General features: G+C 39.1%; 1 protein-coding gene across 1 annotated transcript; it reads left to right on the forward strand.

Moving 5' to 3' along the window:
• The first annotated feature begins 11,873 nt into the window (after positions 1-11,873).
• Positions 11,874-31,335, forward strand: LOC114296314 (receptor-like protein 1). Its single transcript, XM_082908152.1, has 7 exons — positions 11,874-11,895; positions 12,070-12,225; positions 12,376-12,471; positions 15,591-15,807; positions 28,362-28,420; positions 28,661-28,726; positions 29,050-31,335. Exons 1-7 carry the CDS (start codon positions 11,874-11,876, stop codon positions 31,299-31,301), a joined length of 2,868 nt encoding a protein of 955 aa, XP_082764278.1. The 3' UTR covers positions 31,302-31,335.
• The last annotated feature ends 40,754 nt before the right edge of the window (positions 31,336-72,089 follow it).

Raw genomic sequence — 72,089 nt, forward strand, 5'->3', positions numbered from 1 at the left:
TGTCCGCGTTTGTGCTTCATAGAATTCTTGGTAGCCAAGTAAAAATTGTCCAAAATTATCATTTCATCCTTGGTTAATAATTTGATTTCCTTGACTTGTGTTTGTCCAATTACCTCAAGAAATATGCAGTCACTTGTTCTACATTAGTCTCCTCTACTTTGAGAGAGCTCGACCTCAAGTCCAAATCTGGATAGAAAGACTCTTCGGCATGATAATCAAAAAGACCAGCAACATTGAAATTCTTGGAGATATTAAAGTCTTCAAGCAAATTAATCACGTAGGCATTGTCATTAATCTTCTTTAAAATCTTGTACGGACCATGCTTTATTCACTTAAGTTTGTTGTATATATCCATTGGAAACCTATCTTTGCGCAAGAACACCATCACTGAATCTCCTTCTTTGAACATCTTGGTACGCCTGCACTTGTTAGTTGCTTCTTTGTACCTGGCATTAGTTTCTTCTACTTTCTATTTCACCTCATCGTGCACTGCTTGAGCTTTTTTAGACATGGCTTCTGTTATAACACTTCTAGACTTCTTGGTAGACGAACCAAATCAACTGTATGCCTCGAAGATGTCACAAATACCACAAAGAATGGTGATTTTCCAGTGGCACTGTAAACCACATTGTTGTAAGCAAATTCGGCTTGAGGCAAGGCATGATCCCATTGCTTTGACTAGTCTTCACATATGCTTCGAACCAAGTTTCCCAAAGTTGAGTTAGTCACCTCTGTCTGACCATCTATTTGTGGATGTGAGGTAGAGCTTCGATTTAATGAAGTATCGAACATCCTCCATTACCTAAAAATGGCTAAGGAACTTCACATCACAATCGAAAGTAATAGATTGGGGTTACTCCATGCAAGAGAACTACCTCTTGAAGGAACAATCAAGCCACATGGAATGTGTCACAACCCAAACCCGCCCTTATGGGTTTAATATCGTAACCGGCCAGTAATCCTGGGATTACCCAAGGCCTCTGAACAAACAAATAATATACAGGGGCTAGCAGAAGCAAATACAAACATATAATCTCCATAGAGCTGTGTTGACATACATGGGCTTGAAATTTAAAACTTAATTCATATAATTAAGACGTCATACCCACATCATCATTCATATATACAGACCAACAAAAGGCCTGTTCGAACATAACAAAAGAAATACAAAAGATCTTTAACATGGTTCACAAAACTTGACCACTGTAATTAAAATGGGAACTTCCTTGGGAGGCACTGTGGTTGGCTGACAAAACGGAACTCCAGGCCATCAACTCCGAGCTTGGTCTCGCGCCTAGTCACCTACATACATACATAATAATACGGTGAACTAGAGCCTAGTGAATAACAACAGAGTAAAGGATTTATAAATGATGTCCAAAAAATTTCAAAATCAGAGTTCATATCAAAACAGCTTCAGATTCATATATGTAACCAGTGGTTAAGAGTAGTTATATGTGGTACGTCCATTAGCTATCATATCATCTTGCTCTTGGAACCTATATGCATAGTTGGTACCGACGACCCCAAAGGTCCATATCTTGTGCACAAGTAGCCATGGTATTGTTTCCCCAGGCAAGGGCCATGTATAAACCACAGTATTGTTTCCCTCAGGTAAGGGCCATGTATAAACAATTGTATTGTTTCCCTTAGGTAGGGGCCATATGGTCATATGCCACGGTATTGTTTCCCCTGGGTGAGGGCCATGTGAACTAAGGATGACACAAATACATTTCATTAAATTAGACATTCATTCACTATTCATAACATAACATTTCATAAAATAGTTCATATCTTATCATTCTGAAAATACTTGCAATCAAACACAGCTTTACAGAGTTGTTACTCACAGATAGCTCCAATAGCAGAAGGGTCAGAACTGTCGGATCAACAATCTATGGCTTGTGACCTACACAAACACATAGCGGATATACACTAAAACACTTGCTCAAAAAATACTTAACTCATTCCTTTTCGATCTTTGTGTATTTCTAATCTTTGTCCTCATTGTTATATCTTAATTAGGGCTTAGGAACGCCTAAGATGCGTTGAGGATGCCAAAATGTACTTCAAAACACTTAGTCAAAATTTCAAAAATAGGGCAGTCTGCTTGGGCTCAACTTCAGTCGCTCGAGCAAGCTACAAAGTCTGCAAAAGTACTGGTCGCATGATTTTTACGCTTGATCGACGCTCGATGATTGCTTAAGCCAAATACAGAGTCTTCGCTTGGGCGCAACTTTGGTCGCTTGAGCGATCTGTAAAACTTTGTAAACTTCTGGAAGCATAAATTTTACGCTCGAGCTTAGACTTCTTCACTCTAGCAGTAGCACAAAACAAATGGTGGTTGCTCGAGCGCAACTTCTGTCGCTTGAGCGGAGATACAGAATTCTGGAATTTCTAGATTACACTCCCAGCTTCGAAACTCAATTCTAAGGCAACAAAGCATGTTCTTTTAGGCCAAAACTTGAGGAAATACTTGTAAATTCATAGAACTTCATGATTTGAAAACCATTTTGCAAAATCAAAGCCCAAAAGCATACCAATTATGCAAAACCAAACTTGAAACCTTCAAAACATAGCATGTATGAATTGTTATGAACTCAAACCTTCCAAAACATGATCAATTAAGGTCCAATGGTGAGAAATGTTATGAATTCTTAAAACCATGCTAGAATTACCACATGCATGAGAGAAATCTTTGAAAACAACTTCAAAACTTCAAGAAATGCACATGCATGCATGGTTAACTCTTCTTTTTTAGTTCAATTCATGCATACATTAACCAACTAAATTATAAAACTAGAGGGTTGAATTCTTACCTTAGATGCTTAATTGAACTCTAGTTGGCTAATTGTTTGAGTTTCCAAGTCAATCCTTCAAGTCTCTACAATATTCAAGTTTTGAACTCAATTTTCCTAGCTCTCTCTCTCTCTCTCTCTCTCTCTCTCTCTCTCTCTCTCTCTCTCTTTCTTTGACGTTTTGAGGCTCATAATGATGAAGATGAGATGATTCTAAAATGTTGTATAAGCCTTATATAGGCTTGATTAGGGAGCTTAATTGAACTTAGTTAGAGGTAATCAGTTGGTATTATTTTATTCTAATTAATTCGTTTGGAATCGAATTTAATTAAACCCACCATGATTTTCTAAAAATTCTAAATAACACATATACTTAGTCAATTTCGTGATCGGATGCCGATAAGGCCTTCAATTCGCATACCAAAATAGAAATATGAATAGATAGTCCTACATCAGACATAAATGTAAATAACATATATGTAGACACCCCATTTTTGACCGCCCTTAAAACTTGGGCGCCTTAGGTTGGACACTCGATGATAAAATACTATGATGTACATAAGTTCAATTTTCCCAGCAAGAAACCTCAGTTTTTGAGTTTCAGAGCTTAGAACCTTGCACGACCTTTGGACCAAAACCTGATTTTTCCAAGCTAGACCACCCAGAGGCTTGTTGGCCAACAGGTAGCTGGCTAGCCAAAAATTAGTGGCCGGCCGTCCCCTACCTGGCCAGCCGGCCAGGTTTTCCAGCAGAACAGATACTTGCTGCCAACTGTCCCCCCAAATGTATGCACTGCACCAGCTGGCTCAATACAAATATTTCTAAGATAGCAAAATGTTTTTCTATATATAGGGGACCTTCCCTCTTGGTTTTAGGTTAGATAAAATTACCAAGTGCCCAAACCTTGCAATACACTCTCCCTCTCTATCTTCCAATATACATACACTATACATACACTTCCTAAATCATAAATTTGAGGCTCCTTGCTGAGGTTCTTGAGCTAAAATCTTAGCCTTTGAGAGTGGATATCTTTTGGTTTGTGAACAAAAGAGTAACTCTTCTTCAAGAGGTATAACTTTGGCTACACTACTTCTTCCTTCTCTTTTCTTGCTATTTTTATACTGTTTTGGACTATCTTTGATGGGCTGAAATTTGTGATTTAAAGCTACCAAAGGTGGAGGGGTTAACCATCCTTCCTTAAATCTTGTTCTATAAACTTTTATCCTTGTGTTTCCACTAATTCCCCCACTTTTGGCCACTATTTTTTAGAGTTTCAGAGGCCAAAATATGTGGTTTTGGAGGTCCAAAAGATGGAGGGGTTAGCCTTGCTTACTAGGTTCAATTTTCTTCTATTTTACGTACTTTTTCTAGCTTTTTCAAACCAATTCCAACACTATTTTGGGTGTTTGGGGGGCTATTTTAATTGTTTAGATAACTTATGCTTTGAATATCATGCTTGTCTTGTTGTAAGTCCTCACAGGTTTGGTGGTTTAGGCCTTAAATACCAACCTATTTGAGTTGATAACTTTTATTTCATGTTTTTCATACATGTGATCACCTTTGCAATAATCATCTCTGCAACCTCCCTCCTTTATTGGTTTTCTTTGTTTAAGAGTTGTTTCAAATGATTGATGGTTGTTTAAAGCATGAGAAAGAGACCTTTGAGGCTTAACGGTTTAATCTCTTCGAAGGTTCATTACCAAGGCATTACATCTCTCTCATATTGAAGACAACCTCTTGTTTGGCACTTCTCTTCATTAGTGGACTTAATTATCACTTTTGGACAAAATGATTAAAGGATAGAAAGGTAATGTTAAAAGAGGCTAATAAAATGGGAACTAAAAGAGGTTAACAAGATAATAAAACTAAGTCAGGTTCAATCGGACATTAATTGAACCTATTGTGCCATGACTCATTGCGTACTCTCTAGTGACATTCAATGGTTCAAGGAACAATATCCACCACTTTCTTTGAGGTAACTCCATGATAAGAAAAGGGTGTTGTTAGTCTTTTATTTTCATTGATTGATTGAGCTTTTGTCCCATCGATTCATAGATCATTAGGTAACGAGTCTATCCCTCCCTTGATCAACTTCATGATAGGGGGAGGCAGAATGGACAAATACCTCCTGAAAACACTCTGTTTTTGCTCTGTTTCCTTTCTGTTGTAGCAGGGCAGTGTCCAAAAATAGTGGCCGGCTGACCACTTTTCAAGGCCGGCCGGCCATTCCATTTTAGACAAACAGTGCCATTTTCATGGCAGGACAGAGCAGAGGCTGGGGTAAAAACAGATTAATTTTCTGACTGCAAAACAGAACAGTTCTGGTAGCAAAACAGAAGAGTTTTCTGGCAGATATTCTTGCTCATGCTTGTGCGACTTTTCGATTCCCATAGTCTTGTAATAATGTAATATGTTGTATTCAATTAGTAGCGTCATTCAAAACGTAATGGCTAGCTAATTAATTAGTTAATTTGGTGTTATAATAATTGGTTTAACCATTCGGACATTCGGACCCTCTTGTACGAGGGAAAACTTGTAATATTGTGTATGTCTTCCAACCCCTATTCTTTCTCCCTTTTATTTATACGCTTGCAATGGTAGCATCATGTTTTGCATATTCATAACATTACCATGATTTGAATCCATCTTTCCATGCATTTGGTTCAGTGCATCATTCTAACCTTGTGGTTGTCTCTTACTTACTTACTTACTTGAACACGTGCGTTACTGCATGCTATCAAATTGATTCATATATCATGTTAACTAAACCAAACTAAGTAGTTACATTTTGTATGTGTTGCATTAGTCACTTTGCATATTGGAGCGTGCATATTTCTAATTATTTTCTTCTTCTTGGCCTGTCTCAGTTGAGTACTAGGTGAGCATTTTTCCTTTAGTATATTGTATGTGTGTTAGTGTTGCCATATCAAGCGTGTTTATCATGAGGCTGAGTGCTTAGTTAATATATCTCTTGAGTGGCTGTGGATGAAGGCTTTTTCGCTTAAATTGGGACGATTTGATACATGTACATGTGAGTTTACTTTTTTAAGTAGCCCATACTCAAAACACCTTTCAAAACAAACGTGAAATCAGAACATTCTAAAGTGGGCGAACTAGTCTATACTTGTGTGCATCACATAATAAAAATAGCATAATAATTGGAACAAGAGCATATAATGTATATAAAAATCACATCATGATTAATAGAGGCCGATATTTGATCGGGTGAGTGGGGTGCTCAATTCATGACCTTCCCCTCTCATACCTAAGTTCCCGAACTGAGACACTTTGGTTATGACGGACAAGTGGCCTTTGGCATGAGTCACGGGTTTCTTAAATTTCCTAAAAATATTTAATGACTCTGAAATTTGGCAATGCAGTCCATTTTTGGCAATTCCGATAATAAATGGATTTTCTAAAGATTTGTCGGATTTGGACTCATTTGTGTTTATCTATTTCACATTGCACTTGTGAAAATAGATTCAAAATCATAGGAGTCCGAACGGTAGGGCTATCATATCCGAGGTGACTATAACCCTTCGCGGACCACGAAAAGCAAGCTACAATAACGCATGCAATTAATGTAGTATTTCATTTTAATTACTTATTAGGCCTTCTTAAACAAAGATTATAAGCTAATCACAGGTCAGGGTTGCTATAGAATATGTTCGATGTCTTTTGACAAGGAATGAAATAAACCATCTTAGAAAACCTATCAACAACCACAAATACAAAATCTACTCCTTATTGGGTACAAGCGAGTCCCAACACAAAATCTATAGAAAAGTCATTCCATATATTGTTAAAAACAGTGAAGGCATATAAAGACCAGCATTTTGAGACTAACCTTTAGATACCTAACATGTGTAGCACTTCTTTTCGGAATTCCCAACATCTCGCTTCGATTGAGGCCAAATGTAACATTCTTCCAAGCTTCTTACGGTCTTGTCTCTACCCAAGTGTCCACTGAATCCTCCTCCATGTAGGTCTGGGATTAGCTTTTCTCGAAGTGATGTCTTGGGAATACAAAGACGATTTCCCTTGAATAAGTATCCCTTAGTGACATGAACATCACTAACATACTGATTCTCTTTACATTTACCCCACATCTCTCTAAAATCTTCTTATTCTTGGTAAAGCTCCTTCAAAACCTCAAATACCACAATCTCATGGGTCAATGTAACTAGCAAATTTGCATGACGGTTCAATGCATTTACAACTCGGTTCAAAGTCCTCAACTTGTGCCGAATGGTGAAACGAAACTTCTAAAACAATGTAGACCATCTGACATGCATGTTGCTTAGGTGCTTTTAACTGTTGATGAATTTTAATGCATGATGATCTGTGTATAGGACAAAGTCCCATTGCATTAGGTAATGTTCCCAATGCTTGAGAGCTCGCTCCACCGCATAAAACTCTTGGTCATAAGTACTCCACTTTTGTTGGGCTTCACTTAGCTTTTCACTAAAGAAAGCCACCGGCCTCTTCTCTTGTGAAAGAATTGCTTCAATTTCTATACCGCTAGCATCACACTCCACCTCAAAAATATTTTCGAAGCTAGGTAGAGCTAATACTAGCACAATGCAAAGCTTCTCTTTAATTAAAGCAAAGCTTTTCTCAGCATATTCTTCCTAAAAAAACTTCCCCTTCATCATGCACTCTGTGATTGGCTCCATGATTGAAACTGCACTTCTTCAGATTAACAAAAAAACTTGTTCTCCTGCAAAACTATTAGCACTTGCCGCAAATGCTCTATATGGTTTCTTTCATAATTGCTATCAATCAAGATATTATCAAAATAAACAATTGCAATTTTTTCAGTAAATGGCTTCAATAACTGATTCATAACTCGCATAAAAGTACTAGGAGCATTAGAAAGTTTGAATGGCATAACCAACCACTCATAGAGGCCATCCTTGGTCTTGAATGTCATATTCCATTCATCTTCCAGCTAGATTCGAATTTGGTGATACCCACTTTGTAAGTCAATATTGGAGAACCACTTTGAGCTTTCAATCATATCAAGCATATCGTCCAAACAAGGAATAGGAAATCTGTACTTGATGGTGATTTTGTTGATAGCTCAATTGTTAACGCACATATGCCAACTTCCATCTTTCTTTGGCGTCAAAAGAGTTGGAACGACACATCTTTCACGAATATGCCCCTTTTGCGGCAACTCTTCAACCTTCTACCTTAAAATCTCATTCTCTTTTTTGCTTATCTTGTAGTGCATTAAGTTTGGCAAATTAGCTCCCAACACAAAATCAATATGATGTTGGATATCCCTCATCAGTGGTAGCTCATTGGGTAGTTCATCAACGGTGAGCTTTTTTAACTCCTCAAGCAATGATTGTATCTTCTTTGGAGTTTGTACCACTACTTTCTTCTTTCTTTCCTTTACTAAATCTTTGTCAGCCATCACATAAATTTCTTTTGAAGCTTTTAAATTTGTCACAAACTCAGCCTCTGAACTAGCTACAGTGAGAAAAGACTATCTTGGTACTTTAGGTGATTTGGACATTATTTGTTGTGGTGAAGGAACCATAGCAATTTTATGAGTCTTCCACATAAACAAATGACATCCACATCAAACTGCCAAGGCCTACCCAAACGTATATGACTAGCATCCATATAAATCATGTCACAAACATATTCTTTGTAATGCTTTCCAATGGAAATAGGGACTCGACAAATTTCAGTTACCTTCGTTATCGAGCCCTTCTTGATCCAACCAATGTTGTAAGGAATGGGATGTGGCTCAGTTTGTAGTTTCAAGCGCTCCACCAGTCTCTTTGGAACAAAGTTCTCACAGCATCTACTATCAATGATCAAATCACATACTTTCTAGTTGACTGAATAATATGATCGAAAAATATTATGGCGCTGATTAAAATCCTTCGTCTTTGGTGTGAATAAAACTCATTGGACCACACAGTTGACTCATTCTCCATCATCTATGGTGAGCTTAGCCCCACCATATGGATCATGATCATCATATTTTACGCCCTCACCGGCTCCAAAGTTATCATCTTTTTCCACTAGGTTGACTGGTCGTTGCTCTAGACAGACATTGGAACGGTGGCCGAGTTTGCCACACCTATAGCACTTCTTCATTGTCGGCTTGACATAAGGATTAGAACCTTCTCTAACCGTTGAACTTGTTGCCAAGTTGCATCCGCCATTAACACCCTTGGGTTGGCTTGCAGCAGTCGACGTTTGGACCATTTTTTTCTTTTAAGAGGTAGAAAAAGAAGAATCCGTAGTTTTCCATCGATAATCTAAATATGTTGGCTTGTGTTCCAACAACTCGGCTTTAAGAACCATGTTGTGTACTTCCTCCATGCCCACAAAATTGCCAAACCAATCTTCTCTTGAATTGTTTGCTTCAATCCATTGAGATATCTGGCTACTCGTTGTCCTTCTGTCTCATTCACATTGTTGCGATCTGAAAGTCAAGAAAACTTGGTAGTGTAGTCAAACACAAATTTGGACCCCTGTGAGCAATTTTGATAAAGCTAGAACAAAAATTGTTCGTAGTCCGGCGGTAGTTATTTGTCCATGAGAAGCTGCTTCATCCATCGCCAAGTCCAAATTGGGTCCTTTTCTTGTCATTGTCTAGTTCTTTGTAATTGGTCCCACCAAACTGCAACACCTCCCTTTAATTTGTATGCAACTAGTTTCACCATCTTTGACTCTGAAACCTCTATCATCTTGAAAAACCATTCAACTTCAGAGATCCAATCTAGGAATTCTTCACTATGTAGATTTCCATTGAATTGGGAAATATCAATTTTTAATCGACAGTCATGGATCCATTGTTGTTGTCTCCTTGGTTGACGACCTCCATACTCCTCTTTAACCTCTGGCTTGAGCCATTCACTATCTGATTGATACCAGGCTAGACATCTCAAGTTGTTTTGGATAAGATGGCCTCGGGCAATTCCTTCGACACAAACTCTGTCTCGGTTAATTGGTTGGCCTTGGGCAACTCCTTTAGCACATGTCCGATCAACCACTGGTGGTCTATTGGTATTGAGAATCAACCCGCATACTTCCCACAAAGCACCAACCCCACAATCATCGTTAGTAGGGTTTGTGTGTACTTCTCTATCTTGTGCCATTAAGCTAGCCAAATCTTTGCTCTGATATCACTTGACACAGTGGAATGCACACAAAACTAGATATTGTTCTAGTAGACGAATACCCTTGAATATACAAGGAAAATAGAGTAACTTGAAAATTATATTAATAAAGAATGTCCTTGCCTTTAGGTTTACATGACTATTTATACCAGATAAAGTCTTGGTCACCAAGCATACGTGGAGACCAAGTAATATAAGAAACTAATTAACTAGAATAGTACTAGTCTTGGACATAGTATACTTGGAGACCAAATGATATAAGAAAGTAACTAGTTAGAATATTCCTTGATCACCAAGGAAATTATATTCTTTAATAGAAATTCTTTGTTGCCAAGTAAAAATTGTCAAAAATGATCATTTCCCCTTTGGTCAATAATTTGGTTTCCTTAACTTGTGTTTGTCCAATTGCCTCAAAAAATCTGCAGTCACTTGTTCTACATAAAAAAGTGAAAACCATCTCTCTCACCCTTAATCTCTCCCACGTTTCTCTCTCTCTCTCTCTCTCTCTCTCTCTCTCTCTCTCTCTTCTTCCTGTGTATGAGACTGAAAGTCTTCTACTCAAGTTTAAGACTTAATGAATTTTCTATTTTGTATTTGTACAAAGTGACTTTAGATATATAACTTTTTAGGTAGTGAAATCCAACTGACTCTGTATTATTTGTATTGCAAAATGTATCTTGCACAAATATATGTGAAATCCAGCTAGTTGATTTATGGGAAATTTGTTCAAATCCCCTCATAATAAAACTTTCATACATTAAGGACGAGCATTAAAAATTTTAGTTGACACACCACTATTACCAAAATATCCTTAGCGACTAATTTAATATTTAAAAATTTAAAATAATATAACTTTTAATCTAAATGTCGCTTTTTACTTTATCTCACAATAAAATTTTACTCTGATTCATATTATATTTTATTAAAAAAAATTATTATTTAAATAATGGAATACCATCATCATCACAAGCATCATAGTCACTATAATTGTTAATAAACAGTTACAAAAAAACATAGCTTTAACTGAGTAAAATGAAATAATAACTTTAACGAAATAAAATTTTACTATTAATTTAAAATTGAGCATCGACAAATAATAGACATATTACATATTATTATAGCAAACCAGAGTAAAATTTTACTCACTTTTAAATAGAGCATCAGCAAAATAAACCACTTGATACATATTACTAGAGCAAATCAAAGTAAAATTAATCTAATGGTAGCAAAAAATACTATCATTTGAACAAATTTGATAAATAATAAAACAATCATAATAAACGAAATATACATTGTTCAATATTCATTCTTATCTGAAAAAACTTCAATAATTATGTACTCGTCATCAGAATCAAAATTGAATTATTTTTTTTCACAAATTCGGATGAATTTTAAAGTTGATGATCTATTGGGAATACGAACTCTATAGAATACAATCGACGAAGAAAAGACCGTGTTGAAAGATTTGATTAAAATCTATACCATATATATCGAAGGGCAAGATCTTGCATGAAAAATAAGAAACAATTTTTTATTTGTCGTTTAGGAAGGAAACGTTACTTCTTTAAGGGGTTTACAAAGTAAAGTAGTTGAGGTTGTCCTTTGCACTAAAAAGGGGCTCAACAAGGGGGTCTCGGCCGAATAACGCTTGATTGGATTTATCCCATGTGACTGTTGTGTTGACCAAATTAAAAATAATAAATATATATATAGACATATATTACGAATAAAAAATACACATTATATATTTAATAAATATTTAAATAAAGTTAAAAAATATGTATTTTTGTATTTTTTAATTATTTTAAAGTATATAGACATAATATATAAGTGCTCCTCGAGGCGCTCCCAACTTAAGAAACTTCTATATGTTCACGCTTCCGCACTCCCACTCCTGCTTCAAGCAACTAAGATCCCAAACCCCTTACCCATGTCATATCAAGTTGACACAGGTACTCTGATGAAATAGAAGAGTCCGTATAACACATGTTTTGAGTTATAATTCCTGCATATTTTAACAGAATTATCTATTAGCAAGAGCTGGTGATTTATTTCCTCAAACTTTTCATGTTGACACATACTTTCATGATGTCTCAATGATTTATTTTCTCAAAATTTTCATGCAGGTTTTGAGAAGCTATCAGTTTTGAGAAAACTGGAGACTCTAAATCTCGAACATAACAAATTCAATAATAGTCTTTTGCCATCTTTGAGTGCACTTACATCCCTTAAGACACTTAATCTTGGTGGGAATAAATTTGAGGGACTATTTCCAGCGCACGGTATCTTCTTTTGTGTCATTGTCTCTGAAAATTCATGATTTTTTTTTAGTCAAGAAATTGTTATCATAATTATAATTACATAATCATTCTTACTATTTTATATTGTTAATTGTTTTTACTATGTTATAAGTTCATGACTTTATTTATTAAATATTGTTATTATGATGTTTCTTTGGGCAGAATTGGCATATTTGGGGAATGTGGAAACGTTGGATTTAAGTTCTAATCTAATTAGTGGGATCCAAGGTAAAACTTACAACTTCCTGAAACTTACATTCCTGCCTCAAGTTTTCAATTAGAAGCGTAGAAGAACCATATGTCATTTGTAGATTTTGATGTTAGTTACTAATAATAATGTACTACCTTTCCCATCCATTTGCATTGTAATCACTAATTTGGTTCATAATACCTCAGCAATATTATGAGCTGAACCATAATCTTGATAGGTAGAAAAAGCTCCTCCTAATGTGGGGAGTTGAGTCACTGGAAGTATACTCATTCATTATCATTATTTTCACCAATAATTCTACAGACGCAACTGATCATAGAATCTACAGTAGAAAATATACTTTGAATGACATTAGTGGAGTAGTCTTTTAGTTGTGAGTCCCACGACCTAATGCATATGGTCATATTTATATATGTTTAATCTATTATGTGAGATAAAATAATGTTTTATATGACATTTAGGTGCTGTTTGATAAAATTAAAAATTAAGTATTAAAAACTGAATACTGAATTTTTTAAGTTAAAATGCTATTTGATAAAAATTTAAATGCTGAATTAAAACAATTTGTTTGATATGTATAATATTAAATTTAAATTTTATTATTTTTAAATTGTATTTTTCAATTTATATTATAATAGTGAGTTGGTAGTGGTGGTGGTGGAGACAACAATGGTGCCTATCGCGCCAATGACAATGGTGGTGTAGATAGAGAGATAGTGGTTGTGGTGATGGTAGAGGAATAACGTAGTAGTGATAAAAAAAAAAGGGAGTGATGGCGGCGGTGTAATGATGGCATTTATTGTGGTGGTGGTTATGGCAACGGTGACAATGGTCGTGAATATCAAGGGTTGTAGTAGTTTTTTAGTGTTGGTGGTAGTGGCAATGGCAATGGCAATGTCAGTGGCAGTGGCAGTGGTAGTGGCGACTGTGGTGGTAGTGAAATGATGGTGGTCGTGGAAGGGTGGTGGGTGGTGGTGGCAGCGACAGCAGTGAAGGTGGTGATGGTAGCAGCAACAGTGATGATGATGGAGGTTGTGAAATTATAATGGTGTATCTTGATGCTTATATGTAAGTATTTATAAATTCAGTCAGAATTAAATAAGTTTCCTATCACTTAAAATTTTCTTAATTTTTAGCTTACATTTTAAGAGCTGCTTAAATTTTTAAGTGATACCATTTGTGGTTATCAAACAAGCTTAAAATGATTTTTACTTAATATATTCAGTTATAAGTGTTGAATTAGGTTATCAAATACCATTTTAGTGTCAAAAAGCTATTTTACTCGTTTGATAGCAATATACAACAATATATGCATATAGTGATAGTCTTAAATATGAATATATAAGAAGTGTCCTATGAAAAGTGTCAGACATATATCTCACGCCCTTGTTCAAGTGTTACGTGTCCGACATTGGTATTTTATTTATTTTGAGGAGTCCATGTAGCTTAATTTCTCCTTCAACCATTATTTACCTCAACTCTTTGTATTCTCCAGAATATATTATTTGGAGGACAACTCACTTTCTTCAATCAACTTGATTTTCTAGGATAAACTAAAAAATGACAATGATCTTTAAAAATAAAAAAACTGAACCAAAAGTGGTAACTATGAACATGATGGATTATCATATGTTTTGTTTAGTGTCGTTCTTTTAACCTTACAACTTTATTTATTTTTTTTGATAAGCGAAGAAAAGGAAGCTTTATTGATGAAGACCGAATAAGGAAATACATCAATAAAGAAGAAGGGGAGGGGGAAGGGAAAGGGGAAAGATGGTGAGTTGGTGAGTAACCAACCACAATCAACAAACCCAAACCACAATACAACCGAAATCAGAAACATGCCAAAGCCAATAGATAAAAAACACTACCAACCAGCCAAAAAACAAACCAAAACAAAGACTGAAGAAGATCAGCAAGAAGCAAACCATCTTTCCCTCTGCTGGAGCATCCAGACAGCAGGCCACACACACTAGCAAGAATCAGACCATCAGTGAGGCAAGAAGATCAGCATCAGGGCATCCCATAGATCAACACAACAATTCAAACCAATGCCCAGAACACCTTTGCTAACAGAGGGCAAATGCACTGCCTTCACAGACCAGAACCAAGCAGGCCTCTGCACTGCCTTCACAGACCAGAAGCTGGTACCTACCACTCTGCAACCAATCTGCATACATACCAATCTGCTTCAAACCCATCTGCTAGCAATCTACATAATGACAGAAGCTTCATTTACAGGAGCTTCACTGGAACCAGAGAGAGAGCTTCAGACCAGACTTCTACAAACAAATCTGCTACTTCCCACACTGCTACCACTCTGCATACTGACAGAACAAGCAAAACCTACGTGATACAACCTCTCACCTGCTTCAAATTTGCGACAATATCATGCACAGTGTAATTCACCCCTTTAACATATGACTTGATCCATAATGCAATTCTTACTTTTATTAGCTCTACTATCTGTGCGAAATCTGCATTACCATTGTTAAATAAGCATTCATTCCTAAGTTTCCATAAGGACCAAAGCATGGCCAAAGGGACCACCTTCCAAATGTTGAACTCCTCCTTCCTGAATTTCATACCAGACCACCAGTCAAGCAAAATAACCACAGATCCTGGTGTTACCCACTGCACTTCCCACCAGTTTACCAACTCAGACCATAACTTCCATACCAATGGGCATAAAAGCAACACATGATTTATGGTTTCTACCTCTGCTTTGCAAAATACACATAGTGGGCTGACATTGGCAGGTATAGCTCCAATCCTTTGCATGAATTCTGCTGTTTTAAGTCTCCCTTTCCAAGCTAACCAGCTGAAGAACTGAGCCTTCGGGGGGGCTGCATTTTTCCACAGGAACTTTGAAATGGAAACTGTGGGTCCATTAACTAATTCCAACCTTTTCCACACTGATGCCACAGAGAATACTCCAGAATTACTTGCTCTCCACAAACAGTAATCCTCAGTTAGAGGATTTAGATTAGGTACCTCTGCTAGTAATACATTTAGCCTATGAACTTCCTCCTCCTCCCAAGCTAAAAGTGATCTTCTAAATGCCAACTTCCAATCACTGCCCGGCCCTTTCCGGTGGTAAAAAAATTGAGCATAAGTTTACAATAATTTACTGTAGGTTGTGAGACCTTGTCAAGATTGAAAAAGCTGGAGACTTTGTCTCTTAGTGACAACTACTTCAACAAGAGCATCATTTTATGTTTAAGTTCATTGATATCTCTGAAGAATCTTTTTCTTGGTTACGCTAACTTGGGAGATTCATTTCTTGCCCGAGGCATGTCTATCTTTAATATAACTCCCCAAAATAATATATGTTATCCATCCTTATCTTACTAGTATCTTCTATTTTGTTTTATTGCAAAATTAACAGTGCTCGAAAACTTGGAGATGCTGGAATTAGCTGGATGTGGGCTTAGCTCCCTAACAATGCAAGGTATAACTCAACTTCCTTGATTAACTGGATGTGGGCTTATCTTCTATTTTGTTTTAAGTTTGTTGCCTAATTCCCTACTTTTCCAACATGCCTTAGATTACTCACACAAAACTATTGGGGAAAAAAAAAAACTGTCAGGAAGCATAATTAAAAAAAAAAAAATTACTCCTCCTTACCCTATGTCAAGAAAGCCAGTCTCAGTTCGGTCCATTATGAAGTGAAAATCTTTTGAAGTACTTATAAAAGCAATAGGTCTGTCAAGTTCACTATGTTCTCTGTAGTTGACTTCTAATGGCATTTGATTGCGGTCATATGCTCAGATTCTAAACTACTATTACTATCTAAGTGGAGCAAGATGAGACATCTAGATCTAAGTCGTAATTCTTTCGGCAAGGACATCTTACGGATTTTGGGTGCTCTCCCCTCCCTTAAGTTTCTATCCTTACATGACAATGCAATGGAAGGACCACTTTCTAACCAAGGTGCACGTATTTTCTTTTTCTTTTTTTTTTTAATTCTTGGTCTTTAAAGTTAACTTTTTAAGCTTCATTTGAGTGTTGAGAAGACTTAAAAGGAAAATGAAATCTTATAGCTACACTACATATTGGCCAAGTGACTTTTCACATCTTTATTTCCTTTTCCACCTCCTGGCAAGCAAACTGTGGCAACTACGTTTTTGTTTACTGTGTTTTCCTTTTCTGGTTTTTCAAATCTATCAATGCCATTGTAGATCACAAAAAGTTAAAATCATTTTTTTTAGTTGGCCCTGAAGCACTAACTGGTTGACCTGTAAATATATATATATATATATCTATATAATAAAGCCTGATGACTTTTGAATTTGTTCTACACACATTTGTCCTACTAAGACATTTGGACGGCTTAGATCTATTCAAATTTTAAAACAATGACTGCGATATATTTCTAAAAAATATCTTACATGTATATTTTTTATTTTCCCGCTTCTCTGTCTTACTTTTTCCTTTTCTCACCCATCCTTCCATAATCCCATGATCCCACCTTCCTCGCTCTATTTTCTTTTTGTTTTTTTGTTCTCCCATTTTTATTTTTCTCTCTATTTGTTTTTTTTTTATTTTTTATTTTCTCATTTTTGTTTACATATTTTTATTCATATTATATGGAAAAGTCTACCATCCCCGAATTAGGAGCCAGATTTTTTTGAGTGTAGTGGAGATTAAATTAATGAATTTTATAGTCCACAAATTAAATGAATTTGAACAATTAATTATTATTTTTAAATATATTGAATACTTGATAGACTTCATAAATTTAGACCTTATATGAATCTTCAACATCTATATAATAAAGCAAGATAGTTTTTAAATTTGTCCTACTAGAAAATTTGGATGGCTTAGATCTATTCAAATTATAAAACAACGGTTGGGATATATTTTTCAAAAAATATCATACTTGTACATTTTCTGTTTTCCGCTTCTCTCTCTTACTTTTTCCTTTTCTCACCCATCTTTCCATGATCCCACATTCTTCTCTCTTTTCTTTTTATTTTTTTTGTTTTCTTCCATTATTATTTTTCTCTCTATTTGTTTTTTTTTTATTTTCTTTTTTTGTTCACTTATTTTTATTCATATTATATGAAAAATTCAACGATCCCCGAATTAGGAGTCAGATTTTACTATGTGTAGTGTAGGTTAAATTAATGAATTTTATAATCCACAAATTAAATGAATTTGAATAATTAATTATTATTTTTAAATATACGGAATACCTGATAGACTTCATAAATTTAGACCATATATAAATCTTCAATGTAACGCCCTCAAAATAATAACATTAAACCCATCAAATAAGACATGCATTGACATATGAACTAGCCACATTCTTTTATTCATTAGAGTCTCATTACATAAGCATTACATGTTAACATCAAAACAAAATGCCCTACGGGCTTACAGCTTTCCAAGTTGACACTTGGTTACAACAAAAGAGTACTAACTCGTTTACACATTAAGCCCTTGGCTTGAAGTTACATGTAATACATCAAAAGTAAAACGACAAAAGTATGTCCGTCGCTAGCCTCCCAAGCTATGTCCTTGGAGGTGGCATGCTACCTGTACCTGAAAATGATGTTCCCATATAGGGTGAGCCACAGCCCAGTAGAAATACACTAAACCAACCATGGACAATGACTAAAATATTAGCAATTGATAGATGGCTAACCCTGATACATTCACATAAATCACATTTTATGTCATACGACTTACGAGTCCAAGTTACTTTTCATTTTCCCTTTTTCAACAGATAAACATGTCAGCTCTATCATCATTTCAACAGATATGTATAACAACAATATCCCACATTCAGATAAGCATAAAAGCTATATCCACATTTCACAACAGATATGTATAACAACAATATCCCACATTCAGATAAGCATATGAGCTCTATCTTCACTTCTCTAGACAAGCATATGAGCTGTATCTACGGAGTTCATCCCCTATCTTCTCCCAACACTATCCGGTTTAGAGGTACATCCCCTATCTTCCCCTAAACCGCGGAGTACATCCCCCATCTCCTCGTCTACACATAACGTATACAAACACATTGGTTCTATATACAATCACCCAATACATACAGTTAATGTATTCTGTCACCCGTCAAGTTCCATGACACATTCCATTGATTAGTTTCAGTTTGCCTAATCATCATGCATTGTCTACAACAATCACGACTATCCTCCACCGATAGCCCAAAGCAGTTATTTCTAAACAGAAAATAAATGCACAAATGGATATTCAATCAACATTTCATTTCCTCATTTCTACCAATTAATTATCCCAATTAATCAACAATGTAATTAGGCCATTTTCCATAATTACCATTTCAACCCTAAGGTCCCATTTCCATCAATGATTCAACAATAAGTCCATTTCTCTATTCCAAACATGCTCCTAGGTTTATTATGAATAAAACCCCAACTTTTTGTAAAATTACACAAAAGCCCCTAACTTTCACAAAATTACCAAACCAAGCCCAACATCTCAAAATACCAAAATTTAGAGACAAAACCCATAGAGAGGAGTAGGATATCCCTACCTCGAAGTTTGAGCCAAAAAGGAGATGAAGACTCGAAGATCAACGTGCTCCAAATCCAAACTTTTTCAGATTAAATCGAACCTCTCAACGCCCTCTATCTTTTTAACAAAGGCCCTAGGCTAGATTCACACCCTAGGGAGATCAAATCTTAGAGAGAATGTAAGTTTAGAGAGAGAGGGTCTCGGATCTAGGTTTTGGAAGAAAAAGAAAGTGAAAAAGTTAAGTTCAAAAACGCTACTGTCCGCTGATATAAAACACGCTCGCTCGAGCGAAGCCTTCGTCGCTCGAGCGACCAGACACAGAAAACTCTCGCTCGAGCCAAGAAGTTCTCGATCGAGCGAAGAAAAACCCAGACCGCTCGAGCGAAGGAAGCTCGCTCGAGCCAAGAAAGGCAACTCTCAGGTCCAGAACCAGACGCCATCGCTAGCTCGAGCGAAGCCACTCTGGCTCGACCCACCAGACACGAACTCAACTCTCGCTCGAGCGACCAACTCCTCGCTCGAGCGAAGACCCAACATTTTGGGCAGCAACACTAGGCTCCCAAACACAACCAACCTGTAACAAACCTGCCCAACACATCCTATAACTCAATATACAAAGTAAAAAGGATGCAAACCAGATAATAAACAACTACCAACATCTACGGACACATGTCCGGATCACTGTACAACAAGGGTAAACCCGGGATCGCTATAACCTCCCCCCCTTAAAGAATTTCGCCCCCGAAATTAAGCACAAGTTTTCAAAAGCAGGTTTTCCTCTATTTTAGACAATGTTACATTTTAACATTCAACAATTCGACCCATTACCGGTCATCCCATCCCTTTAACAAGAGACATTTCACAATATATAAACAACATATGTACTTTTAACATGCATCAACATCATGCACTATCTTTCCAATTTCAACAATATATTCAACATATATAATGTTACATTCAACTTCCATATGAGGCAAGTTCCAAAACATACTTCCAATAAACCAAAACATTTTCAATGTTTCACAACTTAAGACATATATAAAAGCTCTTAAGTTCAACACTAGTTCAAAATCTAAATACAAGATTACATATCCACAAACAAGTCCGGATATTTCTCACGGACTTCCAACTCACGTTCCCAAGTGGCTTCCTCCACTCCGTGATGTTTCCACAAGACTTTCACCAAATGAATGGTCTTGCCACGCAGGACCTGATCCCGCCTATCCAAGACCCGAACCGGTCTCTCCTCATACGAGGCATCCTCATCTACCTCTAAATCAGTTCAATCCAACACATATGATGGATCTGGCTCATACTTCCGAAGCATACTCACATGAAACACGTCATGCACTCCGGACAACTGCGGCGGTAAGGCTAACCGATAGGCAACCTCGCCAATCCTCTCAAGGATCTCAAAAGGACCAATAAACCGAGGGGATAACTTCCCACTCTTCCCAAATCTCATCAAACCTCGCCTAGGTGATATCTTCAGAAAGACATGGTCACCTACCTCAAACGCCAAAGGCCTCCTCCTAGGTCGGCATAAGATTTCTGACGACTCTGGGCTGTAACAAGCCTCCTACAGATAAGCTCAACTTTCTCTGTCGTCTCCCTAACCAACTCCGGACCCAACAAAGGTGCATCACCCACCTCGGCCCAACAAACTGGAGACCTACACGGTCGGCCATACAAGGCCTCAAACGGTGTCATACCGATACTAGACTGAAAACTGTTGTTGTAGGCAAACTCTACCAATGGCAAGTGCCTCTCCCACGTCCCACTGAAGTCCAGGACACAACCCCGAAGCATATCCTCGAGGATCTGGATAGTACGCTCGGACTGCCCGTCAGTCTGAGGATGATAAGCCGTACTAAAGGTCAACTTAGTGCCCAAGGCACTCTGCAAGCTCTGCCACAACCTAGCAGTAAAACGAGGATCTCTATCTGAGACGATCGTCACTGGGACCCCGTGCAATCTCACTACGTCCCGAATATACAAGTCGGCAAGATGATCTACCGAATCTTTCACGCGCATAGGAATAAAGTGCGCCGACTTAGTTAACCGGTCTACAACCACCCAAATAGCATCACTACCCCGCTGAGTCCTCGGAAGACCTACAACGAAGTCCATAGTGACATGCTCCCACTTCCACTCGGCAATAGGCAAGGGCTGCAACAAACCCGCTGGCCTCTGATGCTCGGCCTTCACTTGCTGGAAAGTAAGGCACTTCGATACGAAAACAGCCACATCTCTCTTCATACCCCGCCACCAAAACTGGCGACTCAAATCCTGATACATCTTAGTACCTCCCGGATGCACCGCAAGGCGCGAATGGTGAAACTCTCGGAGTACTTCCTCTCGGCAAGACTCCGGTACAAACAAACGGTCTCGGTATCTCACACTCAGGTCGGGATACACCGTCAAACCCTTCTCAACCTTCCCACTGGAGATCTTCTCTCGGAGGGATTCTACCTCAAGGTCACCTCTCTGTGCCTCTAACACTCTCGTCACAAGCGTGGGCTGCGCAACAACAGAAAACAAGGCCGCAGCCTCGACAGATTCGCCCAGTAGCAAATCAAACTCGCCAAGTGCCCCCAACATCTCCCATTCTCGGATGGCTATACAAGCTACATCACGAATGGACTTCCTACTAAGGGCATCGGCCACAACATTGGCCTTTCCCGGATGATAATGCAACTCAAAATCGTAATCCTCGATGAACTCCATCCATCTCCTCTGCCTCAAATTCAAGTCCCTCTGTGTAAACAGATACTTCAAACTCTTGTGGTCCGAGAACACCTCGAACTTCTCACCATAAAGGTAGTGCCTCCAGATTTTTAAGGCAAAGATCACAGCTGCTAACTCTAGGTCGTGTGTGGAGTAATTCTTCTCGTGTATTTTCAACTGACGTGAGCCATAAGCTACCACTTTCCCCTCTTGCATCAACACACAACCCAAACCCTCTCGTGAGGCATCACAATAAACTGCATAACCCAACCCTCTCTCCGGAATAATCAACACCGGAGCGGTGGTCAATCTAACTTTCAGCTCTTGGAACGACTTTTCACAAGTCTCACTCCACACAAACTTGACTCCCTTCCGAGTCAGTCTAGACAACGGTGACGCTAATCTGGAGAAATCTTTCACAAACCGACGGTAATACCCAGCCAATCCCAGAAAACTGCGGATCTCAAACACACTCTTAGGCTGTGCCCAATCTTGCACTGCCTCTACCTTGGATGTATCAACAGACACCCCTTCCCCGGATACCACGTGGCCTAAGAATATGACTTCCCTCAGCCAGAACTCACACTTCCCAAACTTGGCATACAGCCTATGGGCTCTAAGTAACTCAAGCACCACTCTCAAGTGTGCCTCGTGCTCCTCCTCAGAAGGCGAATAGATAAGGATGTCGTCCACAAAAACGACCACAAACCGATCTAAGAATTCTCGGAAAATCCGGTTCATCAAGTCCATAAAGACTACCGGTGCATTGGTAAGCCCGAATGGCATCACCAGAAACTCGTAATGGCCATACCGCATACGGAATGCCGTCTTAGGAATATCTTCCTCCCTGACCCTCAACTGGTGGTAACCCGATCTCAAGTCTATTTTAGAGAAATAACGGGAACCCTTCAACTGGTCAAACAAATCATCTATACGGGGCATAGGGTACTTATTCTTAACCGTAGCCCGATTCAACTTCCGGTAGTCTATACACAATCTCAAGGCACCATCTTTCTTTTTAACAAAGAGAGCCGACGCTCCCCACGGCGAAACACTAGGGCGAACAAAGCCCTTATCTAGCAATTCCTGGAGTTGAACTTTCAACTCAACCAACTCTGCTGGAGCAAAACGGTAAGGTGCCATAGAAATCGGCGCCGTGCCGGGCACTAGATCAATAGAGAACTCTATCTCTCGGTGAGGTGGCAAACTAACAAGATCTTCGGGAAAGACATCCGAATACTCACAAACCACCCTCGGCAACACAACCTGGGTCTCATCACACTCACCACTCTCAAAGCTAGCCAGTAGACCATTAAGTTCACTTCGCCCTCACGAATCATACCCCGGTGGCAAAACACTACCAACCCGGTCTCCCAAGAAATGGGACCACTCCCCGCTCAAGGTACATAACGTGACCCTCTGGCGGTAGCAATCAATAACAGCCCGGTATGACGATAGCCAGTCCATACCCAAAATAACATCAAAACCCTTCATGGGCATGACAACAAACGGAAAAGGAAGCCTATGGTCGGCGACCTCTATATCACAGCCTCTAACACCCTGTTTCAGAATCAACTCACCACCCAAAGGCGATACCACATAAATAGGAGATGCTAACTGTGCTAACTCCAATTCCAAAACAGATGCAAATGCAGCAGATACAAAAGAATGAGATGCACCCGTGTCTATCAACACATTAGCAACCGAGTTGCAAAACAGAAAAGTACCTCTCACTACTGATGGAGCCGGTACTAAATCCTGCGCGGTAACAGCATACACGCGCCCCGTAGGCCCCTGGTCTACCTGCTCACCTCTCGGAGCAAAAGACTGCTGCACAGACTGGGATGACGAAGCTCCCGGATTGGCCCTCGAGGCCTGCACAGACTGGGCTGGCTGAAAACCCTGCATCTGCCTAAAACCAGACGCTCCCGAAGTGGCACTCAACTGCGGGCAAAACCTCCTTAGGTGCCCAGGCTGTCCACACTGATAACAAGACAAGGGCTGCCCCCTGCCCAAACTCTGACTCTGCGGTCTAGCTGAAGAAGAAGTAGCTTTCTGACCCCCACCCTTCTGCGGGCAAACTGAAACCTTGTGACCCAGCTGGCCACACTTGTAACAAGTAAACTCTCCCTGATTGCCTCTCCCCGAGCCTGCACTCGGCACTGGAAAGGTCGATCTAGAGACTGCACCCTGAGACTGCTGAGGGTTATAACCCTTCTGTCTCCTGCCATCACTCTGACTATCCGGGCTCCTCTTGGAGCCCCTCTGTTCTTCCTCCTCTTCCTGCATCATAATCTCCATATGAGCGGCAGCATCTACCAGGTGTCTATACTCTCGGATGTAAGACCCACCAACTCTCAACTTGAGGCCCCGCCTCAACTTCCGCTCAAACTCATAGCAACGGCGTTCCTCAGACGCCACCAGTTCCGGTGCAAACCTGGACAGACTGGTAAAAGTAGCCTCAAACTCGGCCACTGACAAGCCCTGCTGTTTAAGCCGGCTAAACTGATCCCTCAGCTTCTCCCTAGCTGCTGCAGACAAAAACCTCTCCTGAAAAGCATTCAGAAACGCCTCCCAAGTACCGCCAACACGAGCCTTCTCGTACTTCCACCATTGACCCGCATCTCCCTTCAGCTGGAAGGATGCCAAGGTCACTTTCAGTGCTCCGTCCTCGATGCCAAGCATCTCGAACGTCTTACTCATTTGCTCTAACCACTCATCAGCCTTCAGTGGCTCCTTCGGATCCCCGACAAACTCATCCGGATTAGACCGGAAAAACTCCCTCTTCAAGAAAGAAGGCTCTGTCTCAGCTGCCTGATTCCCAGCTCTAAGAATACCCAAAGCTCTTGCTTTCTCTCTGGCCAAGGCACCCATAGCCTGCTGACCCACTGGCTCGGCCACATTGGCCTGCCCAACTCCCTCCTGCACTGCCGGAATCTCCTCCGGTAACGGTATTTCCTGCCTCGCAGGTCTACCACGCCTAGCTCCTCTTCCTCGTCCTGACATCCTAATAAAGGCAACACAGAACGTTAGCACATTCATAAATGTGCCGAAACTAAACACTCACGTCCTAATGCATGGACAACTGTAATTCACTCCACATAAGCACATAAACACATAAGCACTTACGAATTTTCATTTCCAGATAATGATAGTCCCGAGGCGTTACTAGAGTTCCGGTTAGAAATAGCATTGATCAAGTGCTTTTCCAACAAGACTCCTAGAAACTCAAGGATCCAATCAACATCCTAGAAATTAAATCCCATACCCACATAGTCACATAAGCATGTTATCAATTAAGCACATAGCATATGATACTACATTTAAGTCTCTATCAAGCGAGACAAACCCATTGTGATCCTAATCACTTCCCACGTACCCAAAGTATTCAAACCCGGTACGCTCTGATACCAAGTTGTAACGCCCTCAAAATAATAACATTAAACCCATCAAATAAGACATGCATTGACATATGAACTAGCCACATTCTTTTATTCATTAGAGTCTCATTACATAAGCATTACATGTTAACATCAAAACAAAATGCCCTATGGGCTTACAGCTTTCCAAGTTAACACTTGGTTACAACAAAAGAGTACTAACTCGTTTACCAATTAAGCCCTTGGCTTGAAGTTACATGTAATACATCAAAAGTAAAACGACAAAAGTATGTCCGCCGCTAGCCTCCCAAGCTATGTCCTTGGAGGTGGCATGCTACCTGTACCTGAAAATGATGTTCCCATATAGGGTGAGCCACAGCCCAGTAGAAATACACTAAACCAACCATGGACAATGACTAAAATATTAGCAATTGATAGATGGCTAACCCTGATACATTCACATAAATCACATTTTATGTCATACGACTTACGAGTCCAAGTTACTTTTCATTTTCCCTTTTTCAACAGATAAGCATGTCAGCTCTATCATCATTTCAACAGATATGTATAACAACAATATCCCACATTCAGATAAGCATAAAAGCTATATCCACATTTCACAAAAGATATGTATAACAACAATATCCCACATTCAGATAAGCATATGAGCTCTATCTTCACTTCTCTAGACAAGCATATGAGCTGTATCTACGGAGTTCATCCCCTATCTTCTCCCAACACTATCCGGTTTAGAGGTACATCCCCTATCTTCCCCTAAACCGCGGAGTACATCCCCCATCTCCTCGTCTACACATAACGTATACAAACACATTGGTTCTATATACAATCACCCAATACATACAGTTAATGTATTCTGTCACCCGTCAAGTTCCATGACACATTCCATTGATTAGTTTCAGTTTGCCTAATCATCATGCATTGTCTACAACAATCACGACTATCCTCCACCGATAGCCCAAAGCAGTTATTTCTAAACAGAAAATAAATGCACAAATGGATATTCAATCAACATTTCATTTCCTCATTTCTACCAATTAATTATCCCAATTAATCAACAATGTAATTAGGCCATTTTCCATAATTACCATTTCAACCCTAAGGTCCCATTTCCATCAATGATTCAACAATAAGTCCATTTCTCTATTCCAAACATGCTCCTAGGTTTATTATGAATAAAACCCCAACTTTTTGTAAAATTACACAAAAGCCCCTAACTTTCACAAAATTACCAAACCAAGCCCAACATCTCAAAATACCAAAATTTAGAGACAAAAACCATAGAGAGGAGTAGGATATCCCTACCTCGAAGTTTGAGCCAAAAAGGAGATGAAGACTCGAAGATCAACGTGCTCCAAATCCAAACTTTTTCAGATTAAATCGAACCTCTCAACGCCCTCTATCTTTTTAACAAAGGCCCTAGGCTAGATTCACACCCTAGGGAGATCAAATCTTAGAGAGAATGTAAGTTTAGAGAGAGAGGGTCTCGGATCTAGGTTTTGGAAGAAAAAGAAAGTGAAAAAGTTAAGTTCAAAAACGCTACTGTCCGCTGATATAAAACACGCTCGCTCGAGCGAAGCCTTCGTTGCTCGAGTGACCAGACACAAAAAACTCTCGCTCGAGCCAAGAAGTTCTCGATCGAGTGAAGAAAAACCCAGACCGCTCGAGCGAAGGAAGCTCGCTCGAGCCAAGAAAGGCAACTCTCAGGTCCAGAACCAGACGCCATCGCTCGCTCGAGCGAAGCCACTCTGGCTCGACCCACCAGACACGAACTCAACTCTCGCTCGAGCGACCAACTCCTCGCTCGAGCGAAGACCCAAAATTCTGGGTACCAACACTAGGCTCCCAAACACAACCAACCTGTAACAAACCTGCCCAACACATCCTATAACTCAATATACAAAGTAAAAAGGATGCAAACCAGATAATAAACAACTACCAACATCCACGGACACATGTCCGGATCACTGTGCAACAAGGGTAAACCCGGGATCGCTATATTCAACATCTATATAATAAAATAGGATTATTTTTGAATTTGTCCTACACACATTTGTTCTGCTAGGACATTTAGACGGCTTAAATCTATTCAAATTTTAAAACAACGGTTGGGAAATATTTCCGAAAAATATCCTACATGTACATTTTTTATTTTCCCGCTTCTCTCTCTTACTTTTTCCTTTTCTCACCCATCCTTCCATGATCCCATGATCCCACCTTCCTCTCTCTTTTCTTTTCGTTTCATTTTTTTGTTTTCTCTCATTTTTATTTTTCTCTCTATTTGTTTTTTTTTTTATTTACTCCTTTTTGTTCACTTATTTTTATTCATATTATATGGAAAAGTCTACCATCGCTGAATTAGGAGCCAGATTTTACTGTATGTAGTGGAGATTACATTAATGAATTTTATTGTCCACAAATTAAATGAATTTGAGCAATTAATTATTATTTTTAAATATATTGAATACCTGATAGACTTCATAAATTTGGACCTTATATGAATCTTCAACATATTTTAATAAATTAGGATGGTTTTTGAATCTTCAACATTTTTTTGTCCTATTAGGATATTTGGATGGCTCAGATCTGCTCAAATTATAAAACAATGGCTAAGATATATTTTCTCAAAAAATATCCTACAAATATATTTTCTACTTTTCCGCTTCTCTCTCTCTTACTTTTTTTCTTTTCTCACACATCCTTCCATAATCTCATGATCCAACATTCCTCTCTCTTTTCTTTTTATTTTTTTATTTTCTCTTTTTTGTTCAATATATTTTACACATATTTCCATACAATGTATGTATGCCCGTAATACCTAGAACATTATGGATATACATACAATTTCTGTATAATTATATAAGCAAAAGCAATATTGTACGTATGCCTGTGAAAATTGTATGTATATTAGGCACATCTATCTATCTAGTTATATATTATATAAGCAAAAGCGAGTTTTCGTGAGGAGTTTTGTGAGAACTCCAAAATTTTATAATAAATTTGTGATTTTATCAAATTAAAATAAAAATTAAATTTAAATAGTATTGGGATTACAATTATATTCTAATCCTAACATTATTTACATCGTGCCTTCAGGCACGGGCATACGCTAGTATATATATATATTGTCCCTTCAATTTGGTAATTGAGGTGCCCATAAATGTAGGTTGCATTGCAGCATCAAATCCAATTTTGTTCATCTCTATTTTCTTTGTTTCAATGTATTTAACATATTGTCCCTTCACTTTGGTAACAGAACTGACTTATAATGTTAGCAATTTGGAGGTCCTCATCCTCTCATGGAATCAGCTAAATGGAACATTGCCAATAGAAGGCAAGAAATTTTTCATTTTAAGTTACATGGTTAATTTGTTTTCAAATGGATGTCAATTCATCGTCTTTATTATTATTTTTTTAATGTTAAGATCATTTTTGAGCTTTGTTATTTTTGTAAGTTCTTTTGGCATCATTTATCTTTTATTATATGTTTTTGCAGGTTTGGCATCTTTCTACCACCTGAAGATCTTGGATTTGCAATAGAATGGTTTCTATGGGAGTGTTCCTCCATTCATAGGGGCATCTTCTCTGAAAGCTTTATATTTGAATTCAAATAAATTTAATGGTTCTTTACCCATTGAAGGTAAAAATCTACCACGATGGTTTGTTAATGTAATTGTTACAAACTAAAAGCCAGACAAAAAGAAATTTAAATAAAGATGCTAATTTGCTGGGTTTTGTTTATTTATTTATTTATTTATTATTATTATTATTATTATTATTTAAGTTCATTGCTTTGTGCTTGTTTAATTTGTTCATCGTTGATGAAAACTTTGAACTGTCATTACCTTTCCTCTTAAGAAGTAGTCAATTTCTTATAATAGCAAACATTTTAAAGAGTAGCATATAAGTTTCTTCTAGCATGACCAGTGAGATGGGCATTACATAAATTTGTTGCTTTTGCAGGTTTATGTGAACTGAAGAAACTTGAAGAGCTCGACCTCAGCTATAACCACATTGAAGGAATCCTTCCTCCATGCCTAAGCAATTTGACATCTCTCAGGTTGTTTGATGTTTCTGGGAACCAATTCACAGGAAACCATTTATCATCTCTGCTGGGCAGCCTCAATTCCCTAGGGTACATTGATCTTAGGCATAATCGTTTTGGGGGATTATTCTCATTTAGCTCATTTGTGAACCATTCCAAGCTTGAGGTGGTTGCAATTACAAGTGATAATGACAAATTTGAGGTGGAAACTGAATATAAAGATTGGTTACCCATGTTTCAGTTGAAGGTCTTTGTGCTACCAAACTGTAATCTGAACAAGCGCTCCGGTGATTTTCCGAAGTTTCTTCTTCACCAGAACACACTAAGTTTTATTGATCTCTCCCACAACAACTTGGAAGGTTCATTCCCAAACTGGCTACTTGTGAACAATACGAAACTGGAATATTTAAGTCTGCGGAATAACTCTTTTGTTGGTGAATTTCATTTGTCGCCATATTACAATTCTTATACTTGTTGGATGGATGTTTCAGACAATCAATTAATTGGGCATATTCAACTTAATATGGGGGAGATGGTTCCATATCTTATACACATAAACCTATCCAGGAATGCTTTTGGAGGTAGTATCCCATCCTTAATTGGTAAGATGAGAATTTTGGAGGTTCTAGATTTATCCAGTAATAATCTTTCAGGAGAAGTATCGAAGCAGTTAGTCAGAAATTGCAGATCTCTACGTTCTTTAGCATTATCAAATAACAAATTTCATGGCCAAATGTTTTCAGATGACTTCAAATTGACTCAGATAGAGTATTTACGATTGAACGATAATCAGTTTACCGAGCCTCTGACAAATGTGGTCTTCAATTTGTCTAAACTTTCTATGTTGGATATTAGCAACAACAACATGTCAGGTAAGATTCTAGATTCGATGAATAACGTGATATGTTTGAGAGCATTGATCATGCGAAATAATGCATTTAATGGTCAGTTCCCATGTGCACTGATTCCAAATGTGTTTATGGACATCTCTCATAACTCATTTTCGGGAACACTTACTTCTTGCTCAAACCCAAACTTGGGAGTCCTGGAGCATGTGCATTTGCAAGGGAACCATTTTACGGAATTCATTCCAGAAGCTCTTACTAATTTATCAAAACTTGTGACATTGGATGTCAGTGACAACAACTTGTCTGGCAGCATTCCCCTGTCCATTAGGTTGCTTGCCAACCTTAGCATTCTTGTATTGAGAGGAAACCAATTGGGTGGTTCCATTCCAACACAACTGTGCCAACTGAATAAGATAAGCTTGATGGATCTTTCCAAAAACTCTTTTACAGGGTCTATACCAAGTTGTTTAAGTAATATCACATTTGGGGCAATAGGGGCTACTGATCTTGCTTTCGCTCAAACACCTTTAGAATTTTACAGCACTAGGCATATCTTCTATGTGTATGAAAATGTCCTACTTCCACATCTAGATATGATCTTTGAGATTGGTGGCCCTGATGGCTCATATGATAAAGTAGATGAAGTTGAGTTTGTTACTAAGAGTAGGACTAACTCCTACCGGGATGGCAGCATCCTTAACTTCATGTCTGGATTGGATTTGTCATGTAACAAACTAACAGGTGAAATACCTTTTGAACTAGGGAAGTTAAGTAGTGTTCGTGAACTGAACTTGTCTCACAATCTCTTGATTGGACCCATCCCGAAGACCTTCTCAAACCTTACTCAAATAGAAAGTTTGGACCTTTCTTACAACAATTTGAGTGGAAACATCCCAACAGATCTAATCAATCTAAATTTTTTGGCAGTGTTCATTGTGGCTCACAACAATTTATCAGGTAAAATATTAGACAGAAAGGCACAGTTTGGGACCTTTGAAGCGAGCAGTTATGAGGGAAATCCATTTCTTTGTGGACCACCATTGGAGAACAATTGCACAGCCATTGTTGACTTGCCATACTCGCCAACAACAACATCCTTAGATGAAACTAAGGGGAAATGGTATGATATCAATCAAGTGGCTTTTTTTGCAAGTTTTGTCGGAACATACATTACTTTCTTGTTTGGATTTGCTGCTGTTCTATACATCAACCCGTACTGGCGACAAAGGTGGTTCTATCTGATTGAAGAGGGTATGTGGTCAAGTTATTATTTTGTTTGTAATACTGTTTACAAGCTTTTACGTTTTCAGCCTTCTGTATAATTAGCTATGCATGGTTTGTTTTCATGGACAAGCGCAACAAATGTTTGTAATAGTTAACTTTTTATTTCTTATGAATAAAAAACAACTATTAATAGCCATTATTGTCTTCTTATTTTCAACCCCCCCTTTTTTTTTTTGCCTGTTTTTGTTGCTGATTTGAAACACTTCTTCTTTTTTTTTTCGCTACATCGGAAAGAAAATTTGAAACACTTCTATCAGCTTTTATAAGTTGATATTTTACTCGGGATGCAGAACTGTGTAGGTCGAGCCCCTCGATTTTTGATAATTTATTATTAATTTCATATTTATGAATACAACAATGTTAGGTAACTCAAAATTTTGTGACTCAAATCACTTAAAACAATGTCGTTTTGAGTGTAAAACGACGTCGTTTTAATAAATTTGAGCCATTTGAGCCACAAAATTTTGGGTTACCAAACATTTTCCTTATGAATATTTTTAAGGAAAATGATTTGGAGCCCTAAAAATATCCCCCTAATTCCCCTAATTTCCAATTTGGGCAACTTTTTCCTTTTTTTTTTTTTTTTTTTTTTTTTTTTTTTTTTTACTTGATATGGAAATTAGGGGGATTAGGAGGGTATTTTTAGGGGGATGTAGCAATACCCTATTTTTAAAATGTATAATGAGATGATTTTTTAATTTTATAAGAATTATTTAACTAACTTTTTATTTCATTAGTATTTTGTAATATGTAATGAAATAATCTCTAATTATTTCATATTTTAAATAATAGCATCAATTTAATGGAGTAAATTTTATTAATACAAAAGATATATGTCGCTTAATTTTTAAATTTTAAAAATCAAATGGTATGTATACTTTTCTTATGAGTAATGCTAGAGAACTTAAAATGTTATTCTTAAATTTATTCACAATGACATGGCAGAAGTTAGGTTTTAATTAATTGATTTCTAAAGAAATAACTAACATGTAACATATTCACGTCATTGACTATAAATTTAAAGGTCATGTTTTAGGAGTCTAAAACATTTTTCATGTTTTATTTAGAAGATTATATCAATCAATAAAATAATACAGAATAGTGGTTTAACTGATTGTATATTGAGATCTAATAGTTCAAAACTAAAAAAATTGTTTTTTAGATTTATTTAATTTTTTTGTGAAATACTTTTAATACAACGTTTATATAGGAAATTATATTAAATTACTAATGTACCAAAACTAATTCAGTATTTTTATGCATATATGTTGGTCTCTCCCGAACAAAATTCCTAGTTCCGCCCCTGATCTCAATACACTCTATTTGTGTGGTTTGAATATAAATTTTTTAACAAAAATCAAATATTTGAACATAAACTTGTGAATAAAAATGAATTGTTCAGATATATATTTCGTTCACTATTTATGTCCCAATAATTATTTTTTGTTCATAAATTTATATCCAAATATTTAACTTTTGTTCAAAATTTTATATTTAAATAATATATACTGAGTTTTTTTTTTTTTTGGTAGTGTACAAATAAGATTATTCTTACTAGTGCTGCAGAAACCAAAAAAAGTTAGAAAAATGATTGAGTGCATTAAAAGTGGTGTTCTAATAGTAATGATGTGGCAGTGGGCCCACTGCCTATGCTTTTTTTTTTTTTTTTTTTTTTTTTTTTGACATTCCTAATACATTAGTGTTATTAGTGATCTTTTTTTTAATGATATGAATCATTGTTGAAAATGTTGTACCTAAGGTTCTTTCAAACTTGAGTGGTATTCGTTCCTTGCTGAAAATCATCATAAATAGTAAACTAGCAAGGTTGATGAGTTTATTTCACAGAAGGTTGGATAAAGACGAAAAAGATGATATTGTATGTAAAAGGCCATTTCTTTCTTCTGTTTTTATTTTTTTATTTTATTTTATTTTATTTTTGTGTGTGTAGATTATGCGATTTTATTCGTGCCAATGTCATATTCTAATATGCTAGTGTCGAAATGTCATATTTTAAGAGACTCCACCTTAACAATGCATGTGTTAAATTTTTATTTTTTAAAAATTAAATGCACTCTAATAATTAATATTAATAAAAACTTCAACTTATTAGTTTATCACGAGATCCAATACTCAAATAGATTAAACACATTGCTCGTCACCATGATTCAAACTTTTAAATTCCATCATAGATTTTGTATGATTTTATTGAAATTTGAACATATAAATATGGTCAAGGCAACAAAAGTAAAATTATCAAGTGACTGTATTTTATATATTTGGAATGCTTTTAAATTATATTTTAAATTTAAATTATTTTAATAGGATGGTTAATGTTTTTTAAAAATATAAAATTTAATTTTAATATCAATTTATTGATTTTAGTAAATTTATTATAAAATAATACATGGCATGACATTTTTTTTTGAAGACAAAATAGTAAAATTTAAAAGTCAATTGTCAAACATTCATTATTAGTTATAGTACATTATTGGAGTTATTCTAAGACTTTGTTTGGATTATAAATTTTGAGTAAAGATTTAAAAAAAAAAATGAAAAAAGTGTGAAAACCATAAATGAAATGTAAGTTAAAATTTTTCTCCATTTTCATTTTCCTTTCTTTTACCAAATTTATATCCAAAATATATGATCCAAATAGCCTTTTTTTTTTTTAACAGAAATACAACGTAAGCCAAGGGAGCTGTTTCTAGTGGAAGATTTTCTCATTTTCTCTTTCTTCAAGGTTCCAAGTGTTTGTAAAAAGTTGTTTCTAATGAGAAAAATGTTCCATATATTCATCCAGTCTCCTTCACCAGAAATGCTTCATCTTAGCGGTAGATTGGCTTGACTATAGATTTGGGCCTCTTCAATTTCAGCACTATACAAAGTAATGGCTTGAATTGGATTTGATAATCCAAAGCAAGTTGGAGGTGGTAATATTGAGAGATAAGCAACTAAACAGGAATGTCTATTGACTTAAATGTATACTAATTTTTATTAATTTTAAAACCTACTTATCATTTTTATTAATTAGTTTTGATTACGTCAATCTTCATAAAAAATAAAAAATAATAATAAAAAGTTAATATAATTATGTTAAAAAATTAAATCATAACAAAAATAACTTTTTAAATTAAATAAATATTATAAATATTATTAATTAAAATCATAAACTTTTATATTTTTATAAAGAAAAACAATTGATCCACATAAAAAATAGGGAGAATTATATGCAGTTGGGAGTTGGGAGAAAAAATTACACACATGAGGGTGCAAATATGTCTGTAGTGGGATGCAAATGAAAGGTTGTGGGAGTGCAAATGTCATTTGCACCCCTCCATGTGCTAATAATTTTTTTTCCCAACTCCTACCTGCATGTAATTCCTTTATTTGTTGATAATTTTTTTTCCCAACTCTCACCTTTCCCTACTCCCACTTACATGTAATTCCTCTATATATTGATAATTTTTTTCCCCAACTCCACTTACATGTAATTCCTTCTCAAATTTCAAAATTTAGGCTCCAATCCTGCTACATCCACACAAAAGGGCCCGCACAAAGAATTAGGATCCTCTCCTTATTCTCTCTCATTACCTCCCTACTTGTTGGGCCATTGAGTCCACTTTTGCGCCCAATTTCGATAATCTAAACCGTTTACATTTTAAGATTTCTTAAGTATATCATACTTGTAAAATATCAAGTTAATCGGATATCAGAAACTACGTGTTTGGATCATCGAAGTAAAAGCTATTTTTAAAAAAAAAATTTAATAAACAGTTTTATGAACACATGCTTTCTAATATCTGATCAATTTAATTTTTTACAGGTATGATATATTCAATAAATTTTAAAATGTGAACGGTTCGGATCATTGAAATTTGGCCCAAAAGTGAGCCCAATAACCTAATAAGTAAGAAGGCAATGACAGAGAGTAAGGAGAGGATCCTAATTCCCAGCGGCAACCCCCCGACTTAGTGAGACGGAATTTGTGAACCACATACTGTGTTGTGCATCTCTTTTCTTTTTTTTGAAAAAAGCAAACGGCCCTCTCTTTCTCAAACAATGACTTGAAGCTCTGGTCCTGCAAGTTCGGTTCTGGAAATACTCTTGCATTGTTTGGATCTTAACTTTGTTAAAAAAAAATTAAAAATAAACCCAGAAATTGAAGATCCAAACAAACACACCATGGAACTAACTTTATCTTTCTTGGAATATATATATATATATTTTTGGTTTTCTTATTGTGATTTGCAAAAACAACTTCTGGACGTGTTTATCCCAAGTTTGGTTCTTTTTCTCATGTCATGAACGTGATATTTAGCACTTTCACTTTCCAACCTTTCATCTTCCTTTATGTTCTCTCCTCTGTTCCTCTACTTTCCTCTGTTTTTAATGGCTGTCCTATACACACAAAGCCATTAAAAAAAGTTTCAGAATTTTTTAAAATTTTTTTTTCTGGGTTTGTGATGATATGCTTGGTGAGACGGTAATTTGTAAACAAATTTGGCCGAGCTAGGAACAGTCTTCTTGGGAAGTTAGGCCGCGCAATGGGTCAAGATAAGAGCTGATGTAGCTCGGTCTTAGACTAAGAAGACACTAGGTCGGCCAGAGATGGGTTGCTAGGGCCTAGACCTAGCTATCTGAACGTAGTCTTTTATCGGACCGAGATGTTGTCAATGGAGAGGGCCGAGCTATGTATAGCTCGGCAGGGTGCAATTCGGTAAATCGGCTCCGATCACACGGCCCAAACAATCGGGGACCGAGATAAGGCAGCTTGGTCAGGAATGTATATCCAAGCATAAGGGAGTGGCCATCTCACTTGGCTTGCAGTGATGCGGGTGTTCTATGGATAAACATTATCCTTGGGCATGAGACTCTTAAGAGGACTCTGCTAAAGAGAGTTAGAGTCCTACTAGGATTGTGCAAACCGTCTCACTTTGTTGGTAGTGAGTATAGTGTTATCAGGATAGACACTCTTCACTGGAAGTGTGATTCCTAGGAGGACTCTTATAAGGAGAGTTGGAATCCTACTAGGATTATGCCAGGCAGAGTCTATAAAGCTCATAGCAGGACCTATGTACAGGTATACAATCTTTACTCTAAAAAACACAGAGCTTTTTGTCTATTGTCTATTTGCTGACTTAGGCATCAGAGACGTATCCAACACACACCCGCCGGCTGGCTCACGTTTGTGTTTTCAGAAAGCAAAGCGACAACGTTTGGAGGAGTGCAACTTGATCAATAGGATAATACGAGAAGATTATTTCGTGCTCGTACAATTGGCGCCGTCTGTGGGAAACGCAATCACAAAGAACGAGCCTCTTGATTAAGGTTTCTTCAACTGATTTCAGTGGTGCACAATTAAGACTTGCCACACTCTACCATTGATGGGAAAACCTCGGAGGGGGGCGAAAAGTGCGATGGCTTACCTTTTATCCCATCCATGGCAGAGCTAGATCCCCAGCGACGGAACCCGCGGAAGGATACCCGTGAAAGACGGGGCTCCAGTCCTCATCTCTCCCAAAGCCTTGAAAGGCAGAGGCAAAAGTTGGATCCTCAGGTTCTAGAAGAACGGGTAAGGGAGCAAGACGAATTGATACAGAGGATGGCGGCAGACATGGAGACGATGAAGCACTAGATAAAAGGCAAAGGGGTGGCAACAAAAGAAGGGCGCAAAGGCAACACACGCTCTTGCAACTCAGAAGATCGTGATAGACAAGTCACTCCATCACAAGCTGAAAGTAGAAGCCTTAGGTCGGGCGATACACAATCAAGGACTTCCAAGACACGCTACTCCAGGTCTGAGAGAGTGAGGACTAAAAGGTCTTACAAGGAGGGAAGCACTTATCGACCCTCGCATTCGCACCAAACGATATCTAGGCACATGGAGTTGCCTAGGTCAGCGGACCTGCAGACAGTGCTTGAGGAAACGGCTCGAATGAGAGAAGACACTCAGGCTCGCAACCCTCGTAGAGTCTCCGCACTATAACGATTAGTTCCTAGAACACATGAGAGTGTCGAGGTAGAAATGTCAGAGCCGCGCCTTGCCTATGAACCAGCGGACAAAGTGTTAGCAAGGTTGCAGAGCTCGCCGTTTGTTCTGACAATTGAGAATGCACCATTACCCTTAGGCTTCCATCAGCCTAAATTCACAACTTATGAGGGGAAGTCGGACCCCTACATGCACTTGAGCCACTTCCGCTAGGTCATGGCGGTGTATCGGTGAAACGAGGCTCTAATGTGTATCATATTCCCTTCCAGCCTTGGTAACCTGGGTTTAACAGGGTTTGAAAGGTTGCCAGAAGGTAGCATAGCTTCATGGGCGCAACTAGCAGAAGTATTTGTAACCAGATTTAGAACAAACACCAAGACACCGGTGGGGATTGACCAGTTACTCTCCTTGGATTTGGGTGAGAAGGAAACATTGAAGTCTTACAACAATCGGTATTAGGAGACTTTTAATCAGATTGGAGATTGCCCCATAAACCTAGCTATCGCACAGTACAAACGAGGTTTGCTAGCAGGTAATAAATTGAGAGATTCAATGACAATGACGCCACCTCTTACTATGAAAACCCTGATGGAGAGAGTGCACCAACACATCTTGGTAGAGGAAGATGGGATGAGCACCAAGGCAGAGTCCGACACAATGTAAGGTCGAACGAAACATCTTCGGCAAAAGTTAACACGGTCGACAAGAAGGACCAACCACGCAAAAAATCTTTGCCTAACTGGGGGCAAAGTGGTTTGGTAGGTTTGACCGACTCTTTCTAAAAAATCTTTTCCCAACTGGGGGCAAAGTAGGTTGGCAGGTTTGACCAACTCTTTCTAACAAATCTTTGCCTGACTAGGGGGCAATAAAGAAGGTTGGCAAGTTTGATCAACTCTTTCTAACAAATCTTTGCCCGACTGGGGGGCAATAAAGAAGGTTGGCAGGTTTGACCAACACTTTTTTCTTCCTCTAGCCGAGATAAGGATCTAGGCTCAGGAAGGTTGGCAGGTTTGACCAACACTTTTTCTTCCTCTAGCCGAGATAAGGATCTAGGCTCAGGAAGGTTAGCAGGTTTGACCAACACTTTTCTTCCTCTAGCTGAGATAAGGATCTAGGCTTAAGAAGGTTGGCAGGTTTGACCAACACTTTTTTCTTCCTCTAGTCGAGATAAAGATCTAGGCTCAGGAAGGTTGGTAGGTTTGACCAACAGTTTTCATTCTTCCTCTAGCCGAGATAAGGATCTAGGCTCAAGAATGTTGGCAGGTTTGACTAACACTTTTCATTCTTCAGTCGAGATGAGGATTTAGGCTCAGGGAGGTTGGCAGGTTTGACCAACACTTTTTTCTTCCTCTAGCCGAGATAAGGATCTAGGCTCAGGAAAATTGGCAAGTTTGACCAACACTTTTTTTCTTCCTCTAACCGAGATAAGGATCTAGGCTCAGGAAGGTTGGCAGGTTTGACCAACACTTTTTTCTCTCTCTAGCCGAGATAAGGATCTAGGCTCAGGAAAGTTGGCAGGATTGACCAACACTTTGCAATTTGTAGCCGAGATAAGTATCTCAGTTAAACAAGAAAAGGCAGGCAGGAAATGGTACACTACAATAAAAGAAAAACACTGTGACCGAGCAAGAAGTTCAAAAAAAATAAAAAATTCGTTGATTGAAAGGTGATTACAAGAGGTAGGCCATATAGCTTGGTTACACAGAAAGAACGATTTCTCGTGCGATTGCGAACTCGAAGGATATAAATGTTAAAGGCAAAAGGCGGGGCTATTCAAATTTTTTGGGGTACATGACGGTTGTAACAGGAGAACGAGGATAATGGGGGCACGCCACGTATCCTAGGAATAACGTCATTGAGCAACATACAAGACTTATTAGGGCCGAACGAGTTGTGAAACCGAACAACTTTTGTAGCTCGGCAGAGTTGGGCTTTCTTAGCTTGGCTGGAGGAAAATAATCCCAAACATGCTACGCAGATGGAATTAATGGGCAATTGAGAGGGTAATTTGTGAACAAATTGGGCCGAGCTAGGAAAAGTCTTCTTAGGAAGTTAGGCCGCACAATGGCCGAGATAAGAGCTGATGTAGCTCGATCTTGGGCTAAGAAGACACTAGGTCGGCCAGAGATGGGTTGCTAGGGCCTGGACCTAGCTATCTGAAGGTAGTCTTTTATCGGACCGAGATGTTGTCAATGAAGAGAGCCGAGCTATGTGTAGCTCGGCAAGATGCAATTCGGTAAATCAGCTTCCGATCACATGGCCTGAACGACAAGGGACTGAGATAAGGCAGCTCAGTCAAGAATGTATATCCGAGCATAAGGGAGCGGCCATCTCACTTGGCTTGCAGTGATGAGGGTGTTCTAAGGATAAACATTATCCTTGGGCATGAGACTCCTAGGAGGACTCTGCTAAGGAGAGTTAGAGTTCTATTGGGATTGTGCTAACCATCTCACTTGGTTGGTAGTGAGTAGAGTGTTATTAGGATAGACACTCTTCACTGGGAGTGTGATTCCTAGGAGGACTCTTATAAGGAGAGTTGGAATCCTACTAGGATTGTGCCAGGCAAAATCTATAAAAACTCATAGCAGGACCTATGTACAAGTATCACAATCTTTACTCTAAAAAATACAGAGCTTTTTGTCTATTGTCTATTTGCTGACTTAGGCATCAGAGAGGTATCCGGTACATACCTGCCGGCTAGCTTACGTTTGTGTTTTCAGGAAGCAAAGCGACAACGTTTGGAAGAGTGCAACTTGATTAATAGGATAATACGAGAAGATTATTTGTGCTCGTACACTTGGAATGTTCAGAAACTTTATTTAGGTATATTTCACAAAGCTTGATTTTTTTGGATCTTCAAATTCTCACTTGGGTATCAACAATTTATTGAGTAAAATACAAGATGGGAAAGTACAATTTGGAACTTCGAATCAAGAAGTTACGAAAGAAATCCATTTCTTTGTGGACTGCCATTGGAGAAAAATTGCACAACCATTTCTTACTTGCCATCACCAACAACAACATCTTCAGATGAAAACAAAGGGGAAATGCTATGATATTGATCTAGTTGTATTTTATGCAAGTTTTGTTGGAACATACATCACTTTCTTGTTTGGATTTGCTACTCTTCTTTACATCAACCCATACCAGCAACAAAAGTGGTTCTATCTGATTAAGGGAGGTATGTATGCTAGTTATTATTTTGTTTCTGATACTCTTCACAAGCTATTAAAACTTTATATTTAATTAGCTATGATTTTTTTCCATGGAAAGTACGGCAGATGTTGTGTAATAGCTATTATTTTGCATACTTTTTACAAGCTATTAGGCCTTTTGTATTATTAGCTATTGTTTGTTTTCATGGACCAGTATGGCAAATGTCGCAATAGTACTAGCTTTATGTTGCTTATGAATGAAAAACAATGAATTAGTAACCATTATTGATAACTTAGTTTCATTACCTTTATTTTCTAATTGGAATATTGTTAGGAGCCTTTTATATTATCCTATTTGTTGTTACTCATGAGCATGCTGACCAATTAAACAAATATCTTTATACAGTTCCACTGGTGCTTTTGTCCTCTAGATTCATGCCATTTTTATTTTGATTTACTTGTGGTGAAAGTAAAAGGCGGAAATCATGTTGTGTTAATCACATTTATGTTGTGTCATCTAGGATTTGTGGCGGAATTTTTTTCAATAATAACTAAATTGATTTATTTTTTGTGTTATTGTCATGTTCGTATCTGTTCATGCTATGTTAACATTTAATGTATTAAAACTTTATTTTGAAACTAAAAATTGAATTATAGTGCCTGAAGTTCCCATGCTGTCAATTTGAACTAAAATATTAACGATTGTACTTTAGACACGGTTGCTATTAGGCTTACATAAACGAGTATTTTACAATTAGTTATGTGATTTATTTTGTATCCATAAAATCCTTGATTTCCAAATACCTCTTTCAGACTTGAGATTGTAGTCAACCCATCCCAATTTCTTTGTTGTTTCCCTCTCCTACATGTAACGTAACTCACCCTTTATACCTACTACTTTCGACTTTCAAGACTTTTGTGGCTTCTTGTTGAATAAAATGATTAGAAAAAATTTAATTTTCAGGAGGCATGAAATTCAAAGTGATGATTCAATAAGCGTCAATTGAGTAAATTTATAATTTATCTGCCTCAAGAAAGTCATACTTGAAATTATTTGCTTAAACTATAGTAACGGGACAAGATGATTTACGGCAGAATTGTTTGCAATTGTCCAATTATATAGTTTATGGGAAGACTAACATTAAGGTTTGTCTCATTTTCTATGCAGAATCAAATACAATTAAGGCATAGATAACTTTTTTTTTTCCAACAGAAATAAATAAATTAAAATGCTGATTAAGAATCAATCAAAAACGAAATTCAAAAAATATGACTAAAATTTGACTTGAATTTGTATAAAAGGTTGTTATCAGCAGCACAACTAGGGCTGAGTGAGGAAACAAAATTTGCAAACTGAATCGGTCCAGACTAATTTGGTAGGTTTGGTTTGATTTTTTAATTTGTGGTTCAATCCTGGTTTGAAAAATTGAAGAATCGGCCTGTGCAGGGTGGTCTTGGATAAAGTTCACGATTTCAGAGTTTAACTGAACCAGATCGTATAACTTAAATCACATATGTTTATTTACTAGATATTATGTTTGTTTTAGTTAATGATAGAATAATGTGCATGTTTATGTTTCAAAAAATATGACAGATTAATGTTGAACAGTGTTTGCTTAATGTTATGTTTTTACTTAATTGGTGAATACGATGAGAGTAGCTTGTTTGATGGGAATATTATTATTATTTTTATAATTTATGATAGGTTGAATTTTTTTAAAAATGTTTTATGATTTTTCTTGTGAACAGATTACGTGAAATTGTGGTTCCAAATCAAATCGAACCACGTTTAAATTTTAGATTGATTCCATGATTTTAATGTTAGTTCCAACTCACATGTATGCAGAGCAAAAAGTGGCGTACGATGACTTCCACCACAAGTGAAGGAGGTCTGAGCTGGGCATCTCTCGCTTCTCTTCATGTTGTTGCCATTGTCGACTCTCACCAACAAAGGGTAGAAATTTTGGTGGGTCTCTCTCTCTCTCTCTCTCTCTCTCTCTCTCATCTTTGTGTATAAATAGAAACGAGAGGGAGAGGGTGAATTGTATCATCAGAAATTTAAGAGACAAAGAGTTGTGAGTTGAATGAGAGTGTTTATCCTCCTCTATTTTGTATTTGCTCTGTTTTGGAAAAATTCTCATTTATGTCTGTGGACGTAGGCATTGGGCCAAACCACGTAAATATTTCTGTCTCATTTGTGTGTGTGATTGCTTGTTGATTATTTCCTTGGTGTCCCTAAGCCTAACAAAATAGTGTTAGAGTTGAGTTGTGTCTTTTCGAAAAAACAAAGTGCATTTTTCAGAATTGCCCAGAAATCAAAGTGGTCAAAATCCACTTTTGATCACACCAGGTGGAAGCATAGTTCTAAATTGCGGTATCGGGTAACGTAACGGTATCGATCGCGGAGTATCGGTATCGGGAGTATCGACCGGTACGTATCGGGTATCGGGCGTCGCGGCTGTGAAATTTCAAAAATCATTAGCAATCCCTTTAAAACTCAATTTTATGTATTTTTTTTCACTCTTTTAGCCTTAATTTATCACATTTTAATCAAAATTTTGATATGTAAAGGCACTTTTGACTCATTTTCAACTAAATGATATGTATTTATTTTAGCCTTAATTAATTAATTTATTTTATTTATTTATTTTTTTGATCTATTTTAATGCACTTTCAATCAATAATCAGGGTGACTCTAGTCTTATCCCCCATCAAGCAAACAAAAGCTGTTAAATTTTTTTATTTGTATTATTAATATTTTATTATATATAGTTTGGTTATTTAAAAAAATCAAGAAAAAAACCATCCCATACCATAATATAAATAAAAAAATAACCAAACAAAACTTACCAAGCAAACAAATTATAAACCATTATAAACAACTAACCAGAAAAAATAGATAAATAAATAAATTATAAACAAACCAAACGCAACTTACCAAGCAAAGCCATCGCATACCATAATATAAATAAAAAAATAACCATAGAGAAAAGAAAAGAATAACATAATATAATATAAACAAACCATTTGAAGAAGAAAAAAAATAACATAATATAACATAAACAAACCGAACAGAAGCAAACCGGACAGAAGCAAAACCATTTGAAGAAGCAAAACCATAAAATAATATAATATAACATAATATAATATAAACAAACCGAACAGAAGCAAAACCATTTGAAGAAGTGTTCAGCCAAAGCAAAAAACAGAGCACGAAACAAATGTAAACAGAGCATGAGAGAAAAACCTTCAATGAAGAAGCTTGAAATCGGTGATGGTTTGGGTTCGATTCGATGCTTCTCTTGGCAACACTTTACAAGATCGATGCCCCTGGGAGATGGATTTGGGTTTGATTAGGGAGTTGAGTTTGGTCCGATTGAGGGAAAACTTTGGGGAGTTGAGTTGAGTTTGGTCCGAGTTGAGTTTGGTCTGATTGGGTTTGAGGTTTGGTCCGATTCGATGCTTCTCCAGGTGATTTGCTTTTCCATGTGACTTGTTTTCCTCAATTATTTTTCCATATGCTTTGCTCGTTTTTCAACCGAATCGGACTATATCGGAACTGGAACGCTCACGTATCGGATACAAGCCGATACGTGTCAGGAATTGGCCGCTATAGACGTGAAATTCGTTCTCATCGGTATATCGGTGAGTATCCAACTATGCACTCTCATTTTCCGTTACGAACCGGCCGGTACAGCACATACCGGCCGATATTTAGAACCTTGGGTGGAAGCTCTCGACGAGACGAGCACACAGGAAAAAATTGAATAAAAAACGGAGGTCGGAGGAGGCCGCACGCGCCATACGAGCCACTAATGCCGTTTCCACTCATCGGCAACTAGGAGCATGCATGAAACCAGGGAGAAGACGAGTGGAGGTGCGCGTGGTGATGATGTCAATGGGCTGACCCGCAATCTGACCCGCTGGCTTGAGCCATTGACCAGGGTCGAGCTCATTGACCAAGCCGAGTAGCTGGCCGAGCCGCTATTTATCGAGCCGCTGACTAAGCCGCGCTGCCAGCGCCAAGCCGCTGAAGTCATCCTGACGCCAATCGAGCCGGAGAAATAATCTAGTGTTTCTCAGTCGCACCAGATTTCACCAATCTGAACCATTCAACCTGTTTTGACTTGATCTGAGCCATTCTGAGTCTATTTTTGACGATCCAATAGTGGTTTTCAACTATTTGGAGTATTACGGACACATCCATACGGTCAGATTTTGCAAAGAAGATTTAAAAATTTTGCAGTTTTTATTTTGGCAATCCAAAGTGCTTTTCCAGTTAATTTGACCATTCCGGACTCAACAGCAAAGTTCGATTTTTCAGAAAGAGATCATTTTCTGTAGAGACAATTATTAATGGAGGAATCAACATTGACTTCGGAATCTATGATCAAGCTGAATGCTTCTAACAGTGTAATCTGGAAGCCTAGAATGGAGGATGTCCTTTATTGCTGAGATTTGTTTGACCCCATTGATCTTAATGGAGTCAAACCAGCAATGGAAAACGACGAAGACTGGAAGTGGAAGAATCAAAAAACCATTGGCCAAATCAAACAATGGATCGATCACAGTGTCTTCCACCATGTCGCCCAAGAAACTGATGTTCGTACTCTCTGGACAAAGTTAGAAGGCATGTACCATTTGAAGACTGCTCGGAACAAAGCCCTCCGAATGAGAAGACTTGTAAATTTGAAGCTAAAAGGCAGTATCTCTGTTGTTGAACACACCAGTGAGTTTCAAAAACTGGTGAACCAACTGGCAACTGTCAAAATAGAGTTAGATAATGAGATGCAAGCCCTATTGCTGCTCAGTTCTTTGCCAGACAGTTAGGAGACATTGGTGGTGTCCCTTAGCAACTCTACACCAAAATGAAAACTGACCATGAGTATGATTACAGATGCACTATTCAGTGAAGAGGCAAGAAAGAAAGACATGGGTGGAGATCAGTCCCATGATCTCGTCACAAAAAATAAAGGTCGAGGTAGAGACAGGGGAAGAAGCAAAAGTAGAGGACGTAGTAGAGGAAGATCTCAAGACAGAGGGAAATCCAGAGAAGGTATGAACCGACCAAAGCTCAAGTGTTACCATTGTGGCCAGGAGGGTTACATAAAGAAATATTGCTATGCCTTGAAGGGAGAACAAAAACAAGGAAATAAACAGTCAAAGACCGAAGATGAGAACACTGCAGTTACTGTCTCAGAGGATATTGCATTATTCTCTGTTGAAGAAGAAAAATGCCTTTACATTTCAAACAGCGACACCTAGTGTGTGGTAGACACAACAACTTCTTACCATGCCACACCCCGTAAGGAGTTCTTTAGTACGTACCAAGCTAGTAATTTTGGTACAGTAAAGATGGGCAACTCCAGTTTTTCAAAGATTGTAGGGATCGACGATGTTCACATCCAAACCAAAGTTGGGTGCATGATGATGTTAAAAGATGTCAGGCATGTTCCTGATTTACGCCTTAATCTTATCTCAAGGATAGCCTTAGATCAACAAGACTATGAGAACTACTTCGGTAAGGCATCTGGAAGTTAAAAAAAGGATCTCTGGTGGTAACCAAAGGACAGGCAAGTGGCACACTGTACAAGACTCATGTGGAGGTGAATGTAGATAGCCTCAACGCAGCAAAAGATGAGGCATCACCAAATTTGTGGCACAAAAGGCTAGGTTACATGAGTGAGAAAGAGTCGCACATTTTGGCAAAGAAGTCTCTTATTCCTTTTACCAAAGATGCAAAATTGAACCCTTGTGACAGCTGTTTATTTAGAAAGCAACATAGAGTCGCTTTCCATTCCTCATCCAGAAGACAATCAGAGTTATTAAGCAGAGTATACTCCGATGTATACGGTCCCATAGAAGTGGAATCTTTGGGTGGCAGAAAATACTTCTTGACGTTTATTGATGACGCATCACGGAATGTATGAGTTTATGTCCTATAGACCAAAGTTGAGGTGTTCCAGCATTTTTAGACATTCCATGCTATGGTGGAAAGGGAGACCAGGTAGAAGCTAAAGTGTCTCCGAATAGACAATAGAGGCAAGTACACGTCAAAGGAATTTGAAGTCTACTATGCTACTCACGGCATCCGACATGAGAAGACTGTTCCTAGAACCCCACAACACAATGGTGTAGCTGAGAGAATGAACCAAACCATTGTAGAGAAGGTCAGATGTATGCTCAAAATGGCAAAGCTGCCAAAGCCATTTTGGGGAGAAGTTGTTCTTGTTGCTTACTAGTTGATCAACAGATCGCCATCAATTCCCTTAAATTTTGAGATTTCAGAAAAAGTATGGTCTAGAAGGGAAATTTCTTACTTTCACTTGAGAGTGTTTGGGTGCAAAGCATTTGCACATGTATCGAAGGAGCACAGACAAGAGCTGGATGATAAAGCTACTCCGTGCATTTTTATTGGCTATGGAAATGAAGAGTTTGGATACAGATTATGGGATCCGAAAAATAAGAAGTCATTCGAAGCCGAGATGTGATGTTTCAAGAAGGCCAAACCTTAGAAGATTTTGGGCAACCAAACCCAAAGTTGATGATATTTCAGAAATTGTTCTGAATCTTGCACCATCACAGCATGCAACTGATGAAGAAGAACTACCGCAGCATGCAGCCAATGATGTAGAGTTGTAGGATGGATTTCCAGAAGAAGAAGATCAGAAAAGGGTGTTGAGCAGGGGGAGCCACAACCGTCTCCGCCAGAGACTGTTGGTCCACAGTTACGAAGATCAACAAAAGAGTCTAAGCCGTCGTCAAAATACCTTGCTTCTAAGTATATTTTTCTTATTGATGAGGGAGAGCTAGAAGGTTTTCAAGAAGCTCAGAATCATAGGAAGAAAAGTAGTTGGTAGCAAGCTATGCAAGAAGAGATGCAATCCTTGCAGAAAAATCAGACTTATGATTTGGTAAAACTTCTCTAAGGTTGAAAAGCACTGAAGAACAAGTGGGTGTTCAAGTTGAAGAAATATGTCAGCGGAAAGCTAGTCAAGTACAAGGCTCGATTGGTTGTCAAAGGTTTTGAGTAGAAGAAAGGCATTGATTTTGATGAAATCCTTTCTCCAGTTGTAAAGATGACATCCATTCGAGTAGTTTTGGGACTAGTGGCCAATTTGAATTTGGAACTTGAACAGATGGATATGAAGATGGCATTTCTCCATGGTGATCTAAAGAAAGAAATTTACATGGAGTAGCCAGAAGGTTTGGAAGTCAAAGGGAAAGAAAACTTAGTCTGCAGATTGAAGAAGAGTCTCTACGGCGTCAAACAAGTGCCAAGACAGTGGTACAAGAAGTTTGACTCATTCATGGTGGGTCATGAGTACAAGAGAACTGTTGCAGACCAGTGCGTATACATCAGGAAATTTCCCGATGAAAACTTCATCATACTCATGCTCTATGTTGATGACATGCTGATTGTTGGACAAGATGCCACAGCAATCAGATCACTGAAGAAGGCGTTATCACAATCCTTTGACATGAAGAATCTAGGCCCTGCACAACAAATTTTGGGCATGAAAATTATACGTGACAGGAAAGCCAAGAAGTTGTGGTTGTCACAAGAGAAGTATGTTGAACGAGTGCTTGAAAAGTTCAACATGAAAAATGCCAAGCCAGTCAGTACTTCGTTGGCTAATCATTTCAAGTTGAGCAAGAGTTCTTGTCCCTCCTCTAAAAAAGAAAGAGAAGAGATGGACGCTATTCCCTACTCATCCACCGTACGGAGTTTAATGTATGCAATGGTGTCCACCCGACCAAATATTGCTCATTCTGTTAGAGTAGTAAGCAGATTCCTTTCCAATCCAAGAAAAGAGCATTGGGAAGCAGTCAAGTGGATTCTGAGGTACCTCAAGGCTACAACAAAAATGTATTTGTGCTTTAGAGATGCTAAACCAGTCTTGGAAGGTTATACGGATTCAGATATGGCAGGAGATCTTGATGGTAGGAAATCTACATCAGGATTTATGTTCACTTTCACAAGAGGAGCTGTGCCTTGGCAGTCCAAGCTGCAGAAGTGTGTTTTTTTATCCACAACTGAGGCAGAGTATATTGCCGCAGCAGAAGTTGGGAAAGAAATGTTGTGGTTAAAGCGGTTTCTCCAAGAGTTTGGACTAAAGCAAGAAAAGTTCACAGTACATTATGATAGCCAAAGTGCCATAAACCTGAGCAAGAATTCGATGTACCATTCTCGCACGAAGCACATTGATGTTCGGTATCATTGGATACACGAAGTGATGGAAAAGCAATTATTGGAACTAATCAAAATCCATACAGATAAGAATCCAGCTGACACGCTTACCAAGGTGGTCTCGAGAGATAAACTCGAAATTTGCAAAGACATTGCCAGGATGGACTCCAAGTGAGAAGTCAGTTATACATGTGGGTATGGAGGGGGAGAATTGTTAGTTCCAACTCACATGCATGCAGAGCAAAGAGTGGCGTATGACGACTTCCACCACAAGTGAAGGAAGTCTGAGCTAGGTATCTCTCCCTTCTCTTCACGTTGTTGCCATTGTTGACTCTCACCAACAGAGGGTAGAAATTTTGGTAGGTTTATCTCTCTCTCTCTCATCTTTGTTTATAAGAGGGAGAGGGTGAAATTGTATTATCAAAAATTTGAAAGACAGAGAGTTGTGAGTTTAGTGAGAGTGTTTCTCCTATTCTGTTTTGTAGTTGCTCTGTTTTAGAAAAATTCTCATTTCTGTCGGTGGACCTAGGCATTGGGCCGAACCACGTAAATATTTGTGTCTCATTTGTGTGTGTGATTGCTTGTTGATTATTTCCTTGGTGTCCCTAAGCCTAACATTTAATGGTTCCAACTTTTATGGAACCGTAAACAATGAATTGATTTTAATTTCATCCCAAACTAATCCAAACCGAATGCCCTAAGCACAATCGTTGATTCTAAGCAAGAATCCCCCCACCCCTCCTCCATTTTTTTGTTTTTTTACCATGTCGTACTTCCCTTCATTGTTGTGCATTCAAAACAACAAATTATGAAAATATCTGAATTTTTGTACTTTTTATTTAGTTATTTTTTGTATTAAATAATTTTTTAAAAAGAATTTGCACAAATTTTTACTTTTTAAGTATATGTAGATCAATTGAATTTAAAAAAAAAAAACTCAAAATATTTTTAAAAATTCACTAAAAATAAAATTATATGGAATAAAAATTCTGAAATTTATTTTTGAAAATTTCAAATGAAACAGATTTTAGAATAAAAAAAGGTCAAAAATTAAAAGATTAAAAAATACTAAAAACTAGTTTTAAAGATTGATTGAAAAATAATCATATATTTCAATTATTTACATTTTTCTAATAAAACTACACTCCGTTTGTTTCGACGAAAAATATTTACTATAAAAATTTTTTTTTTGGAAAATATTATCCACAGAAAACGTTTTCTTATGTTTGTTGCGTTCTTGAAATTAATGTACTAATGGTTGCATTACTGGCGGTGGTAGTGGCGGCAGCAAGCTAGAAGTGAAAGTGGTGGTGGTGGTGGTGGTGGTGGTGGCGGCGGCGATGGCGGTGGTGGCGACCATGGAGCGACAGTAGGGATGGTGGTGGCGGTGGCGGTAATAGAGGTAATATGGTGGTGATAGTAGTAATCGTAATAATGAGGTAGAGATGGTAGTGGCAGTGGTGGCGATGATGGTGGTGGTGATGGTGGTTGTGGCCATGGTGGTGGTAGAAACGATAGTAGTAATGGTAATGTATTGGCATTGATTAAATTCTCCGTCTTTTAAAAGTGAAAAAAAATTTCCGCCCAAATAAGTTTGTCTTCCATTGATCATAAAAAAATGTTTTCCATTAACTTTTGTTTTCCGTTGTACCAAACGACTCAAGATACGAAAAATATTTTATGTCCAAACAAACGGAGAAACATGTCATTTCCAAAACAAGTCTTTTTGGATTTTGAGTTTTCAAATACAATTTTTGAGTTTTTGAATGTTTTGTTCTTAATATTTTTGTATTTTTAGTAATTTTTTTTATATTTTAATCAAATTTTTATACGAAACATTTAAAATAGAAAAAAAAAATCAAGACAACAAAATATAAAAAAATAGAAAACTCAAAAAATGTATCTAAAAATTCAGAATTAAACAAATGTTTAACTGTTTTTTTTTTCATCTCATAAAAAAATAAAAATAAAAAACTCACTTAAACAAAAATAGATAAATTACAAATACACCACATAAGAATTGCTTAAAATATAAATTGTCTCCTATGATCTAATCATAAAACAGATAACTCATTTTATTAATAAATTATGAATTCAATTAATAATTTTTAGTAATATCATAACTATATTTTAATTAATAATTCAAGTAATTTTATTATTATCTAAGAGAGTAGTTATAAACTTTATTTTTTCTAATTAATTATGTTAAATAAAAAATTCTAACAAGGGAGTATATGTAATTTCTAAAACCATAGGGACAACTTGTATTTTAAACAAATTTCAAGAGGTGTAGCCTCGTTTGGAGGTTTTTTTTTTTTTTTTGGATAAATTACATTGATATTGCTTGAGGTTTGTATCAAATACAGTTTCCTCTTGACATTTAAAAAATTATATTCCTCTCTCTGAAGGTTTAAAATTGCATTGCAAAATATGCCTCCCATTAGTGAGCCGTTAAGCCAGTTTAAGGCTTTTTTTTTTTTAATGTCAGCAACTAAACTTCACAAAATACCAATTTTAACCCCCAATTTTCTTTTCCTCTCCACTTCGTTCTCTTCATTCTCTTCTCCTAAATCAACCTTTATCTTCCATCATTTTCCTTCTGCTTCCCATCCATTATAGGTGGCTAAGATTTACATATCCTATAGAACATCATCCCGCCCTCTACAATGGAGCACGATTCTATTGCCAAATTATCACTGCCTCCTATCTGTAACAAGGGTTGCAAATGAGTCGAGTCAAACTTTGCTAAGTTCGAGTTTGGCTGCTCGTTTATTGAGATCGAGCTCGAGCTCAGCTCGGCTTGGTAAATTTTTTTAAATATTATTTATATTATTTAATATATGAATAATATATTTATTATATAATTTAAATAAAGGTAAACAAGCCAAATTTATTCAAGCTCAAATTCGGTATATTTACTAAATAAGCCTAATATTTGAGCTCGAGCTCATCTCGAGCCGAACCGAGCCTGTTCGTGAATAATTTAGTTCATTTGCAGCCCTATTAACCATTTCTTATGTGATTCAAAATTGTCGATGGAAGAAAGGGTTTTGCCGTTCATGATGGAAGAAGAGGATTTCACAGTAATTGGTGTTGAAACAATTGTCAGCGGTGTTGGGTAACGGTGTGTGATTTGGGTTATAGTAGTTATGGGTGTTGGTGGACAAAGGGTTCCATCTCTTGAGAGGTTCAATAGGGTATGGTCAATACAGAGGCTTCACAATGACAGTAGCAACAATGGCTTCCACCTTTGTCTCCATTCCCACCACCATCATCGTCCACCTTTTACTCTACTCTTATCACTAAACAAACTGTTGATTTTGCTGAAATTTCTTGGCCAACGCATATGTTTCTCCCTCTTTCCCTACACATCCGACACATAGTTGCCTAAACTAATTAGTTTTTAGAACAAAAGAAAGAATGATAGATTCATTGTGGCTCACAATAATTTATTGGGTAAAATACCAGACAGGAAATCACAGTTTGGGACTTTCAAAGCAAGAAGTTATGAGGGAAATCTATTTCTTTGTAGACCGCCATTGGAGAAAAATTGAACAACCATTGTTTATTCGCCAACAACAACATTCTCAGATGAAACTTAGGGGAAATGGTATGATATCGATCCAATTGTATTTAAGCAAGTTTTGTTGGAACACACGTCACTTTCTTGTTTGGATTCGCTACTCTTCTTTACATCAACCCATACTAGCGACAAAGGTGGTTCTATCTGATTGGGGGAGGTATGTATGCTAGTTATTATTTTGTTTCTGATACTCTTCACAAGCTATTAAGACTTCTATATAATTGGCAATGATTTTTTTTCCATGGAGAAGTATGGAAAATGTTGTGTAATAGCTATTATTTTGTTTCTGATAGTTTTTACAAGCTATTAGGCCTTTTGTATTATTAGCTATTGTTTGTTTGCATGGACCAGTATGGCAAATGTTGTAACAGTGCTAGCTTCGTGTTGCTTATGAATGAAGAACAGTGAATTAGTAACCATTATTAGTTACTTATTTTTCATTTCATTTCATGCTCTGATTGGAAATGTTGCTGTGAACTTTTATATTACCCTACTTGTTACTCAAGAGCTTGCTGACTATTGCAGTAGGGTCCTAAACATATGTAGAATCTGGAAATTTTGCAGAGTGTTATGCGAACCAAGAAGAAAATTTACATACTTTACATGGTGCTTTAGGAGGTGTCATGTTATTTTGTAAGGGTTGGTAAGTATGGCAATCCATTTAAGCTATGTTTAGATCATGGATTTAAAAGGTATAAGGAAAAGATTGGCCATAGGAGTACCTCGGGATATACTCTATATAGGATGGTCTAGTACTTCACTATGCATTTTGTGGTGATATATATAGCATTCTATTTCAACATCTAATAAAAACAAAGCAATATTACAAATTCAGAAAAATCTTCTCAGAAATTACTTGGAAATACTAATATGTGATTTAGATGCGTTTTGCACATGGCCCCCATAATACACCTTTTTAATTTTCATCACACTCCATTCTTAACCCAAATCTGAGACGGTAAGTTACGTTCCCAGGCATACTAATAAAAATCAACATGTTTGATTGTCAAATAATTTATTTATTTATTACACTTACAACTTTTTTGAGGAAAACATAACTGCAACAATATATTAACGGAAAGATACAGTACAACATAGAGCTATCACAACATTACAAAATAATAATAATGCTTCAAAACTTACATTCTACATTTACAACTTATGTAGTTGTTTAGTAATCTATATGTGTAGATTTATTGTGTATGTAACTGTACAATTTTTTCAGTATACTAAGACAATTCTCTGTTTTACTGCTCCCAAAACATTAATCTCCTGGACAAGGCAGCAAATTTTTGGGTAAATTATACGACTGGTTCTTTTAGTTTGAGCGAAATTTTATTTTGATCTTCGCAGGTTTAATCTACATTTTTAATTTTGTTGAAATATAGTCTCTCTCTGTCATGGATTGTTAACATTTTGAATGGAAAAAAATCTTGTATAAACTAAAGGAATCAAAGTGAAATTCAAATAAAACTATAGCGACCACTAGTGTAATTTATTTATTACATCGATGATCCCTATAGTTTGTTTAGAATTTCATTTTAGTTTCTCTAATTTGTACATAGTTTTTTCCATTCAAAATTTTAACAATAAGTGATGGAGGAATTACACTTCAACAAAATTGAAATTGTAGCATTCAAGTTATTTAAATTAAAACTTCGATAACTAAAGTGACTCTTCACTTAAATTACCTAAATTAATGATGTAATTTATCCAACATAGACTAATGGTTCAATTTATCATTTATCCTAAATTTTTCCACGATGAGAACCTATGCTTTTTGCATACCAAACTATGAATAAGGTCAACAAAAGTGGATATGGACTTTGATCGATATCACAAATTTAAGTAACACTCAAGTTGCTATCAACATAGTATTGAGGGTTCAATTTTCCCCCACTGTGCAAGTCTTAAACTGAACTTGTGTTGATTGGTCGATGCAAGCTCCCATGTTATAGTTTTTGGTCTGGAATGAACAACAGGGCAGCTTGGTGTTTTCGACACGAATGCTGCCTTGGACCTGCAGGAGGATGTGAGGATTTCTTTGTACCAAAAAAAAAAAAAATGTTTGGTTCATCAATTTAAGTAAAGATTTAAACATAGGAAAAGAAAAGTTGTATGAATGTAATTATATTTTACTTATTTTTTTATTTTTTTTTATTTTTTTATTTTCTAAATATCTATTCAAATTCATAAACCAAATACAATTTTGGGTTATTTGATTAAAATAGTTAGAAAGTCAAAAAATGTACTTTTATAAAAAAAAATATTAAAAATTAATTTTTAAAATAGGCCTTAATGTATTAAAATTCACAATAATATGATAAATTATGTGTTAATTTTTTATTTATCACAAATTTAATCACAGAAGACATAATTTATATTTTTTAATGGGATTTTTATTGATAAATCCCATTTAAAAGTGTTTTAACCCAAAAAGTCCATGAAGAAATTTATTAACCCATTTAATCCCATATATGTATAGTTTTATTCCATAAAGTCTTTTTTCTTGATTTACACTCTTTTTTTAAACTCTTATGCCCTTATATTTAATTTTGATACCCTTACAAATATTTTTTGAACGGTTAGCAATTTTATGATGTAAATATTCATATTTTAACATTTACATTGGTAAAAATGTAAAATTAACCCGTGGCCCGTGGGCGGTCCGAAGATCACCCCCGGGCCGGGGCGGGCCCGGTCCGTTGACAATGTGAATATTCACATTGACATGTTAACATTCACATTGATAGAAGTGTAAAATTGGCCCGCGACCCGTGGGCGGCCAGAAACCCGCCTGTGGCCCATGGGCTACCTGGGGCGGGCCTGGCCCGACCCGACCCGTTGACAATGTGAATATTCACATTAACATATTAACATTCACGTTGATAGGAGTGTAAAATTGACCCGCGGACCGTAGGCGGCCTGAAACCCGCCCGCGGGCCCGGCCCGTTTACAATGTGAATATTCACATTGACATGTTAACATTCACATTGATAGGAATGTAAAATTGGCCCGCGGCACGTGGGCGGCCCGAAGCTCATCCGTTGCCTGGGGCGGGGCGGGCTGTAAATATTCATATTTTAACATTCACATTGGTAAAAATGTAAAATTGGCCCGTGGCCCGTGGGCAGTCAGAAGCTCGGCCCCGAGCTGGGGCGGGCCCAGTCCGTGGACAATGTGAATATTCACATTGACATGTTAATATTCACATTGATATAAGTGTAAAATTGGCCCGCGGCTCGTGGGCGGCTCGAAACCCGCCTGCGGCCCGTGGGCTGCCCGGGGCGGGCCCGGCTCGGCCCATTAACAAGTGAATATTCACATTAACATATTAACATTCACGTTGATAGGAGTATAAAATTGACCCACGGCCCGTAGGCAACCCGAAACCTGCCTGCGGGCCTGGCCCGGCCCGATCCGTTTATAATATGAATATTTACATTGACATGTTAACATTCACATTGATAGGAGTGTAAAATTGGCCCGCGGCCCGCGGGCTGCCCGAAACCCGTCTGCGGGCCCGGCCCGGCCCGTTTACAATGTGAATATTTACATTGACTTGTTAACATTCACATTGATAGGAGTGCAAAATTGGCTCGCGGCCCGTGGGCGGCCCGAAGCCCGCCGGTTTCCTGGGGCGGGGCGGACTGTAAATATTCATATTTTAACATTCACATTAGTAAGAATGTAAAATTGGCCCGTGGTCCGTGGGCGGTCCGAAGCTCCCCCCTAGGTCGGGGTGGGCCCGGTCCGTTGACAATGTGAATATTCACATTGACATGTTAACATTCACATTGATAGAAGTGTAAAATTGGTTCGTGGCCCGTCGGCGGTCCGTAACCTGCCCACGGCCCGTGGGTTGCTCGAGGCGGGCCCGGCTCAGCCCGACTCGTTGACAATGTGAATATTCACATTAACATATTAACATTCACGTTGATAGGAGTGTAAAATTGACCCGCGGTCTGTAGCCGGCTCGAAACCCGCCCGCGGGCCCGACCCGTTTACAATGTGAATACTCACATTGACATGTTAACATTAACATTGATAGGAGTGTAAAATTGGCCCGCGGCCCGAAGCGGGTTCGAGCTGTTGACAATGTGAATATTCACATTGACATGTTAATATTCACATTGATAGGAGTGTAAAATTAGCCGCGGCCCGTGGGCCACCCGAAGCCCTCCCGCGGCCCGAGGCAAGCTTGTTTGGGCCTGGGCCCGATCCCTGCCAGAGAACTTGAGCTAGGACCTGGGCCATCACTTTGAAGCTCGGCCCGCATAAGGCCCATTTAACGCTCGGCCCAAGGCCCGGCCCGCCAGAGGCCCGGTGTCTTTTTTGTGAAAAATAATAAAATTTTGGGAGAAAAAATTAAAAAGAATTAAAAAAAATGGCGAGGCTCACCCAAGCCCGACCCAAGCCCAAGTCTAGGCCTAAGCCCCTTGGCTCGACCCACCGGGGCACCCAAAGCCTGAATACCTTTGTGCTAGGGCTAGGGCCTAGGCCTAATTTTTTGGCCCGTGGGTCGGTCCAGCCCGGCCTGAATTTTGGCAAGCACCCACGAGGCTTTACATGGGTTGGCCCCGGCTCAAGCTGGGCTGAGCCCCTACACATTGTAGACGTCCCCGAACGCCCCGGGAGGGTGAGTCCCGTTCTCTTCATTTGGGGTTACTATAGCTCAGACTCTCAAATTGTCACGGTTCTTAATCTGAACCAAAGAGTCCAAATCTGGCAAATCGTTTTGAGAAATAGATTTTTGAAAAGAAGCTCCAAACATGGACTGCTTTGCCAGATACAGAGTCGCCACCTAAATATTTTTTATGGGGGAATTTAGGAAACCCTGACTCGGTGCCGAAGGCCACATGTCCGTCATCACCAAAGTTGTCTTGGCTCGGGAGCTTGGGTACGATCGGGGAAGGTCAGCTATGAGCACCCCCTTTCGCCCGGTCCGAAGACCGGCCTCTACTAACCATGATATCCGATTTTGAAAACGTTATGTGTTCTTATTCCGGTTATTAGCCTAGAATTACTATGTTATGCGCACAGCAAACAAGTATAGACTAGATTGTCTAATTTGGAAACAAGCATTGCATATCCGTTCGTTCTTGGAAAAATATTTTGGACTTTGCTACTCGCAAGTAGGCTAAAACACGGATTTCAACGAGTTTTTCCAACTCAAACAATCCAACCTTCACCCACAGGCATTCAAACAGTTTATCTCATATAAGCACTTAGCCACATGGTAAGCATACTATCATGGCAACATTCGCACGCATGCGGTATGCTAAAGCATAAATACTTACATCGTACTCCATGCCAAAACAACAAACTAGTTAGCAAATATACGTGTCCTAGTCCATGTCAAGTTGACTAATGCAACACATGCAAGATGCAATTAGAGTAGGCTCGGCTAACCTGAATATGGCATGTGAAATGCAACCAATTGATTCACGTATTCAATTTGGAATTTGAAATACAAATGCAGTTAGCATGATGTACCGAGCCCGGTGCATGCAGGACAAATGTATGAATGCACGCATGCATTGCATAAGGTATGCTAACTTTAAAATATGCCCTAGTCTACCATCATAAGCAGGTAAATAAAAGGGAAGAAAGAAGTGGGGATTGGAAGACATACACACACTCACCCACACTTATTACAGATTTGCCCTCGCTCGGAGGGACCAAATAAATAATACAAATTAATTAACTACGCAAGCTAATTAAATATTACAAATTAGCTATATTACAAATTACCTAATTAGCTAACAAACTAATTAAGCTAGGAAAAACAGTAAATCACCTCGGGAGGAGGGCCAGATGCAGCGCATGCTCGGGTCCTGCTCGGAAGTGCGCCGCCATGCATGGTCTACCTCTATTTTCCCTGTTCTGCTCCTCTGGAGACTGTCAAAGTCTCAGAATTGCTTCTCTGGGTACTGGGGAGTGCCACCGGCTGAGTAAAATGCCCACCGGCAGTGGCATGTTATCACCGGCCGTTGGTGAAGCTATCGGCAGAGGGAGGATTGCCGGTCGGTACTTAGCACTGTCGGTCGGCAGAAAGCTCCTGCAGAATCTGCAATTGACAGTAACAGAGGGCAAGGCAGAGCATGGCAATACAATTCAAGCAATGTATGCACCAAACATGCTCCTTATCATGTGAATGAGTCAAAGGGACATGCTTCTTGGTTCTCGGACCACCAATCGCTCATTTCCATGCGTGATGGCCCAAGGGACCAATTTATACATATTGATTTCAAAATGCGGTGCAAACCAACAAACAAATGAGGAACTCAACCTCAATCATGGATAATCAAGAGGCCAAGTATGCATGCAATGCGACCTAAGCATGTTGGCTAGGCATGCAACATGTGAATGCAAAATGTATATGCAAGCACGCAAACGAACATGCAAGGTAAACATGCAAGCAAGCGAATGATGGACTTAAACATGATTTGGGCAGCTCTAATTAGGCCCAAAAACAGTGGCCAAGGTGCTAGGAAATGAGGGCTAAATGACATGCAAACATGCATGCATACAAGGACCAACACTTAAGCATTAAAGAGCAATTCTCAAGCACACTTAAGAGGATATAAACATGGATCAATGACATGCATTAAGCATTGAAAATCATGTTGAGATGGTGCCAAACCGAGCAAACAAAATAGACTAAGCATGCATTAAATTGCCCAAGTACTTGAAGCAAGTCAAAGGGGCTTGAACCATGACCAAGTCAACCAAGCCGCACAAGGCTAAGAGGACTTAAAATAGGTTCAAGACAGACCTAGACCATGCAAAGGGGACTCTTAGATGGCATCTAAGTGACTCAAATTCAAAGGCATATAAAATGGCTAAAACATGGAACATGCTACACAAGCTCATAAGGCATCAAGGAGACATCCAAGGAAAACATATGAGCATGTCAAAGGGACTGAAATAACATGTAGGGTGGTTCCAAACCACCGAAATGATGCAAGCAACACATACTACACATTCACATACTTGAAGCATACAAGCTCAAATACAAAGGAGCTATACTATGCATGCCAAGATCAACCCAAACAACTATGGACAGACCTAAAACATGGCAAAATGAGCACAAAACCTTCACAAGGCTAAACCTAAAACATGCTAGAGCAAAGGCTAACAACCTAAGGCATATTAAGGCAATAACAAGGCATTACATGGTAGGTATGCTAAGTATGCATGGTGTACCAAAACCAACAATAAACAGAGGCATATTATGATATAATAGGCACAAAAAACAGCCAAGGGATGGTCAACATAAAGCTTAGCTAGATGCTCCCTCAAGAGGCCAAAAATGGTCCATTTCAAGGACAATAAGGAGAGTGGGTGGCCTTCTCCTTCTTGGGACCTCAAGGCACCATCCTCACCTCTGAAATCCCTCAAGATTTCAGTGGTGAGGAGGCCCAAACATCAAGGTCTTGGAGCTTGCTCAAAATGGCTCAAAATGGGGCCTTTCAAGGCCTAAGAGGGGTCAAACACCCTCAAACCACAAAACAGTCTTAATAAACAATCAAGAGGGCTAAAAAACAGAACTTTTTTGTATTATACACTAACCACAAAAACAGTTCAAAGATAGGCAAAAACAAGATGCAAAAATGGGGAATAAAAGAGAAGTTTCTCACCCTTGTAGACCACCTTCACAAATGATGCTCCAATGGCCCTCCTTGGCTTGAATCCAACACCAAAACACCAAAATCAGCCCCTTAGAACCTCAGGAGCCAAAGGAAGGTGAAACACTAGGTGTTTGTGTGCAATAGTATGAACTAAAATACCTAGAGCACAAAGAGAGAAAAAGAGAGATAGGAGATATGTATGAACCCTAACCCTAAAACCAGAGCTTCTCTCTGTCTTTTCTATCTCTAAAATGTCTCAAGTGTCTAACCTAAGGCCAAGAGAGAAGACCCTCTCTTATAAATCCTTTTGTCTTGTAAAGCTTACAAGACAAGCTTCTAAAGAGAGAGATCCCTCCATACACGTGTATGGAGGGGAGCCAAATGCAAGACAGCTATCTTAAAATATCTGCAAAAGCAGATGCACAGTAGTCGGCCGGCCAAAAATGCCATTTTGGCAAAATTTAGTGCCGACCGGCAACAAAAAGTGCCGATGGCAGTAAAAACCAGCCGGGGACCTCTAGCCACTGCCGGTGGTGTGTGGGGATGCCTTACAAGGCATTCCCTGCCCCTCCAAGGCAAAACACAAGTGTTTGGTGCCAATCCAGACACTAAACAGTCGAGTTCGGAGATCCTGAGGCAAGGCGCATAGCCGAGACCTCCGGGAACTCCAAACGAACACAAACATGGATAATCACCGAGTGTTCAAACGGTGACGCCCAAGTCCTGAGGACGATCAAAAATGGGGTGTCTACAGTTGCCCCTCTTTGACAGAACTTGAAAGTCATAACAATGACGGGAGTGAATGTCAAAGCCCAGAGACGACCCATTTTTGACAAGGCCGAAGACTCAGACAAACATGCAAGACAAATAAGATATGCGCCCGAAGGCAGGGGCAAAATGCAAGACAATGCACGAAGCCGGACACAACTTATGATCATGCAAAGAAAGCTGTAATGAAGCAAACATGCGACAGTTTTAAGCTAGCGTACACCGAACTACACTACAATGCAGAAAGGATGCAAGAGAATTATGCAATTCTCAATACGTCTCACTCGGAGGATACAATACCTGTGCGGCTCGTCTGGTTGCACCAGCCTCAAATGAACCGTACATACAATATCGTGCCTGAAAAGAAAACAAACTTAACAGGTACAATATTGTTAGCAACATGCATAACAATGCAGAAATGGATGCAAAATGATATGCAATATATACAAAACAATGTATAAATAATGCAAACGAAGATGCAATGCAATTGAAACAATGCAAACTATATGCAAAGCAATTGAATCACGATCCAATCACGAGTGGTTCGAAACCACACCTATGTCAAATAGATTGATGGAGGTAACAAGTCTGTCTACCACTGAACGGTCAACGGAACTATGAGCATCGTAGACAGACACAAGAACAAGTATTGGGGGGAATTGACATAAGTGGGGAAACAACCCGCTGAAGAAAGGACTGCGATCCTAATGCCGGATGCGATAATTACACTACAATGCAATATATGTATGGATATGCTGGGAAGATGGCAATGGATATGGCACGCGGGCCAAACCAAATCTTGCCTAGGTAAGGCATGTACGCATACAAGCCATGTCTAACATAGAACGGTCTACTGAACTATGCTTCGACACAAGAAGTATGGGCACATACCAGACCAAGCTCAACATGGAAAGGCGCAAGCCATAGGCGGAAGGTGATGTAATGAATGCATGCGATCTACGATGCAATGGATATGGCACGCATGCCAAACCAAATTTTGCCTAGGAAAGGCATGTACACAAACAAGCCATGTGTAGCACAGAAAAGGTGCCGCAACCCTCAAACCAACATACCAGCGTGGAATAGGCGCGTACACATGCAGAACTGTGTTTTACGTGAAAAGTAAGGGCACATACCAGACCAAGCTCAACATGGAAAGGCGCAAGCCATAGATGGAAGGTGTGATGCAATGAATGCATGCAAGCTACAACGCAATGGATATGGCACGCAGGCCAAACCAAATCTTGCCTAGGAAAGGCATGTACGCATACGAGCCATGTCTAACACAGAAAAGGTGCCGCAACCCTCAAACCAACATACCAGCGTGGAATAGGCGTGTACACATGCAGAACTGTGTTTTACGTGAAAAGTAAGGGCACATACCAGACCAAGCTCAACATGGAAAGTCGCAAGCCATAGATGGAAGGTGTGATGCAATGAATGCATGCAAACTACAATGCAATATTTACAAATATGCAATGGAATGGATATTTACAAAATGCATGACAATGTAGTATGATGCGATCTACTGGGGAAAATGCAATGGATGCATGCAAGCTACAATGGAAAATGCATGCAATGCACTATGATGCAACGATTATGATTGCAACTTTCCCTATCTTACCAACAGGGCGGTATACTAGGTTGGTTCAGTATCCAGAACTGAGGCATCGACATGCTGCCTCAATCTATGGGGCTTCCATACAGATTTCAAGCCGAGGATACACCCCTGGGTATTTAAACCAGACTTTAGTCTCGGAACTCCCGAACCTTTACGTTCTAGGCATAAGCCGTTCGAACTCTAGTTTCCACCGTCCCAGTTGGTCTTCTAGGAACTCATCGCAAACATAGGCAGGTGGCTTTACCAGACCACCGAAATTCGTTCGGACACGACAAACACCAAAGGAATTGCACCTTCAGAGGATTTAAGGTCTCCTAGACCGTGCGTGTTTAAGGTCTCGCCAGACCATGTAGCAACATGCATGACAATGCAAGAATGAGGCACGCATGCTAATGCTAATGATGACACACATACCAGCGAAAATGTGACACGAATGCCGACGCAAATGAAGCATGATGCAAGATGATACAAATGAGACACGCATGCCTCATAAGATGCAAAAATGATACAAGTGTGACACGCATGCCACACGGAATGCGAAATGAAACAAATGAGACACGTATGCCTCATAAGATGCAAAAATGATATAAGTGTGACACGCATGCCACACGGAATGCAAAATTTTGAAAATTGGACTTATACGCTGCGCGAAGCCGGTTTATATTCAAAACAATGCAATGTACTAACAAGTACAAATAAGGTGCGCAAGATAGCACGATGCGTTAGACAACGCGAGTGCACAAGACAGTGCGATTGAGGTGCGCAAAATAGCGCGATGCGTTAGACAACGCGAGTGCACAAGACAATGCGATGAAGATGCGCAAAACAGCGCGATTGAAATGCAATGCACAAAACAGTGCGATGAAGATGCGCAAAACAGCGCGATTGATTTTGAAATGCACAAGACAGCGCGATGAAGATGCGTAAAACAGCGCGATTGATTTTGAAATGCACAAGACAGTGCGATGCGCTAAACAACGCGAGTGATTTGCAATGCACAAAATAGTGCGATGCGCTAAACAGCGCGAGTGATTTGAAATGCACAAAACAGTGCGATGCGCTAAACAGCGCGATTGATTTGCAATGCACAAAACAGTGCGATGCGCTAAACAGCGCGAGTGATTTGAAATGCACAAGACAGTGCGAGTGATTTGAAATGCGCAAGAAAGTGCGATTGAGGTGTGTAAAATAGCGCGAAATGTAAACTGCACAAAACAGTGCGATGCGCAAAATAGCACGAAAGTAAACTGCACAAAATAGTGCAATGCGCAAAATAGCGCGAATGTAGCTGCACAAAACAGTGCGATACGCAAAATAGCGCGAGTGATTTGAAATGCACTAAACAGTGCGATACGCTAAACAGCGCGAGTGATTTTGAAATGCACAAGACAGTGCGATACGCTAAACAGCGCGATTGATATGCAATGCACAAAATAGTGCGATACGCTAAACAGCGCGATTGATTTTGAAATGCACAAGACAGTGCGATACGCTAAACAGCGCGAGTGATTTGAAATGCACAAGACAGTGCGAGTGAGATACAACCACAAGATGCACAAGACAGTGCTAGTGAGATACAAAGTGTAAGTGCACAAGATAGTGCGAGTGAATGCATGTTCTATGCAAATGAGGTGCATTTTCTATGCAAGTATGGAAGAGTGCATTTTCTATGCAATATTGAAAGCAAATTCTATGCAGAATCAAAAGCAAGCATATTCTATGCATGAATCATGATGATGTGCGACACGCATGTCACAGAAGTATATATGAAAGTGCACATTCTATGCAATGGAAGGGCATTAAACATGTACTCTGGTGCCTCCGATTTACCTTTCGGAGGACTTTGTAACACACTCAGCTCAAAAAGGGCACACCCTGTTTATGTTGGCAAGATATAACATCTGCTGCTGCTTTAATTGCCATTCTGACTTGAAGCAGGCTTACACTTGGGGTCAAGATACACTCATACTCCAGAGAAATGGTGAGGTCTGGGAAGGTACACCTGAAATGCAGTCTCGGATCTTGCCAAAGCTGGAACACCCTAAGATGCTCCAAATTTTCCTTTTTTTTCTTTTGCTTTGCAGTCTGGAACCTACATAGCTTCAGATAGGTCCTTGTTCTACTGTTCACACTTATCGGGGGTGGACCCTGCAGTTTTATGAAAGAACAAATACTGTTTTGCACAAATGTGGAGAATGGCACAGCACTCTGAGTGTAAATGATTTTTGAAATCGAATGAGGGTTTTTCAACCGGGGTATCGAGCCTACAACTGGACACAGCGGGGAGGACTCAAATACAGGTACACGACCTAAACATAACGAGACACGCTCGGGAAAGACTAAAAACAAAAGACGAGATCGACAAATCAAAAAGACACGACACACAGACGCGTCAATGAAGACGGGGAACCTCTGATCACGAGTAGCCAGTTCAATCTAGGTATTGTTTCCCACCCCCTTCTCATTTGTGATTCTCACATCACTCTGGCACTCAAGCTCGGATTTTCTCTCAAAACCCTTTTCCTCACTTTTCTTTCAACTCACACCTCTCTATTCTTCATTCTCTCATTTTTCGTCCCTCCCCGGGGTGATTGATGGATAAATAGAAAGGTGTGGGTTCATGCTCAACACCGTTAGCTCACGGCTATTTCTTCTGGCGGGTAGAGCGCTCTTCTGGCAAGTACGTCGATGACGGGGGAAAGACAGAACGCCTGACTCAACTGTGCCCCTAGTTCATCATTTTAACCATTCTTTTCGTTTTGGTTTTCTACTAAAACAAGTTGGATCAAAATGAGAGTCGGATTAACGTACTTGTTCGATTTTTGATTTGAAAAGCATGCAAGTCAGGCTGTAAGTACTGAAAATTTTCCTTTTTGGGTCCAAGACAATGGTCCAGTTTTGGAAAATGAAATAGTTTTCGAGAAAATAGTCAACCTCAGTAAAAATTTTCAAAAACTATTTTTCAAACAGTCAATGCTCAACGGGCATGGAACTTACTCTTTGAGATGCGCAACCTCGGATCGGAGGCAATGGAAAATTGCCCCTGGTTTGAAGGGGGTGGATAGCAACGGAAAGTTGCCCCTGGTTTGAATGGCGGCTCACGACGGCTCGTGGCAACGGAAAGTTGCCCCTTGTTTGGATGATGCCGCAACAGTCCGCAAACAGTCTTCATTGGTGGTGGTCGAACTCTCGGACACAGAGATGACGAAGACGGTCACAACAAATATATGGACACAGTCGCCTTGGAAGCGTTGGCGACTAGACTTTGGGATGAAATTGAAACCATTGCATGGACTGAGATGCTATGACAGCGTTGGGGGCTGGACTTCATGATGAAGTTGCCTACGTATCCCAAACATAGGAATCAAGCCTCACGTAGTTCCGGTTAAGGTACACTCGGGTATTTAACCTCTCCTTTTGCGCTCTAATTTTTGCCAAGGCCGCCCTTCCGGGTTTTCAACCTTACGAGCTCTGTTTTTCTTTTCTTTTCAATTCTTTTCATTCATTTCATTTTTTTTTCTTTTCTTTTCTTTCTTTTTTGTTCTTTTTTTCTTCATTTCTTTTTTGTTCTTTGCATTTTTCTTCTTCTTCTTTTTTGTTGTTTTCCTTTTTTCCTTGCTCTAACTTTTGCCTGGGTCGTCCTTCCGGGTTTTCGACCCAACAAGCCTGTCAAGGGTAAAAGTGTAGCTTTGTCCATGTCAAATGGTTCTGAGATCTCAAATCCGTCTGAATCCAGGAGAGTGACTGTTGTTTGCTGACAATGCAGGAGTCCATCCCATGGGGGCTGGATTTGCCCCTAGTGTTGTGGATAGGAACTCAGTAGTTCTTCAGCAATACTTTCTTCTTTCTTCTCTTCTGGGGTTTAGCATTCTTACCAGTCTTCATTGATTTGCAGGACGACCAATCTTCGGCTCTTCGAGCACATCTGGCATTTTTGCCCCTAGTTCCAGGGATACTTCTGATCTAGCTTTGCAAGCTTCTTTTGGCGACATCTGATCCCCTTGATCTGACTTTTCTTGACCCTAGTTTGAGGGTTGCTTTAAATATGGCCACACGGGCCTCCTTTGATGGTTGACCATTGACCATTCTGAATTTAAGTCCGAGGTTTGAAAATGAGGGTCGAGTCCCGAGACTGAGAGCGATCCTAGGCTGTATAATCTCAAGAGCGGTTCCACACAGGTCTTCGCAGGATCGCGCAAAACATTTTTTTTTTTGAAATCTTTTAAGAAAGCGACCAGTCGCTCGCGCTGAAGACAGTGCGAGACCAATCTGGATCAAGCCAGGATCCTTCTCAGTACTCACATTAACAAGCATGATCTCGATCATTAAAGGCTTAGCATGCCTCTCTTTCTCTCAAATGATCAATTTTTACAAAACCCAAGGAATTCCTTCCTCTTCGTTTTCACCGCAGTGTTCAAAAAGTTTTGAAAAACTTAGGTCAATGCAATGATTTTGGGGTGCAGAAGAGTAGGCAAAAAGTCTACCGTTTCATTCAAACTTTCTGGCACAACTGGCACAAGGTAGAAGCAAGCACAAAAGCATGAAAAACCGCTGCTGTTTCATTCATAACTGTTGATGTAACTGGCTCCATGGCAGAAACAGACTCAAAAGAAAGCGTAAAGACAGACACAAAACAAGATAGTGATGTCTGCGGTAACACCCCCGGAATCACCCGACTCCTACACAACAGGACTGACTCGACACAACAAGACAGACCCGACTGACTCAGTATGAAAAGACTGACTTAATACAAAATGACAAGACTAACCCAATACCCAAGTCAGAAAGTACAAAACTAACATTCGCAAATGCTCAAAACAGTGCGTGCCAAAGGCCACATCTGGAGTAAACAGAGCGCCGCCCTCAGGTGGTTCATCCCTCGATCACATCACATTATCCCCCAGGTTCACTGATCCAATGACGATAGAGTTTGCTGAGTTGGTGTGATGATGACCATGTTGTCAATCAAATTTTGTATCTCGTGGCGGAGATGGACGCAACTGTCGGTGTCATGACCGGTTTGTTGATGAAAAGCGCAGTACTTAGTCGGGTCATACTTTGGAGGGAGAGGATCGGGTAGAGGCCGTTGTTCTAACGGGTTCAGATGTCCTTTCCCGAGTAGGACCCCTAGAGCTTTAGATAAAGGCATAAAGAGTGGGGTGAAGACCCTCTTGCCTCGGGGTAGACAGTCCGAAGTTCGGGGGTTTGAAGTGGATGCACCAACAAAGGGGGTGATTGGTATAGGCTCGGCTTGTTGATTTTTCCTGGGTGTAGGGGCAGGAATAGGAGGAACTGTTCTGGCATGACGGGGCCTATCCCGATTTTCTGACTGGCTTGAACTACCCTCAGGTGGAGTGGGGAAAGCATCCTCCACAGTTTTTGCCACAACTGCGGATATCTGTTGCTTATTCATCCCCCCGGCTTTCAAAGCCTCGACTGCCCATAGCAGTTGTTCAATGGGATCGGCATCTGCCTTCATTTTGTCTTTTCCTCTGGCCTCAGCCTGATCGAGGATTTGAGTTGATGTTGATATGTCGTTGCCATAGCTGGAGGCCATCTCCGGTTGGCTAAGTTCAATCACAATTCGCCCCAACAGCGGGGGCTCCTGGGGTACAAAACTCCCGGCATATGGTGCGGCTGGCGGTGAAGCTGACATTCCGTAGGCGAGATCCGCCACGGACCTCTGGAGATCACCTATCATCCCAACCAATTCAAATGTAGTAGGCTCGCGAGCCTGGTATAGCTGGGGGGCCCAAACCGGGTGCACAACAGGCGACCTGGGTGGATGTGACACATCAGTGTTGGCCTCATTTTGCAGAGTGATCCCCTGCTCTAATGCAGCCGTCATAACCACGATCTCTTCTGAATTTTACGTCTTCATAGGCCCTACCTCGGCGAGGGAGACACTGGCTATTCTGTACCGGCTCTGGACACTCTGAACTGAAAGAAGAAACAAACAGCATTTCAGCCCAAACGGATCAAACACAGGTGTAGCTCAACAACTGTACTCTACTGCTGATCACTGTTCCCTAGACATCACTGTTCCCAAAAACTGAACCCTGATACCCGCAGATAACTGATTCTCATAACTGATACTGATACTGGTGTCCTCAGGTCTGATACTTAAACTTGCAAACTGATATGTACTTTCCCTATAGAGATACATTCTAAAAGCACATAGCAAGTAAAGAGAGCCAAAACACCCCTATGTTGGGGTAGGGTTTCCCTGTCCTATTTTGTCAGGAGCTAGGGTTTCACTACGCACACGGCGGTTTCAAACAACCTAACATCGGGTAAGCAACCTGTCCTAACTTGGGATGGTCACTATGGATCCGAATACGCACTAGGTCGAGTGGTCGAAAAGGGTGCCCCGGTAAAACCGGGGTTTGTGTTCCCATGCTGTCAGAGCCCATAACCGGTCAGCCTTATGGTCATGCCTTGACAAGACAAGCCTCCGGCAAACCGTTCAGGAATGGCAGATGGCAAACACTATGTTCCTAGGCGCACCAATGCAAATGCAATGCAAAGAGACACATAGATGAAGTCAAAATGGGATATCACGAGTTCGAGTCAAGCTATCTAATTTCCCCAGCGGAGTCGCCAGAAACTGTTGACGTCCCCGAACGCCCCGGGAGGGTGAGTCCCGTTCTGTTCATTTGCGGTTACTACAGCTCGGACTCTCAAATTGTCACGGTTCTTAATCTGAACCAAAGAGTCCAAATCTGGCAAATCGTTTTGAGAAACGGATTTTTGAAAAGAAGTGCCAAACATGGACTGCTTTGCCAGATATAGAGTCGCCACCTAAATATTTTTTATGGGGGTATTTAGGAAACCCTGACTCGGTGCCGAAGGCCACATGTCCGTCATCACCAAAGTTGTCTTGGCTCGGGAGCTTGGGTACGATCGGGGAAGGTCAGCTATGAGCACCCCCTTTCGCCCGGTCCGAAGACCGGCCTCTACTAACCATGATATCCGATTTTGAAAACGTTATGTGTTCTTATTCCGGTTATTAGCCTAGAATTACTATGTTATGCGCACAGCAAACAAGTATAGACTAGATTGCCTAATTTGGAAACAAGCATTGCATATCCGTTCGTTCTTGGAAAAATGTTTTGGACTTTGCTACTCGCAAGTAGGCTAAAACACGGATTTCAACGAGTTTTTCCAACTCAAACAATCCAACCTTCACCCATAGGCATTCAAACAGTTTATCTCATATAAGCACTTAGCCACATGGTAAGCATACTATCATGGCAACATTCGCACGCATGCGGTATGCTAAAGCATAAATACTTACATCGTACTCCATGCCAAAACAACAAAATAGTTAGCAAATATGCGTGTCCTAGTCCATGTCAAGTTGACTAATGCAACACATGCAAGATGCAATTAGAGTAGGCTCGGCTAACCTGAATATGGCATGTGAAATGCAACCAATTGATTCACGTATTCAATTTGGAATTTGAAATACAAATGCAGTTAGCATGATGTACCGAGCCCGGTGCATGCAGGACAAATGTATGAATGCACGCATGCATTGCATAAGGTATGCTAACTTTAAAATATGCCCTAGTCTACCATCATAAGCAGGTAAATAAAAGGGAAGAAATAAGTGGGGATTGGAAGACATACACACACTCACCCACACTTATTACAGATTTGCCCTCGCTCGGAGGGACCAAATAAATAATACAAATTAATTAACTACGCAAACTAATTAAATATTACAAATTAGCTAATTAGCTAACAAACTAATTAAGCTAGGAAAAACAGTAAATCGCCTCGGGAGGAGGGCCAGATGCAGCGCATGCTTGGGTCCTGCTCGGAAGTGCGCCGCCATGCATGGTCTACCTCTATTTTCCCTGTTCTGCTCCTCTGGAGACTGTCAAAGTCTCTGAATTGCTTCTCTGGGTATTGGGGAGTGCCACCGGCTGAGTAAAATGCCCACCCGTAGTGGCATGTTATCACCGGCCGTTGGTGAAGCTATCGGCAGAGGGAGGATTGCCGGTCGGCACTTAGCACTGCCGGTCGGCAGAAAGCTCCTGCAGAATCTGCAATTGACAGCAACAGAGGGCAAGGCAGAGCATGGCAATACAATTCAAGCAATGTATGCACCAAACATGCTCCTTATCATGTGAATGAGTCAAAGGGACATGCTTCTTGGTTCTCGAACCACCAATCGCGCATTTCCATGCGTGATGGCCCAAGGGACCAATTTATGCATATTGATTTCAAAATGCGGTGCAAACCAACAAACAAATGAGGAACTCAACCTCAATCATGGATAATCAAGAGGCCAAGTATGCATGCAATGCGACCTAAGCAAGTTGGCTAGGCATGCAACATGTGAATACAAAATGTATATGCAAGCACGCAAACGAACATGCAAGGTAAACATGCAAGCAAGCGAATGATGGACTTAAACATGATTTGGACAGCTCTAATTAGGCCCAAAAATAGTGGCCAAGGTGCTAGGAAATGAGGGCTAAATGACATGCAAACATGCATGCATACAAAGACCAACACTTAAGCATTAAAGAGCAATTCTCAAGCACACTTAAGAGGATATAAACATGGATCAATGACATGCATTAAGCATTGAAAATCATGTTGAGATGGTGCCAAACCGAGCAAACAAAATAGACTAAGCATGCATTAAATTGCCCAAGTACTTGAAGCAAGTCAAAGGGGCTTGAACCATGACCAAGTCAACCAAGCCGCACAAGGCTAAGAGGACTTAAAATAGGTTCAAGATAGACCTAGACCATGCAAAGGGGACTCTTAGATGGCATCTAAGTGACTCAAATTCAAAGGCATATAAAATGGCTAAAACATGGAACATGCTACACAAACTCATAAGGCATCAAGGAGACATCCAAGGAAAACATATGAGCATGTCAAAGGGACTGAAATAACATGCAGGGTGGTTCCAAACCACCGAAATGATGCAAGCAACACATACTACACATTCACATACTTGAAGCATACAAGCTCAAATACAAAGGAGCTATACTATGCATGCCAAGATCAACCCAAACAACTATGGACAGACCTAAAACATGGCAAAATGAGCACAAAACCTTCACAAGGCTAAACCTAAAACATGCTAGAGCAAAGGCTAACAACCTAAGGCATATTAAGGCAATAACAAGGCATTACGTAGTAGGTATGCTAAGTATACATGGTGTACCAAAACCAACAATAAACAGAGGCATATTATGATATAATAGGCACAAAAAACAGCCAAGGCATGGTCAACATAAAGCTTAGCTAGATGCTCCCTCAAGAGGCCAAAAATGGTCCATTTCAAGGACAATAAGGAGAGGGGGTGGCACTCTCCTTCTTGGGACCTCAAGGCACCATCCTCACCTCTGAAATCCCTCAAGATTTCAGTGGTGAGGAGGCCCAAACATCAAGGTCTCGGAGCTTGCTCAAAATGGCTCAAAATGGGGCCTTTCAAGGCCTAAGAGGGGTCAAACACCCTCAAACCACAAAACACTCTTAATAAACAATCAAGAGGGCTAAAAAACAGAAATTGTTTGTATTATACACTAACCACAAAAACAGTTCAAAGATAGGCGAAAACAAGATGCAAAAATGGGGAATAAAAGGGAAGTTTCTCACCCTTGTAGACCACCTTCACAAATGATGCTCCAATGGCCCTCCTTGGCTTGAATCCAACACCAAAACACCAAAATCAGCCCCTTAGAACCTCAGGAGCCAAAGGAAGGTGAAACACTAGGTGTTTGTGTGCAATAGTATGAACTAAAACACCTAGAGCACAAAGAGAGAAAAAGAGAGATAGGAGATATGTATGAACCCTAACCCTAAAACCAGAGCTTCTCTCTGTCTTTTCTATCTCTAAAATGTCTAAAGTGTCTAACC

Source organism: Camellia sinensis, chromosome 15 (assembly GCF_055761805.1).
Source record: "Camellia sinensis isolate YWXY chromosome 15, ASM5576180v1, whole genome shotgun sequence".
NCBI lineage: Eukaryota > Viridiplantae > Streptophyta > Magnoliopsida > Ericales > Theaceae > Camellia > Camellia sinensis.

Coding starts and splice junctions, on each gene's coding strand:
- LOC114296314 (XM_082908152.1), top strand. CDS start 11,874: ATGTCATATCAAGTTGACACAG. Junction 15,808..28,361: donor TATCCATCCTTATCTTACTA/GTATCTTCTATT, acceptor TTATAATGTTAG/CAATTTGGAGGTCCTCATCC. Junction 28,727..29,049: donor TGGTTCTTTACCCATTGAAG/GTAAAAATCTAC, acceptor TTGCTTTTGCAG/GTTTATGTGAACTGAAGAAA.